Consider the following 72,089-nt stretch of genomic DNA (forward strand, 5'->3'; position numbering starts at 1 on the left):
ACCCAGGTCTGTTCATTGAGTGATTAACTCACACATGTGCATTGAGTGATTAACCCACACCTGTTCATTGAGTGATTAACCCACACCTGTTCATTGAGTGACTAAATCACACCTGTTCATTGACTGATTAACCCAGGTCTGTTCATTGAGTGATTAACCCACGCCTGGTCATTGAGTGATTAACCCACACCTTTCTTTGACTGATTAACCCAAGTCTGTTCATTGAGTGATTAAGTGACACCTGTTCATTGAGTGATTAACTCACACCTGTTCATTGACTGATTAACGCACGTCTGTTCATTGAGTGATTAACCCACACCTGTTCATTGAGTGATTAACACACATCTGTTCAATGAGTAATTATCCCATGCCTGTTCATTCAGTGATTAAACCGCGCCTGTTCATTGAGTGATTAAACCACACCTGTTCATTGAGTGATTAAACCACGCCTGTTCATTGAGTGATTAACGCACAGTTGTTCATTGAGTGATTAACCCACACCTGTTCATTGAGTGACTAAATCACACCTGTTCATTGACTGATTAACCCAGGTCTGTTCATTGAGTGATTAACCCACGCCTGGTCATTGAGTGATTAACCCACACCTTTCTTTGACTGATTAACCCAAGTCTGTTCATTGAGTGATTAAGTGACACCTGTTCATTGAGTGATTAACTCACACCTGTTCATTGACTGATTAACGCACGTCTGTTCATTGAGTGATTAACCCACACCTGTTCATTGAGTGATTAACATACGTCTGTTCAATGAGTAATTATCCCATGCCTGTTCATTCAGTGATTAACCCACACCTGTTCATTGAGTGATTATCCCACTCCTGTTCATTGAGTGAGTAACCCACGCCTGGTCATTCAGTGATTAACCCACACCTTTCATTGACTGATTAACCCAGATCTGTTCATTGAGTGATTAAGTCACACCTGTTCATTGAGTGATTAAACCACGCCTGTTCATTCATGATTAACTCACACCTGTTCATTGAGTGATTAACCCACATCTGTTCATTGAGTGATTAACCAACATCTGCTCATTGAGTGATTAACCCACACATGTTCATTGAGTGATTAACCTACACCTGTTCATTGAGTGATTAACCCACACATGTTCATTGAGTGATTAACCCACACCTGTTCATTGAGTGATTAACTCACACCTGTTCATTGAGTGATTAACTCACACCTGTTCATTGAGTGATTAACACCATGTCTGTTCATTTGATTGTTTAAACCACACCTGTTCATTGAGTGATTAACCCACACATGTTCATTGAGTGATTAACCCACACCTGTTCATTGAGTGATTAACCCACACCTGTTCATTGAGTGATTAACTCACACCTGTTCATTGAGTGATTAACCCACTTCTGTTCATTGATTGTTTAAACCACACCTGTTCATTGAGTGATTAACCCACACCTGTTCATTGAGTGATTAACCCACACCTGTTCATTGAGTGATTAAACCACATCCGTTCGTTGAGTGATTAACGCCACACCTGTTCTTTGAGTGATTAAGCTACGTCTGTTCATTGACTGATTAACCCGCGTCTGTTCATTGATTGATTAACTCACACATGTTCATTGAGTGATTAACCCACACCTGTTCATTGAGTGATTATCCCACTCCTGTTCATTGAGTGAGTAACCCACGCCTGGTCATTCAGTGATTAACCCACACCTTTCATTGACTGATTAACCCAGACCTGTTCATTGAGTGATTAAGTCACACCTGTTCATTGAGTGATTAAACCACGCCTGTTCATTCATGATTAACGCACACCTGTTCATTGAGTGATTAACCCACATCTGTTCATTGAGTGATTAACCTACGCCTGTTCATTGAGTGATTAACCCACGCATGTTCATTGAATTATTCACCCACACCTGTTCATTGAGTGATTAACTCACACCTGTTCATTGAGTGATTAACCCACGTCTGTTCATTGAGTGATTAACCAACATCTGTTCATTGAGCGATTAACCCACGTCTGTTCAATGAGTGATTAACCGACATCTGTTCATTGAGTGATTAACCAACATCTGTTCATTGAGTGATTAACCCACGTCTGTTCATTGAGTGATTAACTCACACCTGTTCATTGAGTGATTAACCCACACCTGTTCATTGAATGATTAAACCACGCCTGTGCATTGAGTGATTAACCCGCACCTGTTCATTGAGTGATTAACCCACGTCTGTTCATTGAGTGATTAACCCACACCTGTTCATTGACTGATTAACTCACACCTGTTCATTGAGTGATTAACTCACACCTGTTCATTGAGTGATTAACCCACACCTGTTCATTGAGTGATTAACTCACACCTGTTCATTGAGTGATTAACTCACACATGTGCATTGAGTGATTAACCCACACCTGTTCATTGAGTGATTAACTCACCCCTGTTCATTGAGTGATTAACCCACACCTGTTCATTGAGTGATTAACACACACCTGTTCATTGAGTGATTAACTCACACCTGTTCATTGACTGATTAACCCAGGTCTGTTCATTGAGTGATTAACTCACACCTGTTCATTGAGTGATTAACTCACACCTGTTCATTGAGTGATTAACCCACACCTGTTCATTGAGTGATTAACCGACGTCTGTTCATTGAGTGATTAACTCACACCTGTTCATTGAGTGATTAACACACACCTGTTCATTGAGTGGTTAATTCACACCTGTTCATTGAGTGATTAACCCACACCTGTTCATTGAGTGATTAACCCACGTCTGTTCATTGATTGTTTAAACCACACCTGTTCATTGAGTGATTAAACCACGCCTGTTCATTGAGTGATTAACGCACAGTTGTTCATTGAGTGATTAACCCACACCTGTTCATTGAGTGATTAACTCACACCTGTTCATTGAGTGATTAACTCACACCTGTTCATTGAGTGATTAACCCACGTCTGTTCATTGATTGTTTAAACCACACCTGTTCATTGAGTGATTAAGTCACAACTGTTCGTTGAATGATTAACACCACACCTGTTCATTGACTGATTAACCCACACCTGTTCATTCAGTGATTAACCCATGTCTGTTCAATGAGTAATTATCCCATGCCTGTTCATTGAGTGATTAAACCACGCCTGGTCATTGAGTGATTAACCCACACCTGTTCATTGAGTGATTATCCCACGCCTGTTAAGTGAGTGATTAACCCACGCCTGGTCATTGAGTGATTAACACACATCTGTTCATTGAGTGATTAACTCACACCTGTTCATTGAGTGATTAACCCACACCTGTTCATTGAGTGATTATCCCACTCCTGTTCATTGAGTGAGTAACCCACGCCTGGTCATTCAGTGATTAACCCACACCTTTCATTGACTGATTAACCCAGATCTGTTCATTGAGTGATTAAGTCACACCTGTTCATTGAGTGATTAAACCACGCCTGTTCATTCATGATTAACTCACACCTCTTCATTGAGTGATTAACCCACATCTGTTCATTGAGTGATTATCCCACGCCTGTTCATTGAGTGATTAACCTACGCCTGGTCATTGACTGATTAACCCACACCTGTTCATTGAGTGATTAACCCACGTCTGTTCATTGAGTGATTAACCTACGCCTGTTCATTGAGTGACTAGCCCACGCAAGTTCATTGAATGATTAACCCACGCCTGGTCATTGAGTGATTAACTCACACCTGTTCATTGAGTGATTAACCCACGTCGGTTCATTGAGTGATTAACCCACATCTGTTCATTGAGTGATTAACCCACGTCTGTTCAATGAGTGATTAACCCAAACCTGTTCATTGAGTGATTAACCGACGTCTGTTCACTGAGTAATTAACCAACATCTGTTCATTGAGTGATTAACCCACGTCTGTTCATTGAGTGATTAACTCACACCTGTTCATTGAGTGATTAACTCACACCAGTTCATTGAGTGATTAACACACGTCTGTTCATTGAGTGATTAACCAACATCTGCTCATTGAGTGATTAACCCACACATGTTCATTGAGTGATTAACCCACACCTGTTCATTGAGTGATTAACCCACACATGTTCATTGAGTGATTAACCCACACCTGTTCATTGAGTGATTAACTCACACCTGTTCATTGAGTGATTAACTCACACCTGTTCATTGAGTGATTAACACCATGTCTGTTCATTTGATTGTTTAAACCACACCTGTTCATTGAGTGATTAACCCACACATGTTCATTGAGTGATTAACCCACACCTGTTCATTGAGTGATTAACCCACACCTGTTCATTGAGTGATTAACTCACACCTGTTCATTGAGTGATTAACCCACGTCTGTTCATTGATTGTTTAAACCACACCTGTTCATTGAGTGATTAACCCACACCTGTTCATTGAGTGATTAACCCACACCTGTTCATTGAGTGATTAAACCACATCCGTTCGTTGAGTGATTAACTCCACACCTGTTCTTTGAGTGATTAAGCTACGTCTGTTCATTGACTGATTAACCCGCGTCTGTTCATTGATTGATTAACTCACACATGTTCATTGAGTGATTAACCCACACCTGTTCATTGAGTGATTATCCCACTCCTGTTCATTGAGTGAGTAACCCACGCCTGGTCATTCAGTGATTAACCCACACCTTTCATTGACTGATTAACCCAGACCTGTTCATTGAGTGATTAAGTCACACCTGTTCATTGAGTGATTAAACCACGCCTGTTCATTCATGATTAACGCACACCTGTTCATTGAGTGATTAACCCACATCTGTTCATTGAGTGATTAACCTACGCCTGTTCATTGAGTGATTAACCCACGCATGTTCATTGAATTATTCACCCACACCTGTTCATGGAGTGATTAACTCACACCTGTTCATTGAGTGATTAACCCACGTCTGTTCATTGTGTGATTAACCAACATCTGTTCATTGAGTGATTAACCCACGTCTGTTCAATGAGTGATTAACCGACATCTGTTCATTGAGTGATTAACCAACATCTGTTCATTGAGTGATTAACCCAAGTCTGTTCATTGAGTGATTAACTCACACCTGTTCATTGAGTGATTAACCCACACCTGTTCATTGAATGATTAAACCACGCCTGTGCATTGAGTGATTAACCCGCACCTGTTCATTGAGTGATTAACCCACGTCTGTTCATTGAGTGATTAACCCACACCTGTTCATTGACTGATTAACTCACACCTGTTCATTGAGTGATTAACTCACACCTGTTCATTGAGTGATTAACCCACACCTGTTCATTGAGTGATTAACTCACACCTGTTCATTGACGGATTAACCCAGGTCTGTTCATTGAGTGATTAACTCACACATGTGCATTGAGTGATTAACCCACACCTGTTCATTGAGTGATTAACTCACCCCTGTTCATTGAGTGATTAACCCACACCTGTTCATTGAGTGATTAACACACACCTATTCATTGAGTGATTAACTCACACCTGTTCATTGACTGATTAACCCAGGTCTGTTCATTGAGTGATTAACTCACACCTGTTCATTGAGTGATTAACTCACACCTGTTCATTGAGTGATTAACCCACACCTGTTCATTGAGTGATTAACCGACGTCTGTTCATTGAGTGATTAACTCACACCTGTTCATTGAGTGATTAACACACACCTGTTCATTGAGTGGTTAATTCACACCTGTTCATTGAGTGATTAACCCACACCTGTTCATTGAGTGATTAACTCACACATGTTCATTGACTGATTAACCCAGGTCTGTTCATTGAGTGAATAACTCACACCTGTTCATTGAGTGATTAACCCACACCTGTTCATTGAGTGATTAACTCACACCTGTTCATTGACTGATTAACCCACACCTGTTCATTGAGTGATTAACCGACGTCTGTTCATTGAGTGATTAACCAACATCTGTTCATTGAGTGATTAACCCACGTCTGTTCATTGAGTGATTAACTCACACCTGTTCATTGAGTGATTAACCCACACCTGTTCATTGAATGATTAAACCATGCCTATGCATTGAGTGATTAAAGCGCACCTGTTCATTGAGTGATTAACCCAAGTCTGTTCATTGAATGATTAACCCACACCTGTTCATTGAGTGATTAACTCACACCTGTTCATTGAGTGATTAACCCACACCTGTTCATTGAGTGATTAACCAACATCTGCTCATTGAGTGATTAACCCACACATGTTCATTGAGTGATTAACCCACACCTGTTCATTGAGTGATTAACCCACACATGTTCATTGAGTGATTAACTCACACCTGTTCATTGAGTGATTAACCCACGTCTGTTCATTGATTGTTTAAACCACACCTGTTCATTGAGTGATTAACCCACACATGTTCATTGAGTGATTAACCCACACCTGTTCATTGAGTGATTAACCCACACCTGTTCATTGAGTGATTAACTCACACCTGTTCATTGAGTGATTAACCCACGTCTGTTCATTGATTGTTTAAACCACACCTGTTCATTGAGTGATTAACCCACACTTGTTCATTGAGTGATTAACCCACACCTGTTCATTGAGTGATTAAACCACATCCGTTCGTTGAGTGATTAACTCCACACCTGTTCTTTGAGTGATTAAGCTACGTCTGTTCATTGACTGATTAACCCGCGTCTGTTCATTGATTGATTAACTCACACCTGTTCATTGAGTGATTAACCCACACCTGTTCATTGAGTGATTATCCCACTCCTGTTCATTGAGTGAGTAACCCACGCCTGGTCATTCAGTGATTAACCCACACCTTTCATTGACTGATTAACCCAGATCTGTTCATTGAGTGATTAAGTCACACCTGTTCATTGAGTGATTAAACCACGCCTGTTCATTCATGATTAACGCACACCTGTGCATTGAGTGATTAACCCACATCTGTTCATTGAGTGATTAACCTACGCCTGTTCATTGAGTGATTAACCCACGCATGTTCATCGAATTATTCACCCACGCCTGGTCATTGAGTGATTAACTCACACCTGTTCATTGAGTGATTAACCCACGTCTGTTCATTGAGTGATTAACCAACATCTGTTCATTGAGTGATTTACTCACACCTGTTCTTTGACTGATTAACCCACGCCTGTTCATTGAGTGATTAAAGCACAGTTGTTCATTGAGTGATTAACCCACACCTGTTCATTGAGTGACTAAATCACACCTGTTCATTGACTGATTAACCCAGGTCTGTTCATTGAGTGATTAACCCACGCCTGGTCATTGAGTGATTAACCCACACCTTTCTTTGACTGATTAACCCAAGTCTGTTCATTGAGTGATTAAGTGACACCTGTTCATTGAGTGATTAACTCACACCTGTTCATTGACTGATTAACGCACGTCTGTTCATTGAGTTATTAACCCACACCTGTTCATTGAGTGATTAACACACGTCTGTTCAATGAGTAATTATCCCATGCCTGTTCATTCAGTGATTAAACCGCGCCTGTTCATTGAGTGATTAAACCACACCTGTTCATTGAGTGATTAAACCACGCCTGTTCATTGAGTGATTAACGCACAGTTGTTCATTGAATGATTAACCCACACCTGTTCATTGAGTGACTAAATCACACCTGTTCATTGACTGATTAACCCAGGTCTGTTCATTGAGTGATTAACCCACGCCTGGTCATTGAGTGATTAACCCACACCTGTTCATTGACTGATTAACCCAGGTCTGTTCATTGAGTGATTATCCCACTCCTCTTCATTGAGTGATTAACCCATGCCTGGTCATTGAGTGATTAACTCACACCTGTTCATTGAGTGATTAACCCACGTCTGTTCAATGAGTGATTAACCCACACCTGTTCATTGAGTGATTAACTCGCACTGTTCATTGATTGATTAACACTTGTCTGTTCATTGAGTGATTAACCCACACCTGTTCATTGAATGATTAAACCACGCCTGTGCATTGAGTGATTAACCCGCACCTGTTCATTGAGTGATTAACCCACGTCTGTTCATTGAGTGATTAACGCACACCTGTTCATTGAGTGATTAACTCACACCTGTCCATTGAGTGATTAACCCACACCTGTTCCTTGAGTGATTAACTCACACCTGTTCATTGAGTGATTTACTCACACCTGTTCATTGACTGATTAACCCACGCCTGTTTATTGAGTGATTAAAGCACAGTTGTTCATTGAGTGATTAACCCACACCTGTTCATTGAGTGACTAAATCACACCTGTTCATTGACTGATTAACCCAGGTCTGTTCATTGAGTGATTAACCCACGCCTGGTCATTGAGTGATTAACCCACACCTTTCTTTGACTGATTAACCCAAGTCTGTTCATTGAGTGATTAAGTGACACCTGTTCATTGAGTGATTAACTCACACCTGTTCATTGACTGATTAACGCACGTCTGTTCATTGAGTGATTAACCCACACCTGTTCATTGAGTGATTAACACACGTCTGTTCAATGAGTAATTATCCCATGCCTGTTCATTCAGTGATTAAACCGCGCCTGTTCATTGAGTGATTAAACCACACCTGTTCATTGAGTGATTAAACCACGCCTGTTCATTGAGTGATTAACGCACAGTTGTTCATTGAGTGATTAACCCACACCTGTTCATTGAGTGACTAAATCACACCTGTTCATTGACTGATTAACCCAGGTCTGTTCATTGAGTGATTAACCCACGCCTGGTCATTGAGTGATTAACCCACACCTTTCTTTGACTGATTAACCCAAGTCTGTTCATTGAGTGATTAAGTGACACCTGTTCATTGAGTGATTAACTCACACCTGTTCATTGACTGATTAACGCACGTCTGTTCATTGAGTGATTAACCCACACCTGTTCATTGAGTGATTAACATACGTCTGTTCAATGAGTAATTATCCCATGCCTGTTCATTCAGTGATTAAACCGCGTCTGTTCATTGAGTGATTAAACCACACCTGTTCATTGAGTGATTAACTCACGCCTGTTCATTGAGTGATTAACCCACTTCTGTTCATTGAGTGATTAAGTCACATCTGTACATTGAGTTATTAACCCACAACTTTTCATTGAGTGATTAACCCACACTTGTTCATTGAGTGATTAATCCACATCTGTTCATGACTGATTAACCCACACCTTTTCATTGAGTAATTAACCCACATCTATTCATTGATTGTTTAAACCACACCTGTTCATTGAGTGATTAACCCACACGTGTTCATTGAGTGATTAACCCACACCTGTTAATTGAGTGATTAAGTCACAACTTTTCGTTGAGTGATTAACCCCACACCTGTTCATTCAGTGATTAACCCATGTCTGTTCAATGAGTAATTATCCCATGCCTGTTAATTGAGTGATTAAACCACGCCTGGTCATTGAGTGATTAACCCACACCTGTTCATTGAGTAATTAACCCACGCCTGGTTATTGAGTGATTAACCCCACACCTGTTCATTGAGTGATTAATTCACACTTGTTCACTGTTCATTGACTGATTAACCCCGGTCTGTTCATTGAGTGATTAACTCACACCTGTGCATTGAGTGATTAGCTCACACCTGTTCATTGACTGATTAACCCACGCCTGTTCATTGAGTGATTAACGCACAGTTGTTCATTGAGTGATTGAGTCACACCTGTTCATTGAGTGATTAACTGACACCTGTTCATTGACTGATTAACCCACGCCTGTTCATTGAGTGATTAACTGACACCTGTTCATTGAGTGATTAACCCACACCTGTTCATTGATTGATTAATCCATGCCTGTTCATTGAGTGATTAACCAACGCCTGGTCATTGAGTGATTAATCCACACCTGTTCATTGACTGATTAACCCAGGTCTGTTCATAGAGTGATTATCCCACTCCTCTTCATTGAGTGATTAATCCATGCCTGGTCATTGAGTGATTAACTCACACCTGTTCATTGAGTGATTAACCCACACTTGTTCATTGAGTGACTAAATCACACCTGTTCATTGACTGATTAACCCAGGTCTGTTCATTGAGTGATTAACCCACGCCTGGTCATTGAGTGATTAACCCACACCTTTCTTTGACTGATTAACCCAAGTCTGTTCATTGAGTGATTAAGTGACACCTGTTCATTGAGTGATTAACTCACACCTGTTCATTGACTGATTAACGCACGTCTGTTCATTGAGTGATTAACCCACACCTGTTCATTGAGTGATTAACATACGTCTGTTCAATGAGTAATTATCCCATGCCTGTTCATTCAGTGATTAAACCGCGTCTGTTCATTGAGTGATTAAACCACACCTGTTCATTGAGTGATTAACTCACGCCTGTTCATTGAGTGATTAACCCACTTCTGTTCATTGAGTGATTAACTCACATCTGTACATTGAGTTATTAACCCACAACTTTTCATTGAGTGATTAACCCACACTTGTTCATTGAGTGATTAATCCACATCTGTTCATGACTGATTAACCCACACCTTTTCATTGAGTAATTAACCCACATCTATTCATTGATTGTTTAAACCACACCTGTTCATTGAGTGATTAACCCACACGTGTTCATTGAGTGATTAACCCACACCTGTTAATTGAGTGATTAAGTCACAACTTTTCGTTGAGTGATTAACCCCACACCTGTTCATTCAGTGATTAACCCATGTCTGTTCAATGAGTAATTATCCCATGCCTGTTAATTGAGTGATTAAACCACGCCTGGTCATTGAGTGATTAACCCACACCTGTTCATTGAGTAATTAACCCACGCCTGGTTATTGAGTGATTAACCCCACACCTGTTCATTGAGTGATTAATTCACACTTGTTCACTGTTCATTGACTGATTAACCCCGGTCTGTTCATTGAGTGATTAACTCACACCTGTGCATTGAGTGATTAGCTCACACCTGTTCATTGACTGATTAACCCACGCCTGTTCATTGAGTGATTAACGCACAGTTGTTCATTGAGTGATTGAGTCACACCTGTTCATTGAGTGATTAACTGACACCTGTTCATTGACTGATTAACCCACGCCTGTTCATTGAGTGATTAACTGACACCTGTTCATTGAGTGATTAACCCACACCTGTTCATTGATTGATTAATCCATGCCTGTTCATTGAGTGATTAACCAACGCCTGGTCATTGAGTGATTAATCCACACCTGTTCATTGACTGATTAACCCAGGTCTGTTCATAGAGTGATTATCCCACTCCTCTTCATTGAGTGATTAACCCATGCCTGGTCATTGAGTGATTAACTCACACCTGTTCATTGAGTGATTAACCCATGTCTGTTCAATGAGTGATTAACCCACACCTGTTCATTGAGTGATTAATCCACGTCTGTTCATTGAGTGATTAACCAACATCTGTTCATTGAGTGATTAACCCACGTCTGTTCATTGAGTGATTAACCCACACCTGTTCTTTGAGTGATTAACCCACACCTGTTCATTGAGTGATTAACTCACACCTGTTCATTGACTGATTAACCCACGCCTGGTCATTGAGTGATTAACGCACACCTGTTCAATGAGTGATTAACCCACACCTGTTCATTGATTGATTAATCCACGCCTGGTCATTGAGTGATTAACCCACACGTGTTCATTGACTGCTTTTCCCAGGTCTGTTCATTGAGTGATTATCCCACTCCTCTTCATTGAGTGCTTAACCCATGCCTGGTCATTGAGTGATTAACCCACACCTGTTCATTGAGTGATTGACCCACGTCTGTTCAATGAGTAATTAACCCACACCTGTTCATTGAGTGATTAACACAGGTCTGTGCATTGAGTGATTAATCCGCACCTGTTCATTAGTGATTACCCCACACCTGTTCATTGAGTGATTAACTCACACCTGTTCATTGAGTGATTAAGCCACACCTGTTCATTGAGTGATTAATTCACACCTGTTCATTGAGTGATTAACCCACAACTGTTCATTGAGTGATTAACTCACACCTGTTCATTGACTGATTAACCCACGCCTGGTCATTGAGTGATTAACCCACACCTGTTCATTGAATGATTATCCCACTCCTGTTCATTGAGTGAGTAACCCACGCCTGGTCATTGAGTGATTAACCCACACCTTTCATTGACTGATTAACCCAGGTCTGTTCATTGAGTGATTAAGTCACACCTGTTTATTGAGTGATTAACTCACGCCTGTTCATTGACTGATTAAACCACGCCTGGTCATTGAGTGATTAACCCACACCTGTTCATTGAGCGATTAACCCACGCCTGGTCATTGAGTGATTAACCCACATCTGTTCATTCAGTGTTTAACCCACGTCTGCTCATTGAGTGATTAACACACACCTGTTCATTGAGTGATTAACCCACACCTGTTCATTGAGTGATTAACCCACGTCTGTTCATTCAGTGATTAACTCACACCTGTTCATTGAGTGATTAACCCACATCTGTTCATTGAGTGATTAACTCACACCTGTTCATTGACTGATTAACCCAGGTCTGTTCATTGAGTGATTAACTCACACCTGTTCATTGAGTGATTAGCTCACACCTGTTCATTGACTGATTAACCCAGGTCTGTTCATTGAGTGATTAAGTCACACCTGTTCATTGGGTGATTAACTCACGCCTGTTCATTGAGTGATTAACTCACAGTTGTTCATTGAGTGATCAAGACACACCTGTTCATTGAGTGATTATCTCACGCCTGTTCATTGACTGATTAACCCAGGTCTGTTCATTGAGTGATTCAGTCACACCTGTTCATTGAGTGATTAACTCACGCCTGTTCATTGAGTGATTAACTCACACCTGTACATTGAATGATTAACCCACACCTGTTCATTGAGTGAGTAACCCACGCCTGGTCATTGATTGATTAACCCACATCTGTTCATTCAGTGATTAACCCAGGTCTGTTCATTGAGTGATTAACTCACACCTGTTCATTGAGTGATTAACCCACACCTGTTTATTGAGTGATTAACCCACGTCTGTTCATTGAGTGATTAACTCACACCTTTTCATTGAATGATTAACCCACATCTGTTCATTGAGTGATTAACTCACACCTGTTCATTGAGTGATTAACTAACACCTGTTCATTGACTGATTAACCCACGCCTGTTCATTGAGTGATTAAAGCACACCTGTTCATTGAGTGATTAACCCACACCTGTTCATTGATTGATTAATCCATGCCTGTTCATTGATTGATTAACCCACGCTTGGTCATGGAGTGATTAACCCACACATGTTCATTGACTGATTAACCCAGGTCTGTTCATTGAGTGATTAGCCCACACCTGTTCATTGAGTGATTAACTCACACCTGTTCATTGAGTGATTAACTCACACCTGTTCGTTGAGTGATTAACCCACACCTGTTCATTGAGTGATTAACCCAGGTCTGTTCATTGAGTGATTAACTCACACCTGTTCATTGAGTGATTAACTCACACCTGTTCATTGACTGATTAACCCACGCCTGTTCATTGAGTGATTAACCCACACCTGTTCATTGAGTGATTAACACACGTCTGTTCAATGAGTAATTATCCCATGCCTGTTCATTCAGTGATTAAACCGCGCCTGTTCATTGAGTGATTAAACCACAACTGTTCATTGAGTGATTAACCCATACCTGTTCATTGACTGACTAAATCACACGTGTTCATTGACTGATTAACCCAGGTCTGTTCATTGAGTGATTAACCCACGCCTGGTCATTGAGCGATTAACCCAAGTCTGTTCATTGAGTGATTAAGTGACACCTGTTCATTGAGTGATTAACTCGTACATGTTCATTGACTGATTAACGCACGTCTGTTCATTGAGTGATTAACCCACACCTGTTCATTGAGTGATTAACACACGTCTGTTCAATGAGTAATTATCCCATGCCTGTTCATTCAGTGATTAAACCGCGCCTGTTCATTGAGTGATTAAACCACAACTGTTCATTGAGTGATTAAACCACACCTGTTCATTGAATGATTAACCCACGCCTGTTCATTGAGTGATTAACCCACATCTGTTCATTGAGTGATTAACTCACATCTGTTCATTGAGTTATTAACCCACAACTTTTCATTGAGTGATTAAGTCACACCTGTTCATTGAGTGATTAACTCACGCCTGTTCATTGAGTGATTAACTCACACCTGTTCATTGAATGATTAACCCACACCTGTTCATTGAGTGAGTAACCCACGCCTGGTCATTGAGTGATTAACCCACATCGGTTCATTCAGTGATTAACCCAGGTCTGTTCATTGAGTGATTAACTCACACCTGTTCATTGAGTGATTAACCCACACCTGTTTATTGAGTGATTAACCCACGTCTGTTCATTGACTGATTAACCCACGTCTGTTCATTGAGTGATTAACGCACAGTTGTTCATTGAGTGATTAAGTCACACCTGTTCATTGAGTGATTAACTAACACCTGTTCATTGACTGATTAACCCACGCCTGTTCATTGAGTGATTAACGCACACCTGTTCATTGAGTGATTAACCCACACCTGTTCATTGATTGATTAATCCATGCCTGTTCATTGATTGATTAACCCACGCTTGGTCATGGAGTGATTAACCCACACATGTTCATTGACTGATTAACCCAGGTCTGTTCATTGAGTGATTAGCCCACACCTGTTCATTGAGTGATTAACTCACACCTGTTCATTGAGTGATTAACTCACACCTGTTCGTTGAGTGATTAACCCACACCTGTTCATTGAGTGATTAACCCAGGTCTGTTCATTGAGTGATTAACTCACACCTGTTCATTGATTGATTAACTCACACCTGTTCATTGACTGATTAACCCACGCCTGTTCATTGAGTGATTAACGCACAGTTGTTCATTGAGTGATTAACCCATACCTGTTCATTGACTGACTAAATCACACGTGTTCATTGACTGATTAACCCAGGTCTGTTCATTGAGTGATTAACCCACGCCTGGTCATTGAGCGATTAACGCACGTCTGTTCATTGAGTGATTAACCCACACCTGTTCATTGAGTGATTAACCCACGTCTGTTCAATGAGTAATTATCCCATGCCTGTTCATTCAGTGATTAAACCGCGCCTGTTCATTGAGTGATTAAACCACTACTGTTCATTGAGTGATTAAACCACACCTGTTCATTGAATGATTAACCCACGCCTGTTCATTGAGTGATTAACCCACATCTGTTCATTGAGTGATTAACTCACATCTGTTCATTGAGTTATTAACCCACAACTTTTCATTGAGTGATTAATCCACGTCTGTTCATGACTGATTAACCCACACCTGTTCATTGAGTAATTAACCCACATCTGTTCATTGATTGTGTAAACCATACCTGTTCCTTGAGTGATTAACCCACACATGTTCATTGAGTGATAAACCCACACTTGTTCATTGAGTGATTATGTCACAACTTTTCGTTGAGTGATTAACCCCACACCTGTTCATTGAATGATTAACCCACACCTGTTCATTCAGTGATTAACCCACGTCTGTTCATTGAGTGATTAACTCAGACCTGTTCATTGAGTGATTAACTCACACCTGTTCATTGAGTGATTAACCCACGTCTGTTCATTGAGTGATTAACTCACACCTGTTCACTGTTCATTGACTGATTAACCCAGGTCTGTTCATTGAGTGATTAACTCGCACCTGTTCATTGAGTGATTAGCTCACACCTGTTCATTGACTGATTAACCCACGCCTGTTCATTGAGTGAATAACGCACAGTTGTTCATTGAGTGATTAAGTCACACCAGTTCATTGAGTGATTAACTAACACCTGTTCATTGAATGATTAACCCACGCCTGTTCATTGAGTGATTAACGCACACCTGTTCATTGAGTGATTAACCACACCTGTTCATTGATTGATTAATCCATGCCTGTTCATTGAGTGATTAAACCACGCCTGGTCATTGAGTAATTAACCCACACCTGTTCATTGACTGATTAACCCAGGTCTGTTCATTGAGTGATTATCCCACTCCTCTTCATTGAGTGATTAACCAATGCCTGGTCATTGAGTGATTAACCGAAACCTGTTCATTGAGTGATTAACCCACGTCTGTTCAATGAGTGATTAACCCACACCTGTTCATTGAGTGATTAAACCACGTCTGTTCATTGAATGTTTAAACCACACCTGTTCATTGAGTGATTAACCCACACCTGTTCATTGAGTGATTAACCCACACCTGTTCATTGAGTGATTAAACCACATCCGTTCGTTGAGTGATTAACTCCACACCTGTTCTTTGAGTGATTAAGCTACGTCTGTTCATTGACTGATTAACCCGCGTCTGTTCATTGATTGATTAACTCACACATGTTCATTGAGTGATTAACCCACACCTGTTCATTGAGTGATTATCCCACTCCTGTTCATTGAGTGAGTAACCCACGCCTGGTCATTCAGTGATTAACCCACACCTTTCATTGACTGATTAACCCAGACCTGTTCATTGAGTGATTAAGTCACACCTGTTCATTGAGTGATTAAACCACGCCTGTTCATTCATGATTAACGCACACCTGTTCATTGAGTGATTAACCCACATCTGTTCATTGAGTGATTAACCTACGCCTGTTCATTGAGTGATTAACCCACGCATGTTCATTGAATTATTCACCCACACCTGTTCATGGAGTGATTAACTCACACCTGTTCATTGAGTGATTAACCCACGTCTGTTCATTGAGTGATTAACCAACATCTGTTCATTGAGTGATTAACCCACGTCTGTTCAATGAGTGATTAACCGACATCTGTTCATTGAGTGATTAACCAACATCTGTTCATTGAGTGATTAACCCACGTCTGTTCATTGAGTGATTAACTCACACCTGTTCATTGAGTGATTAACCCACACCTGTTCATTGAATGATTAAACCACGCCTGTGCATTGAGTGATTAACCCGCACCTGTTCATTGAGTGATTAACCCACGTCTGTTCATTGAGTGATTAACCCACACCTGTTCATTGACTGATTAACTCACACCTGTTCATTGAGTGATTAACTCACACCTGTTCATTGAGTGATTAACCCACACCTGTTCATTGAGTGATTAACTCACACCTGTTCATTGACTGATTAACCCAGGTCTGTTCATTGAGTGATTAACTCACACATGTGCATTGAGTGATTAACTCACCCCTGTTCATTGAGTGATTAACCCACACCTGTTCATTGAGTGATTAGCCCACACCTGTTAATTGAGTGATTAACTCACACCTGTTCATTGAGTGATTAACCGACGTCTGTTCATTGAGTGATTAACTCACACCTGTTCATTGAGTGATTAACACACACCTGTTCATTGAGTGGTTAATTCACACCTGTTCATTGAGTGATTAACCCACACCTGTTCATTGAGTGATTAACTCACACATGTTCATTGACTGATTAACCCAGGTCTGTTCATTGAGTGAATAACTCACACCTGTTCATTGAGTGATTAACCCACACCTGTTCATTGAGTGATTAACTCACACCTGTTCATTGACTGATTAACCCACACCTGTTCATTGAGTGATTAACCGACGTCTGTTCATTGAGTGATTAACGAACATCTGTTCATTGAGTGATTAACCCACGTCTGTTCATTGAGTGATTAACTCACACCTGTTCATTGAGTGATTAACCCACACCTGTTCATTGAATGATTAAACCATGCCTATGCATTGAGTGATTAAAGCGCACCTGTTCATTGAGTGATTAACCCAAGTCTGTTCATTGAATGATTAACTCACACCTGTTCATTGAGTGATTAACTCACACCTGTTCATTGAGTGATTAACCCACACCTGTTCATTGAGTGATTAACTCACACCTGTTCATTGTGTGATTAACCCACACCTGTTCATTGAGTGATTAACCAACATCTGCTCATTGAGTGATTAACCCACACATGTTCATTGAGTGATTAACCCACACCTGTTCATTGAGTGATTAACCCACACCTGTTCATTGAGTGATTAACTCACACCTGTTCATTGAGTGATTAACCCACGTCTGTTCATTGATTGTTTAAACCACACCTGTTCATTGAGTGATTAACCCACACATGTTCATTGAGTGATTAACCCACACCTGTTCATTGAGTGATTAACCCACACCTGTTCATTGAGTGATTAACTCACACCTGTTCATTGAGTGATTAACCCACGTCTGTTCATTGATTGTTTAAACCACACCTGTTCATTGAGTGATTAACCCACACCTGTTCATTGAGTGATTAACCCACACCTGTTCATTGAGTGATTAAACCACATCCGTTCGTTGAGTGATTAACTCCACACCTGTTCTTTGAGTGATTAAGCTACGTCTGTTCATTGACTGATTAACCCGCGTCTGTTCATTGATTGATTAACTCACACCTGTTCATTGAGTGATTAACCCACACCTGTTCATTGAGTGATTATCCCACTCCTGTTCATTGAGTGAGTAACCCACGCCTGGTCATTCAGTGATTAACCCACACCTTTCATTGACTGATTAACCCAGATCTGTTCATTGAGTGATTAAGTCACACCTGTTCATTGAGTGATTAAACCACGCCTGTTCATTCATGATTAACGCACACCTGTGCATTGAGTGATTAACCCACATCTGTTCATTGAGTGATTAACCTACGCCTGTTCATTGAGTGATTAACCCACGCATGTTCATCGAATTATTCACCCACGCCTGGTCATTGAGTGATTAACTCACACCTGTTCATTGAGTGATTAACCCACGTCTGTTCATTGAGTGATTAACCAACATCTGTTCATTGAGTGATTTACTCACACCTGTTCTTTGACTGATTAACCCACGCCTGTTCATTGAGTGATTAAAGCACAGTTGTTCATTGAGTGATTAACCCACACCTGTTCATTGAGTGACTAAATCACACCTGTTCATTGACTGATTAACCCAGGTCTGTTCATTGAGTGATTAACCCACGCCTGGTCATTGAGTGATTAACCCACACCTTTCTTTGACTGATTAACCCAAGTCTGTTCATTGAGTGATTAAGTGACACCTGTTCATTGAGTGATTAACTCACACCTGTTCATTGACTGATTAACGCACGTCTGTTCATTGAGTGATTAACCCACACCTGTTCATTGAGTGATTAACACACGTCTGTTCAATGAGTAATTATCCCATGCCTGTTCATTCAGTGATTAAACCGCGCCTGTTCATTGAGTGATTAAACCACACCTGTTCATTGAGTGATTAAACCACGCCTGTTCATTGAGTGATTAACGCACAGTTGTTCATTGAGTGATTAACCCACACCTGTTCATTGAGTGACTAAATCACACCTGTTCATTGACTGATTAACCCAGGTCTGTTCATTGAGTGATTAACCCACGCCTGGTCATTGAGTGATTAACCCACACCTGTTCATTGACTGATTAACCCAGGTCTGTTCATTGAGTGATTATCCCACCTTTCTTCATTGAGTGATTAACCCATGCCTGGTCATTGAGTGATTAACTCACACCTGTTCATTGAGTGATTAACCCACGTCTGTTCAATGAGTGATTAACCCACACCTGTTCATTGAGTGATTAACTCGCACTGTTCATTGAGTGATTAACACTCGTCTGTTCATTGAGTGATTAACCCACACCTGTTCATTGAATGATTAAACCACGCCTGTGCATTGAGTGATTAACCCGCACCTGTTCATTGAGTGATTAACCCACGTCTGTTCATTGAGTGATTAATGCACACCTGTTCATTGAGTGATTAACTCACACCTGTCCATTGAGTGATTAACCCACACCTGTTCCTTGAGTGATTAACTCACACCTGTTCATTGAGTGATTTACTCACACCTGTTCATTGACTGATTAACCCACGCCTGTTCATTGAGTGATTAAAGCACAGTTGTTCATTGAGTGATTAACCCACACCTGTTCATTGAGTGACTAAATCACACCTGTTCATTGACTGATTAACCCAGGTCTGTTCATTGAGTGATTAACCCACGCCTGGTCATTGAGTGATTAACCCACACCTTTCTTTGACTGATTAACCCAAGTCTGTTCATTGAGTGATTAAGTGACACCTGTTCATTGAGTGATTAACTCACACCTGTTCATTGACTGATTAACGCACGTCTGTTCATTGAGTGATTAACCCACACCTGTTCATTGAGTGATTAACACACGTCTGTTCAATGAGTAATTATCCCATGCCTGTTCATTCAGTGATTAAACCGCGCCTGTTCATTGAGTGATTAAACCACACCTGTTCATTGAGTGATTAAACCACGCCTGTTCATTGAGTGATTAACGCACAGTTGTTCATTGAGTGATTAACCCACACCTGTTCATTGAGTGACTAAATCACACCTGTTCATTGACTGATTAACCCAGGTCTGTTCATTGAGTGATTAACCCACGCCTGGTCATTGAGTGATTAACCCACACCTTTCTTTGACTGATTAACCCAAGTCTGTTCATTGAGTGATTAAGTGACACCTGTTCATTGAGTGATTAACTCACACCTGTTCATTGACTGATTAACGCACGTCTGTTCATTGAGTGATTAATCCACACCTGTTCATTGAGTGATTAACATACGTCTGTTCAATGAGTAATTATCCCATGCCTGTTCATTCAGTGATTAACCCACACCTGTTCATTGAGTGATTATCCCACTCCTGTTCATTGAGTGAGTAACCCACGCCTGGTCATTCAGTGATTAACCCACACCTTTCATTGACTGATTAACCCAGATCTGTTCATTGAGTGATTAAGTCACACCTGTTCATTGAGTTATTAAACCACGCCTGTTCATTCATGATTAACTCACACCTGTTCATTGAGTGATTAACCCACATCTGTTCATTGAGTGATTAACCAACATCTGCTCATTGAGTGATTAACCCACACATGTTCATTGAGTGATTAACCCACACCTGTTCATTGAGTGATTAACCCACACATGTTCATTGAGTGATTAACCCACACCTGTTCATTGAGTGATTAACTCACACCTGTTCATTGAGTGATTAACACCATGTCTGTTCATTTGATTGTTTAAACCACACCTGTTCATTGAGTGATTAACCCACACATGTTCATTGAGTGATTAACCCACACCTGTTCATTGAGTGATTAACGCACACCTGTTCATTGAGTGATTAATTCACACCTGTTCATTGAGTGATTAACCCACGTCTGTTCATTGATTGTTTAAACCATACCTGTTCATTGAGTGATTAGCCCACACCTGTTCATTGAGTGATTAACCCACACCAGTTCATTGAGTGATTAAACCACATCCGTTCGTTGAGTGATTAACGCCACACCTGTTCTTTGAGTGATTAAGCTACGTCTGTTCATTGACTGATTAACCCGCGTCTGTTCATTGATTGATTAACTCACACATGTTCATTGAGTGATTAACCCACACCTGTTCATTGAGTGATTATCCCACTCCTGTTCATTGAGTGAGTAACCCACGCCTGGTCATTCAGTGATTAACCCACACCTTTCATTGACTGATTAACCCAGACCTGTTCATTGAGTGATTAAGTCACACATGTTCATTGAGTGATTAACTCGCACTGTTCATTGATTGATTAACACTTGTCTGTTCATTGAGTGATTAACCCACACCTGTTCATTGAATGATTAAACCACGCCTGTGCATTGAGTGATTAACCCGCACCTGTTCATTGAGTGATTAACCCACGTCTGTTCATTGAGTGATTAACGCACACCTGTTCATTGAGTGATTAACTCACACCTGTCCATTGAGTGATTAACCCACACCTGTTCCTTGAGTGATTAACTCACACCTGTTCATTGAGTGATTTACTCACACCTGTTCATTGACTGATTAACCCACGCCTGTTTATTGAGTGATTAAAGCACAGTTGTTCATTGAGTGATTAACCCACACCTGTTCATTGAGTGACTAAATCACACCTGTTCATTGACTGATTAACCCAGGTCTGTTCATTGAGTGATTAACCCACGCCTGGTCATTGAGTGATTAACCCACACCTTTCTTTGACTGATTAACCCAAGTCTGTTCATTGAGTGATTAAGTGACACCTGTTCATTGAGTGATTAACTCACACCTGTTCATTGACTGATTAACGCACGTCTGTTCATTGAGTGATTAACCCACACCTGTTCATTGAGTGATTAACACACGTCTGTTCAATGAGTAATTATCCCATGCCTGTTCATTCAGTGATTAAACCGCGCCTGTTCATTGAGTGATTAAACCACACCTGTTCATTGAGTGATTAAACCACGCCTGTTCATTGAGTGATTAACGCACAGTTGTTCATTGAGTGATTAACCCACACCTGTTCATTGAGTGACTAAATCACACCTGTTCATTGACAGATTAACCCAGGTCTGTTCATTGAGTGATTAACCCACGCCTGGTCATTGAGTGATTAACCCACACCTTTCTTTGACTGATTAACCCAAGTCTGTTCATTGAGTGATTAAGTGACACCTGTTCATTGAGTGATTAACTCACACCTGTTCATTGACTGATTAACGCACGTCTGTTCATTGAGTGATTAATCCACACCTGTTCATTGAGTGATTAACATACGTCTGTTCAATGAGTAATTATCCCATGCCTGTTCATTCAGTGATTAACCCACACCTGTTCATTGAGTGACTAAATCACACCTGTTCATTGACTGATTAACCCAGGTCTGTTCATTGAGTGATTAACCCACGCCTGGTCATTGAGTGATTAACCCACACCTTTCTTTGACTGATTAACCCAAGTCTGTTCATTGAGTGATTAAGTGACACCTGTTCATTGAGTGATTAACTCACACCTGTTCATTGACTGATTAACGCACGTCTGTTCATTGAGTGATTAATCCACACCTGTTCATTGAGTGATTAACATACGTCTGTTCAATGAGTAATTATCCCATGCCTGTTCATTCAGTGATTAACCCACACCTGTTCATTGAGTGATTATCCCACTCCTGTTCATTGAGTGAGTAACCCACGCCTGGTCATTCAGTGATTAACCCACACCTTTCATTGACTGATTAACCCAGATCTGTTCATTGAGTGATTAAGTCACACCTGTTCATTGAGTTATTAAACCACGCCTGTTCATTCATGATTAACTCACACCTGTTCATTGAGTGATTAACCCACATCTGTTCATTGAGTGATTAACCAACATCTGCTCATTGAGTGATTAACCCACACATGTTCATTGAGTGATTAACCCACACCTGTTCATTGAGTGATTAACCCACACATGTTCATTGAGTGATTAACCCACACCTGTTCATTGAGTGATTAACTCACACCTGTTCATTGAGTGATTAACACCATGTCTGTTCATTTGATTGTTTAAACCACACCTGTTCATTGAGTGATTAACCCACACATGTTCATTGAGTGATTAACCCACACCTGTTCATTGAGTGATTAACGCACACCTGTTCATTGAGTGATTAATTCACACCTGTTCATTGAGTGATTAACCCACGTCTGTTCATTGATTGTTTAAACCATACCTGTTCATTGAGTGATTAGCCCACACCTGTTCATTGAGTGATTAACCCACACCAGTTCATTGAGTGATTAAACCACATCCGTTCGTTGAGTGATTAACGCCACACCTGTTCTTTGAGTGATTAAGCTACGTCTGTTCATTGACTGATTAACCCGCGTCTGTTCATTGATTGATTAACTCACACATGTTCATTGAGTGATTAACCCACACCTGTTCATTGAGTGATTATCCCACTCCTGTTCATTGAGTGAGTAACCCACGCCTGGTCATTCAGTGATTAACCCACACCTTTCATTGACTGATTAACCCAGACCTGTTCATTGAGTGATTAAGTCACACATGTTCATTGAGTGATTAACTCGCACTGTTCATTGATTGATTAACACTTGTCTGTTCATTGAGTGATTAACCCACACCTGTTCATTGAATGATTAAACCACGCCTGTGCATTGAGTGATTAACCCGCACCTGTTCATTGAGTGATTAACCCACGTCTGTTCATTGAGTGATTAACGCACACCTGTTCATTGAGTGATTAACTCACACCTGTCCATTGAGTGATTAACCCACACCTGTTCCTTGAGTGATTAACTCACACCTGTTCATTGAGTGATTTACTCACACCTGTTCATTGACTGATTAACCCACGCCTGTTTATTGAGTGATTAAAGCACAGTTGTTCATTGAGTGATTAACCCACACCTGTTCATTGAGTGACTAAATCACACCTGTTCATTGACTGATTAACCCAGGTCTGTTCATTGAGTGATTAACCCACGCCTGGTCATTGAGTGATTAACCCACACCTTTCTTTGACTGATTAACCCAAGTCTGTTCATTGAGTGATTAAGTGACACCTGTTCATTGAGTGATTAACTCACACCTGTTCATTGACTGATTAACGCACGTCTGTTCATTGAGTGATTAACCCACACCTGTTCATTGAGTGATTAACACACGTCTGTTCAATGAGTAATTATCCCATGCCTGTTCATTCAGTGATTAAACCGCGCCTGTTCATTGAGTGATTAAACCACACCTGTTCATTGAGTGATTAAACCACGCCTGTTCATTGAGTGATTAACGCACAGTTGTTCATTGAGTGATTAACCCACACCTGTTCATTGAGTGACTAAATCACACCTGTTCATTGACTGATTAACCCAGGTCTGTTCATTGAGTGATTAACCCACGCCTGGTCATTGAGTGATTAACCCACACCTTTCTTTGACTGATTAACCCAAGTCTGTTCATTGAGTGATTAAGTGACACCTGTTCATTGAGTGATTAACTCACACCTGTTCATTGACTGATTAACGCACGTCTGTTCATTGAGTGATTAATCCACACCTGTTCATTGAGTGATTAACATACGTCTGTTCAATGAGTAATTATCCCATGCCTGTTCATTCAGTGATTAACCCACACCTGTTCATTGAGTGATTATCCCACTCCTGTTCATTGAGTGAGTAACCCACGCCTGGTCATTCAGTGATTAACCCACACCTTTCATTGACTGATTAACCCAGATCTGTTCATTGAGTGATTAAGTCACACCTGTTCATTGAGTTATTAAACCACGCCTGTTCATTCATGATTAACTCACACCTGTTCATTGAGTGATTAACCCACATCTGTTCATTGAGTGATTAACCAACATCTGCTCATTGAGTGATTAACCCACACATGTTCATTGAGTGATTAACCCACACCTGTTCATTGAGTGATTAACCCACACATGTTCATTGAGTGATTAACCCACACCTGTTCATTGAGTGATTAACTCACACCTGTTCATTGAGTGATTAACACCATGTCTGTTCATTTGATTGTTTAAACCACACCTGTTCATTGAGTGATTAACCCACACATGTTCATTGAGTGATTAACCCACACCTGTTCATTGAGTGATTAACGCACACCTGTTCATTGAGTGATTAATTCACACCTGTTCATTGAGTGATTAACCCACGTCTGTTCATTGATTGTTTAAACCATACCTGTTCATTGAGTGATTAACCCACACCAGTTCATTGAGTGATTAAACCACATCCGTTCGTTGAGTGATTAACGCCACACCTGTTCTTTGAGTGATTAAGCTACGTCTGTTCATTGACTGATTAACCCGCGTCTGTTCATTGATTGATTAACTCACACATGTTCATTGAGTGATTAACCCACACCTGTTCATTGAGTGATTATCCCACTCCTGTTCATTGAGTGAGTAACCCACGCCTGGTCATTCAGTGATTAACCCACACCTTTCATTGACTGATTAACCCAGACCTGTTCATTGAGTGATTAAGTCACACCTGTTCATTGAGTGATTAAACCACGCCTGTTCATTCATGATTAATGCACACCTGTTCATTGAGTGATTAACCCACATCTGTTCATTGAGTGATTAACCTACGCCTGTTCATTGAGTGATTAACCCACGCATGTTCATTGAATTATTCACCCACACCTGTTCATTGAGTGATTAACTCACACCTGTTCCTTGAGTGATTAACCCACGTCTGTTCATTGAGTGATTAACCAACATCTGTTCATTGAGTGATTAACCCACGTCTGTTCAATGAGTGATTAACCGACATCTGTTCATTGAGTGATTAACCAACATCTGTTCATTGAGTGATTAACCCACGTCTGTTCATTGAGTGATTAACTCACACCTGTTCATTGAGTGATTAACCCACACCTGTTCATTGAATGATTAAACCACGCCTGTGCATTGAGTGATTAACCCGCACCTGTTCATTGAGTGATTAACCCACGTCTGTTCATTGAGTGATTAACCCACACCTGTTCATTGACTGATTAACTCACACCTGTTCATTGAGTGATTAACTCACACCTGTTCATTGAGTGATTAACCCACACCTGTTCATTGAGTGATTAACCCACACCTGTTCATTGAGTGATTAACTCACCCCTGTTCATTGAGTGATTAACCCACACCTGTTCATTGAGTGATTAACCCACACCTGTTCATTGAGTGATTAACTCACACCTGTTCATTGACTGATTAAACCAGGTCTGTTCATTGAGTGATTAACTCACACCTGTTCATTGAGTGATTAACTCACACCTGTTCATTGAGTGATTAACCCACACCTGTTCATTGAGTGATTAACCGACGTCTGTTCATTGAGTGATTAACTCACACCTGTTCATTGAGTGATTAACACACACCTGTTCATTGAGTGATTAACCCACACCTGTTCATTGAGTGATTAACCCACGTCTGTTCATTGATTGTTTAAACCACACCTGTTCATTGAGTGATTAAACCACGCCTGTTCATTGAGTGATTAACGCACAGTTGTTCATTGAGTGATTAACCCACACCTGTTCATTGAGTGATTAACTCACACCTGTTCATTGAGTGATTAACTCATACCTGTTCATTGAGTGATTAACCCACGTCTGTTCATTGATTGTTTAAACCACACCTGTTCATTGAGTGATTAAGTCACAACTGTTCATTGAATGATTAACACCACACCTGTTCATTGACTGATTAACCCACACCTGTTCATTCAGTGATTAACCCATGTCTGTTCAATGAGTAATTATCCCATGCCTGTTCATTGAGTGATTAAACCACGCCTGGTCATTGAGTGCTTAACCCACACCTGTTCATTGAGTGATTATCCCACGCCTGTTAAGTGAGTGATTAACCCACGCCTGGTCATTGAGTGATTAACCCACATCTGTTCATTGAGTGATTAACTCACACCTGTTCATTGAGTGATTAACCCACACCTGTTCATTGAGTGATTATCCCACTCCTGTTCATTGAGTGAGTAACCCACGCCTGGTCATTCAGTGATTAACCCACACCTTTCATTGACTGATTAACCCAGATCTGTTCATTGAGTGATTAAGTCACACCTGTTCATTGAGTGATTAAACCACGCCTGTTCATTCATGATTAACTCACACCTGTTCATTGAGTGATTAACCCACATCTGTTCATTGAGTGATTATCCCACGCCTGTTCATTGAGTGATTAACCTACGCCTGGTCATTGACTGATTAACCCACACCTGTTCATTGAGTGATTAACCCACGTCTGTTCATTGAGTGATTAACCTACGCCTGTTCATTGAGTGACTAGCCCACGCAAGTTCATTGAATGATTAACCCACGCCTGGTCATTGAGTGATTAACTCACACCTGTTCATTGAGTGATTAACCCACGTCGGTTCATTGAGTGATTAACCCACATCTGTTCATTGAGTGATTAACCCACGTCTGTTCAATGAGTGATTAACCCAAACCTGTTCATTGAGTGATTAACCGACGTCTGTTCATTGAGTGATTAACCAACATCTGTTCATTGAGTGATTAACCCACGTCTGTTCATTGAGTGATTAACTCACACCTGTTCATTGAGTGATTAACTCACACCTGTTCATTGAGTGATTAACCCACGTCTGTTCATTGAGTGATTAACCAACATCTGCTCATTGAGTGATTAACCCACACATGTTCATTGAGTGATTAACCCACACCTGTTCATTGAGTGATTAACCCACACATGTTCATTGAGTGATTAACCCACACCTGTTCATTGAGTGATTAACTCACACCTGTTCATTGAGTGATTAACTCACACCTGTTCATTGAGTGATTAACACCATGTCTGTTCATTTGATTGTTTAAACCACACCTGTTCATTGAGTGATTAACCCACACATGTTCATTGAGTGATTAACCCACACCTGTTCATTGAGTGATTAACCCACACCTGTTCATTGAGTGATTAACTCACACCTGTTCATTGAGTGATTAACCCACGTCTGTTCATTGATTGTTTAAACCACACCTGTTCATTGAGTGATTAACCCACACCTGTTCATTGAGTGATTAACCCACACCTGTTCATTGAGTGATTAAACCACATCCGTTCGTTGAGTGATTAACTCCACACCTGTTCTTTGAGTGATTAAGCTACGTCTGTTCATTGACTGATTAACCCGCGTCTATTCATTGATTGATTAACTCACACATGTTCATTGAGTGATTAACCCACACCTGTTCATTGAGTGATTATCCCACTCCTGTTCATTGAGTGAGTAACCCACGCCTGGTCATTCAGTGATTAACCCACACCTTTCATTGACTGATTAACCCAGACCTGTTCATTGAGTGATTAAGTCACACCTGTTCATTGAGTGATTAAACCACGCCTGTTCATTCATGATTAACGCACACCTGTTCATTGAGTGATTAACCCACATCTGTTCATTGAGTGATTAACCTACGCCTGTTCATTGAGTGATTAACCCACGCATGTTCATTGAATTATTCACCCACACCTGTTCATTGAGTGATTAACTCACACCTGTTCATTGAGTGATTAACCCACGTCTGTTCATTGAGTGATTAACCAACATCTGTTCATTGAGTGATTAACCCACGTCTGTTCAATGAGTGATTAACCGACATCTGTTCATTGAGTGATTAACCAACATCTGTTCATTGAGTGATTAACCCACGTCTGTTCATTGAGTGATTAACTCACACCTGTTCATTGAGTGATTAACCCACGTCTGTTCATTGAGTGATTAACCCACACCTGTTCATTGACTGATTAACTCACACCTGTTCATTGAGTGATTAACTCACACCTGTTCATTGAGTGATTAACCCACACCTGTTCATTGAGTGATTAACTCACACCTGTTCATTGACTGATTAAGCCAGGTCTGTTCATTGAGTGATTAACTCACACATGTGCATTGAGTGATTAACCCACACCTGTTCATTGAGTGATTAACTCACCCCTGTTCATTGAGTGATTAACCCACACCTGTTCATTGAGTGATTAACCCACACCTGTTCATTGAGTGATTAACTCACACCTGTTCATTGACTGATTAACCCAGGTCTGTTCATTGAGTGATTAACCCACGCCTGGTCATTGAGTGATTAACCCACACCTTTCTTTGACTGATTAACCCAAGTCTGTTCATTGAGTGATTAAGTGACACCTGTTCATTGAGTGATTAACTCACACCTGTTCATTGACTGATTAACGCAAGTCTGTTCATTGAGTGATTAACCCACACCTGTTCATTGAGTGATTAACATACGTCTGTTCAATGAGTAATTATCCCATGCCTGTTCATTCAGTGATTAACCCACACCTGTTCATTGAGTGATTATCCCACTCCTGTTCATTGAGTGAGTAACCCACGCCTGGTCATTCAGTGATTAACCCACACCTTTCATTGACTGATTAACCCAGATCTGTTCATTGAGTGATTAAGTCACACCTGTTCATTGAGTTATTAAACCACGCCTGTTCATTCATGATTAACTCACACCTGTTCATTGAGTGATTAACCCACATCTGTTCATTGAGTGATTAACCAACATCTGCTCATTGAGTGATTAACCCACACATGTTCATTGAGTGATTAACCCACACCTGTTCATTGAGTGATTAACCCACACATGTTCATTGAGTGATTAACCCACACCTGTTCATTGAGTGATTAACTCACACCTGTTCATTGAGTGATTAACACCATGTCTGTTCATTTGATTGTTTAAACCACACCTGTTCATTGAGTGATTAACCCACACATGTTCATTGAGTGATTAACCCACACCTGTTCATTGAGTGATTAACGCACACCTGTTCATTGAGTGATTAATTCACACCTGTTCATTGAGTGATTAACCCACGTCTGTTCATTGATTGTTTAAACCACACCTGTTCATTGAGTGATTAGCCCACACCTGTTCATTGAGTGATTAACCCACACCAGTTCATTGAGTGATTAAACCACATCCGTTCGTTGAGTGATTAACGCCACACCTGTTCTTTGAGTGATTAAGCTACGTCTGTTCATTGACTGATTAACCCGCGTCTGTTCATTGATTGATTAACTCACACATGTTCATTGAGTGATTAACCCACACCTGTTCATTGAGTGATTATCCCACTCCTGTTCATTGAGTGAGTAACCCACGCCTGGTCATTCAGTGATTAACCCACACCTTTCATTGACTGATTAACCCAGACCTGTTCATTGAGTGATTAAGTCACACCTGTTCATTGAGTGATTAAACCACGCCTGTTCATTCATGATTAACGCACACCTGTTCATTGAGTGATTAACCCACATCTGTTCATTGAGTGATTAACCTACGCCTGTTCATTGAGTGATTAACCCACGCATGTTCATTGAATTATTCACCCACACCTGTTCATTGAGTGATTAACTCACACCTGTTCCTTGAGTGATTAACCCACGTCTGTTCATTGAGTGATTAACCAACATCTGTTCATTGAGTGATTAACCCACGTCTGTTCAATGAGTGATTAACCGACATCTGTTCATTGAGTGATTAACCAACATCTGTTCATTGAGTGATTAACCCACGTCTGTTCATTGAGTGATTAACTCACACCTGTTCATTGAGTGATTAACCCACACCTGTTCATTGAATGATTAAACCACGCCTGTGCATTGAGTGATTAACCCGCACCTGTTCATTGAGTGATTAACCCACGTCTGTTCATTGAGTGATTAACCCACACCTGTTCATTGACTGATTAACTCACACCTGTTCATTGAGTGATTAACTCACACCTGTTCATTGAGTGATTAACCCACACCTGTTCATTGAGTGATTAACTCACACATGTGCATTGAGTGATTAACCCACACCTGTTCATTGAGTGATTAACTCACCCCTGTTCATTGAGTGATTAACCCACACCTGTTCATTGAGTGATTAACCCACACCTGTTCATTGAGTGATTAACTCACACCTGTTCATTGACTGATTAACCCAGGTCTGTTCATTGAGTGATTAACTCACACCTGTTCATTGAGTGATTAACTCACACCTGTTCATTGAGTGATTAACTCACACCTGTTCATTGAGTGATTAACCCACACCTGTTCATTGAGTGATTAACCGACGTCTGTTCATTGAGTGATTAACTCACACCTGTTCATTGAGTGATTAACACACACCTGTTCATTGAGTGATTAACCCACACCTGTTCATTGAGTGATTAACCCACGTCTGTTCATTGATTGTTTAAACCACACCTGTTCATTGAGTGATTAAACCACGCCTGTTCATTGAGTGATTAACGCACAGTTGTTCATTGAGTGATTAACCCACACCTGTTCATTGAGTGATTAACTCACACCTGTTCATTGAGTGATTAACTCATACCTGTTCATTGAGTGATTAACCCACGTCTGTTCATTGATTGTTTAAACCACACCTGTTCATTGAGTGATTAAGTCACAACTGTTCGTTGAATGATTAACACCACACCTGTTCATTGACTGATTAACCCACACCTGTTCATTCAGTGATTAACCCATGTCTGTTCAATGAGTAATTATCCCATGCCTGTTCATTGAGTGATTAAACCACGCCTGGTCATTGAGTGCTTAACCCACACCTGTTCATTGAGTGATTATCCCACGCCTGTTAAGTGAGTGATTAACCCACGCCTGGTCATTGAGTGATTAACCCACATCTGTTCATTGAGTGATTAACTCACACCTGTTCATTGAGTGATTAACCCACACCTGTTCATTGAGTGATTATCCCACTCCTGTTCATTGAGTGAGTAACCCACGCCTGGTCATTCAGTGATTAACCCACACCTTTCATTGACTGATTAACCCAGATCTGTTCATTGAGTGATTAAGTCACACCTGTTCATTGAGTGATTAAACCACGCCTGTTCATTCATGATTAACTCACACCTGTTCATTGAGTGATTAACCCACATCTGTTCATTGAGTGATTATCCCACGCCTGTTCATTGAGTGATTAACCTACGCCTGGTCATTGACTGATTAACCCACACCTGTTCATTGAGTGATTAACCCACGTCTGTTCATTGAGTGATTAACCTACGCCTGTTCATTGAGTGACTAGCCCACGCAAGTTCATTGAATGATTAACCCACGCCTGGTCATTGAGTGATTAACTCACACCTGTTCATTGAGTGATTAACCCACGTCGGTTCATTGAGTGATTAACCCACATCTGTTCATTGAGTGATTAACCCACGTCTGTTCAATGAGTGATTAACCCAAACCTGTTCATTGAGTGATTAACCGACGTCTGTTCATTGAGTGATTAACCAACATCTGTTCATTGAGTGATTAACCCACGTCTGTTCATTGAGTGATTAACTCACACCTGTTCATTGAGTGATTAACTCACACCTGTTCATTGAGTGATTAACCCACGTCTGTTCATTGAGTGATTAACCAACATCTGCTCATTGAGTGATTAACCCACACATGTTCATTGAGTGATTAACCCACACCTGTTCATTGAGTGATTAACCCACACATGTTCATTGAGTGATTAACCCACACCTGTTCATTGAGTGATTAACTCACACCTGTGCATTGAGTGATTAACACCATGTCTGTTCATTTGATTGTTTAAACCACACCTGTTCATTGAGTGATTAACCCACACATGTTCATTGAGTGATTAACCCACACCTGTTCATTGAGTGATTAACCCACACCTGTTCATTGAGTGATTAACTCACACCTGTTCATTGAGTGATTAACCCACGTCTGTTCATTGATTGTTTAAACCACACCTGTTCATTGAGTGATTAACCCACACCTGTTCATTGAGTGATTAACCCACACCTGTTCATTGAGTGATTAAACCACATCCGTTCGTTGAGTGATTAACTCCACACCTGTTCTTTGAGTGATTAAGCTACGTCTGTTCATTGACTGATTAACCCGCGTCTATTCATTGATTGATTAACTCACACATGTTCATTGAGTGATTAACCCACACCTGTTCATTGAGTGATTATCCCACTCCTGTTCATTGAGTGAGTAACCCACGCCTGGTCATTCAGTGATTAACCCACACCTTTCATTGACTGATTAACCCAGACCTGTTCATTGAGTGATTAAGTCACACCTGTTCATTGAGTGATTAAACCACGCCTGTTCATTCATGATTAACGCACACCTGTTCATTGAGTGATTAACCCACATCTGTTCATTGAGTGATTAACCTACGCCTGTTCATTGAGTGATTAACCCACGCATGTTCATTGAATTATTCACCCACACCTGTTCATTGAGTGATTAACTCACACCTGTTCATTGAGTGATTAACCCACGTCTGTTCATTGAGTGATTAACCAACATCTGTTCATTGAGTGATTAACCCACGTCTGTTCAATGAGTGATTAACCGACATCTGTTCATTGAGTGATTAACCAACATCTGTTCATTGAGTGATTAACCCACGTCTGTTCATTGAGTGATTAACTCACACCTGTTCATTGAGTGATTAACCCACACCTGTTCATTGAATGATTAAACCACGCCTGTGCATTGAGTGATTAACCCGCACCTGTTCATTGAGTGATTAACCCACGTCTGTTCATTGAGTGATTAACCCACACCTGTTCATTGACTGATTAACTCACACCTGTTCATTGAGTGATTAACTCACACCTGTTCATTGAGTGATTAACCCACACCTGTTCATTGAGTGATTAACTCACACCTGTTCATTGACTGATTAACCCAGGTCTGTTCATTGAGTGATTAACTCACACGTGTGCATTGAGTGATTAACCCACACCTGTTCATTGAGTGATTAACTCACCCCTGTTCATTGAGTGATTAACCCACACCTGTTCATTGAGTGATTAACCCACACCTGTTCATTGAGTGATTAACTCACACCTGTTCATTGACTGATTAACCCAGGTCTGTTCATTGAGTGATTAACTCACACCTGTTCATTGAGTGATTAACTCACACCTGTTCATTGAGTGATTAACCCACACCTGTTCATTGAGTGATTAACCGACGTCTGTTCATTGAGTGATTAACTCACACCTGTTCATTGAGTGATTAACACACACCTGTTCATTGAGTGGTTAATTCACACCTGTTCATTGAGTGATTAACCCACACCTGTTCATTGAGTGATTAACTCACACATGTTCATTGACTGATTAACCCAGGTCTGTTCATTGAGTGAATAACTCACACCTGTTCATTGAGTGATTAACCCACACCTGTTCATTGAGTGATTAACTCACACCTGTTCATTGACTGATTAACCCACACCTGTTCATTGAGTGATTAACCGACGTCTGTTCATTGAGTGATTAACCAACATCTGTTCATTGAGTGATTAACCCACGTCTGTTCATTGAGTGATTAACTCACACCTGTTCATTGAGTGATTAACCCACACCTGTTCATTGAATGATTAAACCATGCCTATGCATTGAGTGATTAACCCACACATGTTCATTGAGTAATTAACCCACACCTGTTCATTGAGTGATTAACTCACACCTGTTCATTGAGTGATTAACCCACACCTGTTCATTGAGTGATTAACCGACGTCTGTTCATTGAGTGATTAACTCACACATGTTCATTGAGTGATTAACACACACCTGTTCATTGAGTGGTTAATTCACACCTGTTCATTGAGTGATTAACCCACACCTGTTCATTGAGTGATTAACTCACACATGTTCATTGACTGATTAACCCAGGTCTGTTCATTGAGTGAATAACTCACACCTGTTCATTGAGTGATTAACCCACACCTGTTCATTGAGTGATTAACTCACACCTGTTCATTGACTGATTAACCCACACCTGTTCATTGAGTGATTAACCGACGTCTGTTCATTGAGTGATTAACCAACATCTGTTCATTGAGTGATTAACCCACGTCTGTTCATTGAGTGATTAACTCACACCTGTTCATTGAGTGATTAACCCACGTCTGTTCATTGATTGTTTAAACCACACCTGTTCATTGAGTGATTAACCCACACCTGTTCATTGAGTGATTAACCCACACCTGTTCATTGAGTGATTAAACCACATCCGTTTGTTGAGTGATTAACTCCACACCTGTTCTTTGAGTGATTAAGCTACGTCTGTTCATTGACTGATTAACCCGCGTCTGTTCATTGATTGATTAACTCACACCTGTTCATTGAGTGATTAACCCACACCTGTTCATTGAGTGATTATCCCACTCCTGTTCATTGAGTGAGTAACCCACGCCTGGTCATTCAGTGATTAACCCACACCTTTCATTGACTGATTAACCCAGATCTGTTCATTGAGTGATTAAGTCACACCTGTTCATTGAGTGATTAAACCACGCCTGTTCATTCATGATTAACGCACACCTGTGCATTGAGTGATTAACCCACATCTGTTCATTGAGTGATTAACCTACGCCTGTTCATTGAGTGATTAACCCACGCATGTTCATCGAATTATACACCCACGCCTGGTTATTGAGTGATTAACTCACACCTGTTCATTGAGTGATTAACCCACGTCTGTTCATTGAGTGATTAACCAACATCTGTTCATTGAGTGATTTACTCACACCTGTTCTTTGACTGATTAACCCACGCCTGTTCATTGAGTGATTAAAGCACAGTTGTTCATTGAGTGATTAACCCACACCTGGTCATTGAGTGACGAAATCACACCTGTTCATTGACTGATTAACCCAGGTCTGTTCATTGAGTGATTAACCCACGCCTGGTCATTGAGTGATTAACCCACACCTTTCTTTGACTGATTAACCCAAGTCTGTTCATTGAGTGATTAAGTGACACCTGTTCATTGAGTGATTAACTCACACCTGTTCATTGACTGATTAATGCACGTCTGTTCATTGAGTGAATAGCCCACACCTGTTCATTGAGTGATTAACACACGTCTGTTCAATGAGTAATTATCCCATGCCTGTTCATTCAGTGATTAAACCGCGCCTGTTCATTGAGTGATTAAACCACACCTGTTCATTGAGTGATTAAACCACGCCTGTTCATTGAGTGATTAACGCACAGTTGTTCATTGAGTGATTAACCCACACCTGTTCATTGAGTGACTAAATCATACCTGTTCATTGACTGATTAACCCAGGTCTGTTCATTGAGTGATTAACCCACGCCTGGTCATTGAGTGATTAACCCACACCTGTTCATTGACTGATTAACCCACACATGTTCATTGAGTGATTAACCCACACCTGTTCATTGAGTGATTAACTCACACCTGTTCATTGAGTGATTAACTCACACCTGTTCATTGAGTGATTAACACCATGTCTGTTCATTTGATTGTTTAAACCACACCTGTTCATTGAGTGATTAACCCACACATGTTCATTGAGTGATTAACCCACACCTGTTCATTGAGTGATTAACCCACACCTGTTCATTGAGTGATTAACTCACACCTGTTCATTGAGTGATTAACCCACGTCTGTTCATTGATTGTTTAAACCACACCTGTTCATTGAGTGATTAACCCACACCTGTTCATTGAGTGATTAACCCACACCTGTTCATTGAGTGATTAAACCACATCCGTTCGTTGAGTGATTAACTCCACACCTGTTCTTTGAGTGATTAAGCTACGTCTGTTCATTGACTGATTAACCCGCGTCTATTCATTGATTGATTAACTCACACATGTTCATTGAGTGATTAACCCACACCTGTTCATTGAGTGATTATCCCACTCCTGTTCATTGAGTGAGTAACCCACGCCTGGTCATTCAGTGATTAACCCACACCTTTCATTGACTGATTAACCCAGACCTGTTCATTGAGTGATTAAGTCACACCTGTTCATTGAGTGATTAAACCACGCCTGTTCATTCATGATTAACGCACACCTGTTCATTGAGTGATTAACCCACATCTGTTCATTGAGTGATTAACCTACGCCTGTTCATTGAGTGATTAACCCACGCATGTTCATTGAATTATTCACCCACACCTGTTCATTGAGTGATTAACTCACACCTGTTCATTGAGTGATTAACCCACGTCTGTTCATTGAGTGATTAACCAACATCTGTTCATTGAGTGATTAACCCACGTCTGTTCAATGAGTGATTAACCGACATCTGTTCATTGAGTGACTAAATCACACCTGTTCATTGACTGATTAACCCAGGTCTGTTCATTGAGTGATTAACCCACGCCTGGTCATTGAGTGATTAACCCACACCTTTCTTTGACTGATTAACCCAAGTCTGTTCATTGAGTGATTAACTCACACCTGTTCATTGACTGATTAACCCAGGTCTGTTCATTGAGTGATTAACTCACACATGTGCATTGAGTGATTAACCCACACCTGTTCATTGAGTGATTAACTCACCCCTGTTCATTGAGTGATTAACCCACACCTGTTCATTGAGTGATTAACCCACACCTGTTCATTGAGTGATTAACTCACACCTGTTCATTGACTGATTAACCCAGGTCTGTTCATTGAGTGATTAACTCACACCTGTTCATTGAGTGATTAACTCACACCTGTTCATTGAGTGATTAACCCACACCTGTTCATTGAGTGATTAACCGACGTCTGTTCATTGAGTGATTAACTCACACCTGTTCATTGAGTGATTAACACACACCTGTTCATTGAGTGGTTAATTCACACCTGTTCATTGACTGATTAACCCAGGTTTGTTCATTGAGTGATTAACCCACGCCTGGTCATTGAGTGATTAACCCACACCTTTCTTTGACTGATTAACCCAAGTCTGTTCATTGAGTGATTAAGTGACACCTGTTCATTGAGTGATTAACTCACACCTGTTCATTGACTGATTAACGCAAGTCTGTTCATTGAGTGATTAACCCACACCTGTTCATTGAGTGATTAACATACGTCTGTTCAATGAGTAATTATCCCATGCCTGTTCATTCAGTGATTAACCCACACCTGTTCATTGAGTGATTATCCCACTCCTGTTCATTGAGTGAGTAACCCACGCCTGGTCATTCAGTGATTAACCCACACCTTTCATTGACTGATTAACCCAGATCTGTTCATTGAGTGATTAAGTCACACCTGTTCATTGAGTTATTAAACCACGCCTGTTCATTCATGATTAACTCACACCTGTTCATTGAGTGATTAACCCACATCTGTTCATTGAGTGATTAACCAACATCTGCTCATTGAGTGATTAACCCACACATGTTCATTGAGTGATTAACCCACACCTGTTCATTGAGTGATTAACCCACACATGTTCATTGAGTGATTAACCCACACCTGTTCATTGAGTGATTAACTCACACCTGTTCATTGAGTGATTAACACCATGTCTGTTCATTTGATTGTTTAAACCACACCTGTTCATTGAGTGATTAACCCACACATGTTCATTGAGTGATTAACCCACACCTGTTCATTGAGTGATTAACGCACACCTGTTCATTGAGTGATTAATTCACACCTGTTCATTGAGTGATTAACCCACGTCTGTTCATTGATTGTTTAAACCATACCTGTTCATTGAGTGATTAGCCCACACCTGTTCATTGAGTGATTAACCCACACCAGTTCATTGAGTGATTAAACCACATCCGTTCGTTGAGTGATTAACGCCACACCTGTTCTTTGAGTGATTAAGCTACGTCTGTTCATTGACTGATTAACCCGCGTCTGTTCATTGATTGATTAACTCACACATGTTCATTGAGTGATTAACCCACACCTGTTCATTGAGTGATTATCCCACTCCTGTTCATTGAGTGAGTAACCCACGCCTGGTCATTCAGTGATTAACCCACACCTTTCATTGACTGATTAACCCAGACCTGTTCATTGAGTGATTAAGTCACACCTGTTCATTGAGTGATTAACTCGCACTGTTCATTGATTGATTAACACTTGTCTGTTCATTGAGTGATTAACCCACACCTGTTCATTGAATGATTAAACCACGCCTGTGCATTGAGTGATTAACCCGCACCTGTTCATTGAGTGATTAACCCACGTCTGTTCATTGAGTGATTAACGCACACCTGTTCATTGAGTGATTAACTCACACCTGTCCATTGAGTGATTAACCCACACCTGTTCCTTGAGTGATTAACTCACACCTGTTCATTGAGTGATTTACTCACACCTGTTCATTGACTGATTAACCCACGCCTGTTTATTGAGTGATTAAAGCACAGTTGTTCATTGAGTGATTAACCCACACCTGTTCATTGAGTGACTAAATCACACCTGTTCATTGACTGATTAACCCAGGTCTGTTCATTGAGTGATTAACCCACGCCTGGTCATTGAGTGATTAACCCACACCTTTCTTTGACTGATTAACCCAGACCTGTTCATTGAGTGATTAAGTCACACCTGTTCATTGAGTGATTAACTCGCACTGTTCATTGATTGATTAACACTTGTCTGTTCATTGAGTGATTAACCCACACCTGTTCATTGAATGATTAAACCACGCCTGTGCATTGAGTGATTAACCCGCACCTGTTCATTGAGTGATTAACCCACGTCTGTTCATTGAGTGATTAACGCACACCTGTTCATTGAGTGATTAACTCACACCTGTCCATTGAGTGATTAACCCACACCTGTTCCTTGAGTGATTAACTCACACCTGTTCATTGAGTGATTTACTCACACCTGTTCATTGACTGATTAACCCACGCCTGTTTATTGAGTGATTAAAGCACAGTTGTTCATTGAGTGATTAACCCACACCTGTTCATTGAGTGACTAAATCACACCTGTTCATTGACTGATTAACCCAGGTCTGTTCATTGAGTGATTAACCCACGCCTGGTCATTGAGTGATTAACCCACACCTTTCTTTGACTGATTAACCCAAGTCTGTTCATTGAGTGATTAAGTGACACCTGTTCATTGAGTGATTAACTCACACCTGTTCATTGACTGATTAACGCACGTCTGTTCATTGAGTGATTAACCCACACCTGTTCATTGAGTGATTAACACACGTCTGTTCAATGAGTAATTATCCCATGCCTGTTCATTCAGTGATTAAACCGCGCCTGTTCATTGAGTGATTAAACCACACCTGTTCATTGAGTGATTAAACCACGCCTGTTCATTGAGTGATTAACGCACAGTTGTTCATTGAGTGATTAACCCACACCTGTTCATTGAGTGACTAAATCATACCTGTTCATTGACTGATTAACCCAGGTCTGTTCATTGAGTGATTAACCCACGCCTGGTCATTGAGTGATTAACCCACACCTTTCTTTGACTGATTAACCCAAGTCTGTTCATTGAGTGATTAACTCACACATGTGCATTGAGTGATTAACCCACACCTGTTCATTGAGTGATTAACTCACCCCTGTTCATTGAGTGATTAACCCACACCTGTTCATTGAGTGATTAACCCACACCTGTTCATTGAGTGATTAACTCACACCTGTTCATTGACTGATTAACCCAGGTCTGTTCATTGAGTGATTAACTCACACCTGTTCATTGAGTGATTAACTCACACCTGTTCATTGAGTGATTAACTCACACCTGTTCATTGAGTGATTAACCCACACCTGTTCATTGAGTGATTAACCGACGTCTGTTCATTGAGTGATTAACTCACACCTGTTCATTGAGTGATTAACACACACCTGTTCATTGAGTGATTAACCCACACCTGTTCATTGAGTGATTAACCCACGTCTGTTCATTGATTGTTTAAACCACACCTGTTCATTGAGTGATTAAACCACGCCTGTTCATTGAGTGATTAACGCACAGTTGTTCATTGAGTGATTAACCCACACCTGTTCATTGAGTGATTAACTCACACCTGTTCATTGAGTGATTAACTCATACCTGTTCATTGAGTGATTAACCCACGTCTGTTCATTGATTGTTTAAACCACACCTGTTCATTGAGTGATTAAGTCACAACTGTTCGTTGAATGATTAACACCACACCTGTTCATTGACTGATTAACCCACACCTGTTCATTCAGTGATTAACCCATGTCTGTTCAATGAGTAATTATCCCATGCCTGTTCATTGAGTGATTAAACCACGCCTGGTCATTGAGTGCTTAACCCACACCTGTTCATTGAGTGATTATCCCACGCCTGTTAAGTGAGTGATTAACCCACGCCTGGTCAACCCACACCTGTTCATTGAGTGATTATCCCACTCCTGTTCATTGAGTGAGTAACCCACGCCTGGTCATTCAGTGATTAACCCACACCTTTCATTGACTGATTAACCCAGATCTGTTCATTGAGTGATTAAGTCACACCTGTTCATTGAGTGATTAAACCACGCCTGTTCATTCATGATTAACTCACACCTGTTCATTGAGTGACTAGCCCACGCAAGTTCATTGAATGATTAACCCACGCCTGGTCATTGAGTGATTAACTCACACCTGTTCATTGAGTGATTAACCCACGTCGGTTCATTGAGTGATTAACCCACATCTGTTCATTGAGTGATTAACCCACGTCTGTTCAATGAGTGATTAACCCAAACCTGTTCATTGAGTGATTAACCGACGTCTGTTCATTGAGTGATTAACCAACATCTGTTCATTGAGTGATTAACCCACGTCTGTTCATTGAGTGATTAACTCACACCTGTTCATTGAGTGATTAACTCACACCTGTTCATTGAGTGATTAACCCACGTCTGTTCATTGAGTGATTAACCAACATCTGCTCATTGAGTGATTAACCCACACATGTTCATTGAGTGATTAACCCACACCTGTTCATTGAGTGATTAACTCACCCCTGTTCATTGAGTGATTAACCCACACCTGTTCATTGAGTGATTAACCCACACCTGTTCATTGAGTGATTAACTCACACCTGTTCATTGACTGATTAACCCAGGTCTGTTCATTGAGTGATTAACTCACACCTGTTCATTGAGTGATTAACTCACACCTGTTCATTGAGTGATTAACCCACACCTGTTCATTGAGTGATTAACCGACGTCTGTTCATTGAGTGATTAACTCACACATGTTCATTGAGTGATTAACACACACCTGTTCATTGAGTGGTTAATTCACACCTGTTCATTGAGTGATTAACATACGTCTGTTCAATGAGTAATTATCCCATGCCTGTTCATTCAGTGATTAACCCACACCTGTTCATTGAGTGATTATCCCACTCCTGTTCATTGAGTGAGTAACCCACGCCTGGTCATTCAGTGATTAACCCACACCTTTCATTGACTGATTAACCCAGATCTGTTCATTGAGTGATTAAGTCACACCTGTTCATTGAGTTATTAAACCACGCCTGTTCATTCATGATTAACTCACACCTGTTCATTGAGTGATTAACCCACATCTGTTCATTGAGTGATTAACCAACATCTGCTCATTGAGTGATTAACCCACACATGTTCATTGAGTGATTAACCCACACCTGTTCATTGAGTGATTAACCCACACATGTTCATTGAGTGATTAACCCACACCTGTTCATTGAGTGATTAACTCACACCTGTTCATTGAGTGATTAACACCATGTCTGTTCATTTGATTGTTTAAACCACAACTGTTCATTGAGTGATTAACCCACACATGTTCATTGAGTGATTAACCCACACCTGTTCATTGAGTGATTAACGCACACCTGTTCATTGAGTGATTAATTCACACCTGTTCATTGAGTGATTAACCCACGTCTGTTCATTGATTGTTTAAACCATACCTGTTCATTGAGTGATTAGCCCACACCTGTTCATTGAGTGATTAACCCACACCAGTTCATTGAGTGATTAAACCACATCCGTTCGTTGAGTGATTAACGCCACACCTGTTCTTTGAGTGATTAAGCTACGTCTGTTCATTGACTGATTAACCCGCGTCTGTTCATTGATTGATTAACTCACACATGTTCATTGAGTGATTAACCCACACCTGTTCATTGAGTGATTATCCCACTCCTGTTCATTGAGTGAGTAACCCACGCCTGGTCATTCAGTGATTAACCCACACCTTTCATTGACTGATTAACCCAGACCTGTTCATTGAGTGATTAAGTCACACCTGTTCATTGAGTGATTAAACCACGCCTGTTCATTCATGATTAACGCACACCTGTTCATTGAGTGATTAACCCACATCTGTTCATTGAGTGATTAACCTACGCCTGTTCATTGAGTGATTAACCCACGCATGTTCATTGAATTATTCACCCACACCTGTTCATTGAGTGATTAACTCACACCTGTTCCTTGAGTGATTAACCCACGTCTGTTCATTGAGTGATTAACCAACATCTGTTCATTGAGTGATTAACCCACGTCTGTTCAATGAGTGATTAACCGACATCTGTTCATTGAGTGATTAACCAACATCTGTTCATTGAGTGATTAACCCACGTCTGTTCATTGAGTGATTAACTCACACCTGTTCATTGAGTGATTAACCCACACCTGTTCATTGAATGATTAAACCACGCCTGTGCATTGAGTGATTAACCCGCACCTGTTCATTGAGTGATTAACCCACGTCTGTTCATTGAGTGATTAACCCACACCTGTTCATTGACTGATTAACTCACACCTGTTCATTGAGTGATTAACTCACACCTGTTCATTGAGTGATTAACCCACACCTGTTCATTGAGTGATTAACTCACACATGTGCATTGAGTGATTAACCCACACCTGTTCATTGAGTGATTAACTCACCCCTGTTCATTGAGTGATTAACCCACACCTGTTCATTGAGTGATTAACCCACACCTGTTCATTGAGTGATTAACTCACACCTGTTCATTGACTGATTAACCCAGGTCTGTTCATTGAGTGATTAACTCACACCTGTTCATTGAGTGATTAACTCACACCTGTTCATTGAGTGATTAACTCACACCTGTTCATTGAGTGATTAACCCACACCTGTTCATTGAGTGATTAACCGACGTCTGTTCATTGAGTGATTAACTCACACCTGTTCATTGAGTGATTAACACACACCTGTTCATTGAGTGATTAACCCACACCTGTTCATTGAGTGATTAACCCACGTCTGTTCATTGATTGTTTAAACCACACCTGTTCATTGAGTGATTAAACCACGCCTGTTCATTGAGTGATTAACGCACAGTTGTTCATTGAGTGATTAACCCACACCTGTTCATTGAGTGATTAACTCACACCTGTTCATTGAGTGATTAACTCATACCTGTTCATTGAGTGATTAACCCACGTCTGTTCATTGATTGTTTAAACCACACCTGTTCATTGAGTGATTAAGTCACAACTGTTCGTTGAATGATTAACACCACACCTGTTCATTGACTGATTAACCCACACCTGTTCATTCAGTGATTAACCCATGTCTGTTCAATGAGTAATTATCCCATGCCTGTTCATTGAGTGATTAAACCACGCCTGGTCATTGAGTGCTTAACCCACACCTGTTCATTGAGTGATTATCCCACGCCTGTTAAGTGAGTGATTAACCCACGCCTGGTCATTGAGTGATTAACCCACATCTGTTCATTGAGTGATTAACTCACACCTGTTCATTGAGTGATTAACCCACACCTGTTCATTGAGTGATTATCCCACTCCTGTTCATTGAGTGAGTAACCCACGCCTGGTCATTCAGTGATTAACCCACACCTTTCATTGACTGATTAACCCAGATCTGTTCATTGAGTGATTAAGTCACACCTGTTCATTGAGTGATTAAACCACGCCTGTTCATTCATGATTAACTCACACCTGTTCATTGAGTGACTAGCCCACGCAAGTTCATTGAATGATTAACCCACGCCTGGTCATTGAGTGATTAACTCACACCTGTTCATTGAGTGATTAACCCACGTCGGTTCATTGAGTGATTAACCCACATCTGTTCATTGAGTGATTAACCCACGTCTGTTCAATGAGTGATTAACCCAAACCTGTTCATTGAGTGATTAACCGACGTCTGTTCATTGAGTGATTAACCAACATCTGTTCATTGAGTGATTAACCCACGTCTGTTCATTGAGTGATTAACTCACACCTGTTCATTGAGTGATTAACTCACACCTGTTCATTGAGTGATTAACCCACGTCTGTTCATTGAGTGATTAACCAACATCTGCTCATTGAGTGATTAACCCACACATGTTCATTGAGTGATTAACCCACACCTGTTCATTGAGTGATTAACTCACCCCTGTTCATTGAGTGATTAACCCACACCTGTTCATTGAGTGATTAACCCACACCTGTTCATTGAGTGATTAACTCACACCTGTTCATTGACTGATTAACCCAGGTCTGTTCATTGAGTGATTAACTCACACCTGTTCATTGAGTGATTAACTCACACCTGTTCATTGAGTGATTAACCCACACCTGTTCATTGAGTGATTAACCGACGTCTGTTCATTGAGTGATTAACTCACAGTTGTTCATTGAGTGATTAACACACACCTGTTCATTGAGTGGTTAATTCACACCTGTTCATTGACTGATTAACCCAGGTCTGTTCATTGAGTGATTAACCCACGCCTGGTCATTGAGTGATTAACCCACACCTTTCTTTGACTGATTAACCCAAGTCTGTTCATTGAGTGATTAAGTGACACCTGTTCATTGAGTGATTAACTCACACCTGTTCATTGACTGATTAACGCAAGTCTGTTCATTGAGTGATTAACCCACACCTGTTCATTGAGTGATTAACATACGTCTGTTCAATGAGTAATTATCCCATGCCTGTTCATTCAGTGATTAACCCACACCTGTTCATTGAGTGATTATCCCACTCCTGTTCATTGAGTGAGTAACCCACGCCTGGTCATTCAGTGATTAACCCACACCTTTCATTGACTGATTAACCCAGATCTGTTCATTGAGTGATTAAGTCACACCTGTTCATTGAGTTATTAAACCACGCCTGTTCATTCATGATTAACTCACACCTGTTCATTGAGTGATTAACCCACATCTGTTCATTGAGTGATTAACCAACATCTGCTCATTGAGTGATTAACCCACACATGTTCATTGAGTGATTAACCCACACCTGTTCATTGAGTGATTAACCCACACATGTTCATTGAGTGATTAACCCACACCTGTTCATTGAGTGATTAACTCACACCTGTTCATTGAGTGATTAACACCATGTCTGTTCATTTGATTGTTTAAACCACACCTGTTCATTGAGTGATTAACCCACACATGTTCATTGAGTGATTAACCCACACCTGTTCATTGAGTGATTAACGCACACCTGTTCATTGAGTGATTAATTCACACCTGTTCATTGAGTGATTAACCCACGTCTGTTCATTGATTGTTTAAACCATACCTGTTCATTGAGTGATTAGCCCACACCTGTTCATTGAGTGATTAACCCACACCAGTTCATTGAGTGATTAAACCACATCCGTTCGTTGAGTGATTAACGCCACACCTGTTCTTTGAGTGATTAAGCTACGTCTGTTCATTGACTGATTAACCCGCGTCTGTTCATTGATTGATTAACTCACACATGTTCATTGAGTGATTAACCCACACCTGTTCATTGAGTGATTATCCCACTCCTGTTCATTGAGTGAGTAACCCACGCCTGGTCATTCAGTGATTAACCCACACCTTTCATTGACTGATTAACCCAGACCTGTTCATTGAGTGATTAAGTCACACCTGTTCATTGAGTGATTAAACCACGCCTGTTCATTCATGATTAACGCACACCTGTTCATTGAGTGATTAACCCACATCTGTTCATTGAGTGATTAACCTACGCCTGTTCATTGAGTGATTAACCCACGCATGTTCATTGAATTATTCACCCACACCTGTTCATTGAGTGATTAACTCACACCTGTTCCTTGAGTGATTAACCCACGTCTGTTCATTGAGTGATTAACCAACATCTGTTCATTGAGTGATTAACCCACGTCTGTTCAATGAGTGATTAACCGACATCTGTTCATTGAGTGATTAACCAACATCTGTTCATTGAGTGATTAACCCACGTCTGTTCATTGAGTGATTAACTCACACCTGTTCATTGAGTGATTAACCCACACCTGTTCATTGAATGATTAAACCACGCCTGTGCATTGAGTGATTAACCCGCACCTGTTCATTGAGTGATTAACCCACGTCTGTTCATTGAGTGATTAACCCACACCTGTTCATTGACTGATTAACTCACACCTGTTCATTGAGTGATTAACTCACACCTGTTCATTGAGTGATTAACCCACACCTGTTCATTGAGTGATTAACTCACACATGTGCATTGAGTGATTAACCCACACCTGTTCATTGAGTGATTAACTCACCCCTGTTCATTGAGTGATTAACCCACACCTGTTCATTGAGTGATTAACTCACACCTGTTCATTGACTGATTAACCCAGGTCTGTTCATTGAGTGATTAACTCACACCTGTTCATTGAGTGATTAACTCACACCTGTTCATTGAGTGATTAACCCACACCTGTTCATTGAGTGATTAACCGACGTCTGTTCATTGAGTGATTAACTCACACCTGTTCATTGAGTGATTAACACACACCTGTTCATTGAGTGATTAACCCACACCTGTTCATTGAGTGATTAACCCACGTCTGTTCATTGATTGTTTAAACCACACCTGTTCATTGAGTGATTAAACCACGCCTGTTCATTGAGTGATTAACGCACAGTTGTTCATTGAGTGATTAACCCACACCTGTTCATTGAGTGATTAACTCACACCTGTTCATTGAGTGATTAACTCATACCTGTTCATTGAGTGATTAACCCACGTCTGTTCATTGATTGTTTAAACCACACCTGTTCATTGAATGATTAAGTCACAACTGTTCGTTGAATGATTAACACCACACCTGTTCATTGACTGATTAACCCACACCTGTTCATTCAGTGATTAACCCATGTCTGTTCAATGAGTAATTATCCCATGCCTGTTCATTGAGTGATTAAACCACGCCTGGTCATTGAGTGCTTAACCCACACCTGTTCATTGAGTGATTATCCCACGCCTGTTAAGTGAGTGATTAACCCACGCCTGGTCATTGAGTGATTAACCCACATCTGTTCATTGAGTGATTAACTCACACCTGTTCATTGAGTGATTAACCCACACCTGTTCATTGAGTGATTATCCCACTCCTGTTCATTGAGTGAGTAACCCACGCCTGGTCATTCAGTGATTAACCCACACCTTTCATTGACTGATTAACCCAGATCTGTTCATTGAGTGATTAAGTCACACCTGTTCATTGAGTGATTAAACCACGCCTGTTCATTCATGATTAACTCACACCTGTTCATTGAGTGACTAGCCCACGCAAGTTCATTGAATGATTAACCCACGCCTGGTCATTGAGTGATTAACTCACACCTGTTCATTGAGTGATTAACCCACGTCGGTTCATTGAGTGATTAACTCACACCTGTTCATTGAGTGATTAACCCACGTCGGTTCATTGAGTGATTAACCCACATCTGTTCATTGAGTGATTAACCCACGTCTGTTCAATGAGTGATTAACCCAAACCTGTTCATTGAGTGATTAACCGACGTCTGTTCATTGAGTGATTAACCAACATCTGTTCATTGAGTGATTAACCCACGTCTGTTCATTGAGTGATTAACTCACACCTGTTCATTGAGTGATTAACTCACACCTGTTCATTGAGTGATTAACACCATGTCTGTTCATTTGATTGTTTAAACCACACCTGTTCATTGAGTGATTAACCCACACATGTTCATTGAGTGATTAACCCACACCTGTTCATTGAGTGATTAACCCACACCTGTTCATTGAGTGATTAACTCACACCTGTTCATTGAGTGATTAACCCACGTCTGTTCATTGATTGTTTAAACCACACCTGTTCATTGAGTGATTAACCCACACCTGTTCATTGAGTGATTAACCCACACCTGTTCATTGAGTGATTAAACCACATCCGTTCGTTGAGTGATTAACTCCACACCTGTTCTTTGAGTGATTAAGCTACGTCTGTTCATTGACTGATTAACCCGCGTCTATTCATTGATTGATTAACTCACACATGTTCATTGAGTGATTAACCCACACCTGTTCATTGAGTGATTATCCCACTCCTGTTCATTGAGTGAGTAACCCACGCCTGGTCATTCAGTGATTAACCCACACCTTTCATTGACTGATTAACCCAGACCTGTTCATTGAGTGATTAAGTCACACCTGTTCATTGAGTGATTAAACCACGCCTGTTCATTCATGATTAACGCACACCTGTTCATTGAGTGATTAACCCACATCTGTTCATTGAGTGATTAACCTACGCCTGTTCATTGAGTGATTAACCCACGCATGTTCATTGAATTATTCACCCACACCTGTTCATTGAGTGATTAACTCACACCTGTTCATTGAGTGATTAACCCACGTCTGTTCATTGAGTGATTAACCAACATCTGTTCATTGAGTGATTAACCCACGTCTGTTCAATGAGTGATTAACCGACATCTGTTCATTGAGTGATTAACCAACATCTGTTCATTGAGTGATTAACCCACGTCTGTTCATTGAGTGATTAACTCACACCTGTTCATTGAGTGATTAACCCACACCTGTTCATTGAATGATTAAACCACGCCTGTGCATTGAGTGATTAACCCGCACCTGTTCATTGAGTGATTAACCCACGTCTGTTCATTGAGTGATTAACCCACACCTGTTCATTGACTGATTAACTCACACCTGTTCATTGAGTGATTAACTCACACCTGTTCATTGAGTGATTAACCCACACCTGTTCATTGAGTGATTAACTCACACCTGTTCATTGACTGATTAACCCAGGTCTGTTCATTGAGTGATTAACTCACACGTGTGCATTGAGTGATTAACCCACACCTGTTCATTGAGTGATTAACTCACCCCTGTTCATTGAGTGATTAACCCACACCTGTTCATTGAGTGATTAACCCACACCTGTTCATTGAGTGATTAACTCACACCTGTTCATTGACTGATTAACCCAGGTCTGTTCATTGAGTGATTAACTCACACCTGTTCATTGAGTGATTAACTCACACCTGTTCATTGAGTGATTAACCCACACCTGTTCATTGAGTGATTAACCGACGTCTGTTCATTGAGTGATTAACTCACACCTGTTCATTGAGTGATTAACACACACCTGTTCATTGAGTGGTTAATTCACACCTGTTCATTGAGTGATTAACCCACACCTGTTCATTGAGTGATTAACTCACACATGTTCATTGACTGATTAACCCAGGTCTGTTCATTGAGTGAATAACTCACACCTGTTCATTGAGTGATTAACCCACACCTGTTCATTGAGTGATTAACTCACACCTGTTCATTGACTGATTAACCCACACCTGTTCATTGAGTGATTAACCGACGTCTGTTCATTGAGTGATTAACCAACATCTGTTCATTGAGTGATTAACCCACGTCTGTTCATTGAGTGATTAACTCACACCTGTTCATTGAGTGATTAACCCACACCTGTTCATTGAATGATTAAACCATGCCTATGCATTGAGTGATTAACCCACACATGTTCATTGAGTAATTAACCCACACCTGTTCATTGAGTGATTAACTCACACCTGTTCATTGAGTGATTAACCCACACCTGTTCATTGAGTGATTAACCGACGTCTGTTCATTGAGTGATTAACTCACACATGTTCATTGAGTGATTAACACACACCTGTTCATTGAGTGGTTAATTCACACCTGTTCATTGAGTGATTAACCCACACCTGTTCATTGAGTGATTAACTCACACATGTTCATTGACTGATTAACCCAGGTCTGTTCATTGAGTGAATAACTCACACCTGTTCATTGAGTGATTAACCCACACCTGTTCATTGAGTGATTAACTCACACCTGTTCATTGACTGATTAACCCACACCTGTTCATTGAGTGATTAACCGACGTCTGTTCATTGAGTGATTAACCAACATCTGTTCATTGAGTGATTAACCCACGTCTGTTCATTGAGTGATTAACTCACACCTGTTCATTGAGTGATTAACCCACGTCTGTTCATTGATTGTTTAAACCACACCTGTTCATTGAGTGATTAACCCACACCTGTTCATTGAGTGATTAACCCACACCTGTTCATTGAGTGATTAAACCACATCCGTTTGTTGAGTGATTAACTCCACACCTGTTCTTTGAGTGATTAAGCTACGTCTGTTCATTGACTGATTAACCCGCGTCTGTTCATTGATTGATTAACTCACACCTGTTCATTGAGTGATTAACCCACACCTGTTCATTGAGTGATTATCCCACTCCTGTTCATTGAGTGAGTAACCCACGCCTGGTCATTCAGTGATTAACCCACACCTTTCATTGACTGATTAACCCAGATCTGTTCATTGAGTGATTAAGTCACACCTGTTCATTGAGTGATTAAACCACGCCTGTTCATTCATGATTAACGCACACCTGTGCATTGAGTGATTAACCCACATCTGTTCATTGAGTGATTAACCTACGCCTGTTCATTGAGTGATTAACCCACGCATGTTCATCGAATTATACACCCACGCCTGGTTATTGAGTGATTAACTCACACCTGTTCATTGAGTGATTAACCCACGTCTGTTCATTGAGTGATTAACCAACATCTGTTCATTGAGTGATTTACTCACACCTGTTCTTTGACTGATTAACCCACGCCTGTTCATTGAGTGATTAAAGCACAGTTGTTCATTGAGTGATTAACCCACACCTGGTCATTGAGTGACGAAATCACACCTGTTCATTGACTGATTAACCCAGGTCTGTTCATTGAGTGATTAACCCACGCCTGGTCATTGAGTGATTAACCCACACCTTTCTTTGACTGATTAACCCAAGTCTGTTCATTGAGTGATTAAGTGACACCTGTTCATTGAGTGATTAACTCACACCTGTTCATTGACTGATTAATGCACGTCTGTTCATTGAGTGAATAGCCCACACCTGTTCATTGAGTGATTAACACACGTCTGTTCAATGAGTAATTATCCCATGCCTGTTCATTCAGTGATTAAACCGCGCCTGTTCATTGAGTGATTAAACCACACCTGTTCATTGAGTGATTAAACCACGCCTGTTCATTGAGTGATTAACGCACAGTTGTTCATTGAGTGATTAACCCACACCTGTTCATTGAGTGACTAAATAATACCTGTTCATTGACTGATTAACCCAGGTCTGTTCATTGAGTGATTAACCCACGCCTGGTCATTGAGTGATTAACCCACACCTGTTCATTGACTGATTAACCCAGGTCTGTTCATTGAGTGATTATCCCACTCCTCTTCATTGAGTGATTAACCCATGCCTGGTCATTGAGTGATTAACTCACACCTGTTCATTGAGTGATTAACCCACGTCTGTTCAATGAGTGATTAACCCACACCTGTTCATTGAGTGATTAACTCGCACTGTTCATTGATTGATTAACACTCGTCTGTTCATTGAGTGATTAACCCACACCTGTTCATTGAATGATTAAACCATGCCTGTGCATTGAGTGATTAACCCGCACCTGTTCATTGAGTGATTAACCCACGTCTGTTCATTGAGTGATTAACGCACACCTGTTCATTGAGTGATTAACTCACACCTGTCCATTGAGTGATTAACCCACACCTGTTCCTTGAGTGATTAACTCACACCTGTTCATTGAGTGATTTACTCACACCCGTTCATTGACTGATTAACCCACGCCTGTTCATTGAGTGATTAAAGCACAGTTGTTCATTGAGTGATTAACCCACACCTGTTCATTGAGTGACTAAATCACACCTGTTCATTGACTGATTAACCCAGGTCTGTTCATTGAGTGATTAACCCACGCCTGGTCATTGAGTGATTAACCCACACCTTTCTTTGACTGATTAACCCAAGTCTGTTCATTGAGTGATTAACTCACACCTGTTCATTGAGTGATTAACTCACACCTGTTCATTGACTGATTAACGCACGTCTGTTCATTGAGTGATTAAACCACACCTGTTCATTGAGTGATTAAACCACGCCTGTTCATTGAGTGATTAACGCACAGTTGTTCATTGAGTGATTAACCCACACCTGTTCATTGAGTGACTAAATCACACCTGTTCATTGACTGATTAACCCAGGTCTGTTCATTGAGTGATTAACCCACGCCTGGTCATTGAGTGATTAACCCACACCTTTCTTTGACTGATTAACCCAAGTCTGTTCATTGAGTGATTAAGTGACACCTGTTCATTGAGTGATTAACTCACACCTGTTCATTGACTGATTAACGCACGTCTGTTCATTGAGTGATTAACCCACAACTGTTCATTGAGTGATTAACATACGTCTGTTCAATGAGTAATTATCCCATGCCTGTTCATTCAGTGATTAAACCGCGTCTGTTCATTGAGTGATTAAACCACACCTGTTCATTGAGTGATTAACTCACGCCTGTTCATTGAGTGATTAACCCACTTCTGTTCATTGAGTGATTAACTCACATCTGTACATTGAGTTATTAACCCACAACTTTTCATTGAGTGATTAACCCACACTTGTTCATTGAGTGATTAATCCACATCTGTTCATGACTGATTAACCCACACCTTTTCATTGAGTAATTAACCCACATCTATTCATTGATTGTTTAAACCACACCTGTTCATTGAGTGATTAACCCACACGTGTTCATTGAGTGATTAACCCACACCTGTTCATTGAGTGATTAAGTCACAACTTTTCGTTGAGTGATTAACCCCACACCTGTTCATTGACTGATTAACCCACACCTGTTCATTCAGTGATTAACCCATGTCTGTTCAATGAGTAATTATCCCATGCCTGTTAATTGAGTGATTAAACCACGCCTGGTCATTGAGTGATTAACCCACACCTGTTCATTGAGTAATTAACCCACGCCTGGTTATTGAGTGATTAACCCCACAACTGTTCATTGAGTGATTAATTCACACTTGTTCACTGTTCATTGACTGATTAACCCAGGTCTGTTCATTGAGTGATTAACTCACACCTGTGCATTGAGTGATTAGCTCACACCTGTTCATTGACTGATTAACCCACGCCTGTTCATTGAGTGATTAACGCACACCTGTTCATTGAGTGATTAACCCACACCTGTTCATTGATTGATTAATCCATGCCTGTTCATTGAGTGATTAACCAACGCCTGGTCATTGAGTGATTAACCCACACCTGTTCATTGACTGATTAACCCAGGTCTGTTCATTGAGTGATTATCCCACTCCTCTTCATTGAGTGATTAACCGATGCCTGGTCATTGAGTGATTAACTCACACCTGTTCATTGAGTGATTAACCCATGTCTGTTCAACGAGTGATTAACCCACACCTGTTCATTGAGTGATTAATCCACATCTGTTCATTGAGTGATTAACCAACATCTGTTCATTGAGTGATTAACCCACGTCTGTTCATTGAGTGATTAACCCACACCTGTTCTTTGAGTGATTAACCCACACCTGTTCATTGAGTGATTAACTCACACCTGTTCATTGACTGATTAACCCACGCCTGGTCATTGAGTGATTAACGCACACCTGTTCAATGAGTGATTAACCCACACCTGTTCATTGATTGATTAATCCACACCTGGTCATTGAGTGATTAACCCACACCTGTTCATTGACTGCTTTTCCCAGGTCTGTTCATTGAGTGATTATCCCACTCCTCTTCATTGAGTGCTTAACCCATGCCTGGTCATTGAGTGATTAACCCACACCTGTTCATTGAGTGATTGACCCACGTCTGTTCAATGAGTAATTAACCCACACCTGTTCATTGAGTGATTAACACAGGTCTGTGCATTGAGTGATTAATCCGCACCTGTTCATTAGTGATTACCCCACACCTGTTCATTGAGTGATTAACTCACACCTGTTCATTGAGTGATTAAGCCACACCTGTTCATTGAGTGATTAATTCACACCTGTTCATTGAGTGATTAACCCACAACTGTTCATTGAGTGATTAACTCACACCTGTTCATTGACTGATTAACCCACGCCTGGTCATTGAGTGATTAACCCACACCTGTTCATTGAATGATTATCCCACTCCTGTTCATTGAGTGAGTAACCCACGCCTGGTCATTGAGTGATTAACCCACACCTTTCATTGACTGATTAACCCAGGTCTGTTCATTGAGTGATTAAGTCACACCTGTTTATTGAGTGATTAACTCACGCCTGTTCATTGACTGATTAAACCACGCCTGGTCATTGAGTGATTAACCCACACCTGTTCATTGAGCGATTAACCCACGCCTGGTCATTGAGTGATTAACCCACATCTGTTCATTCAGTGTTTAACCCACGTCTGCTCATTGAGTGATTAACTCACACCTGTTCATTGAGTGATTAACCCACACCTGTTCATTGAGTGATTAACCCACGTCTGTTCATTCAGTGATTAACTCACACCTGTTCATTGAGTGATTAACCCACATCTGTTCATTGAGTGATTAACTCACACCTGTTCATTGAGTGATTAGCTCACACCTGTTCATTGACTGATTAACCCAGGTCTGTTCATTGAGTGATTAAGTCACACCTGTTCATTGAGTGATTAACTCACGCCTGTTCATTGAGTGATTAACTCACAGTTGTTCATTGAGTGATCAAGACACACCTGTTCATTGAGTGATTAGCTCACACCTGTTCATTGACTGATTAACCCAGGTCTGTTCATTGAGTGATTAAGTCACACCTGTTCATTGAGTGATTAACTCACGCCTGTTCATTGAGTGATTAACTCACAGTTGTTCATTGAGTGATCAAGACACACCTGTTCATTGAGTGATTATCTCACGCCTGTTCATTGACTGATTAACCCAGGTCTGTTCATTGAGTGATTAAGTCACACCTGTTCATTGAGTGATTAACTCACGCCTGTTCATTGAGTGATTAACTCACACCTGTTCATTGAATGATTAACCCACACCTGTTCATTGAGTGAGTAACCCACGCCTGGTCATTGAGTGATTAACCCACATCTGTTCATTCAGTGATTAACCCAGGTCTGTTCATTGAGTGATTAACTCACACCTGTTCATTGAGTGATTAACCCACACCTGTTTATTGAGTGATTAACCCACGTCTGTTCATTGAGTGATTAACTCACACCTTTTCATTGAATGATTAACCCACATCTGTTCATTGAGTGATTAACTCACACCTGTTCATTGAGTGATTAACTAACACCTGTTCATTGACTGATTAACCCACGCCTGTTCATTGAGTGATTAACGCACACCTGTTCATTGAGTGATTAACCCACACCTGTTCATTGATTGATTAATCCATGCCTGTTCATTGATTGATTAACCCACGCTTGGTCATGGAGTGATTAACCCACACATGTTCATTGACTGATTAACCCAGGTCTGTTCATTGAGTGATTAGCCCACACCTGTTCATTGAGTGATTAACTCACACCTGTTCATTGAGTGATTAACTCACACCTGTTCGTTGAGTGATTAACCCACACCTGTTCATTGAGTGATTAACCCAGGTCTGTTCATTGAGTGATTAACTCACACCTGTTCATTGAGTGATTAACTCACACCTGTTCATTGACTGATTAACCCACGCCTGTTCATTGAGTGATTAACGCACAGTTGTTCATTGAGTGATTAACCCATACCTGTTCATTGACTGACTAAATCACACGTGTTCATTGACTGATTAACCCAGGTCTGTTCATTGAGTGATTAACCCACGCCTGGTCATTGAGCGATTAACCCAAGTCTGTTCATTGAGTGATTAAGTGACACCTGTTCATTGAGTGATTAACTCGTACCTGTTCATTGACTGATTAACGCACGTCTGTTCATTGAGTGATTAACCCACACCTGTTCATTGAGTGATTAACACACGTCTGTTCAATGAGTAATTATCCCATGCCTGTTCATTCAGTGATTAAACCGCGCCTGTTCATTGAGTGATTAAACCACAACTGTTCATTGAGTGATTAAACCACACCTGTTCATTGAATGATTAACCCACGCCTGTTCATTGAGTGATTAACCCACATCTGTTCATTGAGTGATTAACTCACATCTGTTCATTGAGTTATTAACCCACAACTTTTCATTGAGTGATTAAGTCACACCTGTTCATTGAGTGATTAACTCACGCCTGTTCATTGAGTGATTAACTCACACCTGTTCATTGAATGATTAACCCACACCTGTTCATTGAGTGAGTAACCCATGCCTGGTCATTGAGTGATTAACCCACATCGGTTCATTCAGTGATTAACCCAGGTCTGTTCATTGAGTGATTAACTCACACCTGTTCATTGAGTGATTAACCCACACCTGTTTATTGAGTGATTAACCCACGTCTGTTCATTGACTGATTAACCCACGTCTGTTCATTGAGTGATTAACGCACAGTTGTTCATTGAGTGATTAAGTCACACCTGTTCATTGAGTGATTAACTAACACCTGTTCATTGACTGATTAACCCACGCCTGTTCATTGAGTGATTAACGCACACCTGTTCATTGAGTGATTAACCCACACCTGTTCATTGATTGATTAATCCATGCCTGTTCATTGATTGATTAACCCACGCTTGGTCATGGAGTGATTAACCCACACATGTTCATTGACTGATTAACCCAGGTCTGTTCATTGAGTGATTAGCCCACACCTGTTCATTGAGTGATTAACTCACACCTGTTCATTGAGTGATTAACTCACACCTGTTCGTTGAGTGATTAACCCACACCTGTTCATTGAGTGATTAAACCAGGTCTGTTCATTGAGTGATTAACTCACACCTGTTCATTGAGTGATTAACTCACACCTGTTCATTGACTGATCAACCCACGCCTGTTCATTGAGTGATTAACGCACAGTTGTTCATTGAGTGATTAACCCATACCTGTTCATTGACTGACTAAATCACACGTGTTCATTGACTGATTAACCCAGGTCTGTTCATTGAGTGATTAACCCACGCCTGGTCATTGAGCGATTAACCCAAGTCTGTTCATTGAGTGATTAAGTGACACCTGTTCATTGAGTGATTAACTCGTACCTGTTCATTGACTGATTAACGCACGTCTGTTCATTGAGTGATTAACCCACACCTGTTCATTGAGTGATTAACCCACGTCTGTTCAATGAGTAATTATCCCATGCCTGTTCATTCAGTGATTAAACCGAGCCTGTTCATTGAGTGATTAAACCACTACTGTTCATTGAGTGATTAAACCACACCTGTTCATTGAATGATTAACCCACGCCTGTTCATTGAGTGATTAACCCACACCTGTTCATTGAGTGATTAACTCACATCTGTTCATTGAGTTATTAACCCACAACTTTTCATTGAGTGATTAATCCACGTCTGTTCATGACTGATTAACCCACACCTGTTCATTGAGTAATTAACCCACATCTGTTCATTGATTGTGTAAACCACACCTGTTCCTTGAGTGATTAACCCACACATGTTCATTGAGTGATTAACCCACACCTGTTCATTGAGTGATTATGTCACAACTTTTCGTTGAGTGATTAACCCCACACCTGTTCATTGAATGATTAACCCACACCTGTTCATTGAGTGATTAACCCACACCTGTTCATTGAGTGATTAACCCACGTCTGTTCATTGAGTGATTAACTCACACCTTTTCATTGAGTGATTAACCCACATCTGTTCATTGAGTGATTAACTCACACCTGTTCACTGTTCATTGACTGATTAACCCAGGTCTGTTCATTGAGTGATTAACTCGCACCTGTTCATTGAGTGATTAGCTCACACCTGTTCATTGACTGATTAACCCACGCCTGTTCATTGAGTGAATAACGCACAGTTGTTCATTGAGTGATTAAGTCACACCAGTTCATTGAGTGATTAACTAACACCTGTTCATTGTATGATTAACCCACGCCTGTTCATTGAGTGATTAACGCACACCTGTTCATTGAGTGATTAACCACACCTGTTCATTGATTGATTAATCCATGCCTGTTCATTGAGTGATTAAACCACGCCTGGTCATTGAGTGATTAACCCACACCTGTTCATTGACTGATTAACCCAGGTCTGTTCATTGAGTGATTATCCCACTCCTCTTCATTGAGTGATTAACCAATGCCTGGTCATTGAGTGATTAACCGAAACCTGTTCATTGAGTGATTAACCCACGTCTGTTCAATGAGTGATTAACCCACACCTGTTCATTGAGTGATTAAACCACGTCTGTTCATTGATTGTTTAAACCACACCTGTTCATTGAGTGATTAACCAACACCTGTTCATTGAGTGATTAACCCACACCTGTTCATTGAGTGATTAAACCACATCCGTTCGTTGAGTGATTAACTCCACACCTGTTCTTTGAGTGATTAAGCTACGTCTGTTCATTGACTGATTAACCCGCGTCTGTTCATTGATTGATTAACTCACACATGTTCATTGAGTGATTAACCCACACCTGTTCATTGAGTGATTATCCCACTCCTGTTCATTGAGTGAGTAACCCACGCCTGGTCATTCAGTGATTAACCCACACCTTTCATTGACTGATTAACCCAGACCTGTTCATTGAGTGATTAAGTCACACCTGTTCATTGAGTGATTAAACCACGCCTGTTCATTCATGATTAACGCACACCTGTTCATTGAGTGATTAACCCACATCTGTTCATTGAGTGATTAACCTACGCCTGTTCATTGAGTGATTAACCCATGCATGTTCATTGAATTATTCACCCACACCTGTTCATTGAGTGATTAACTCACACCTGTTCATTGAGTGATTAACCTACGTCTGTTCATTGAGTGATTAACCAACATCTGTTCATTGAGTGATTAACCCACGTCTGTTCAATGAGTGATTAACCGACATCTGTTCATTGAGTGATTAACCAACATCTGTTCATTGAGTGATTAACCCACGTCTGTTCATTGAGTGATTAACTCACACCTGTTCATTGAGTGATTAACCCACACCTGTTCATTGAATGATTAAACCACGCCTGTGCATTGAGTGATTAACCCGCACCTGTTCATTGAGTGATTAACCCACGTCTGTTCATTGAGTGATTAACCCACACCTGTTCATTGACTGATTAACTCACACCTGTTCATTGAGTGATTAACTCACACCTGTTCATTGAGTGATTAACCCACACCTGTTCATTGAGTGATTAACTCACACCTGTTCATGGACTGATTAACCCAGGTCTGTTCATTGAGTGATTAACTCACACATGTGCATTGAGTGATTAACCCACACCTGTTCATTGAGTGATTAACTCACCCCTGTTCATTGAGTGATTAACCCACGTCTGTTCATTGAGTGATTAACCCACACCTGTTCATTGAGTGATTAACTCACACCTGTTCATTGACTGATTAACCCAGGTCTTTTCATTGAGTGATTAACTCACACCTGTTCATTGAGTGATTAACTCACACCTGTTCATTGAGTGATTAACTCACACCTGTTCATTGAGTGATTAACCCACACCTGTTCATTGAGTGATTAACCGACGTCTGTTCATTGAGTGATTAACTCACACCTGTTCATTGAGTGATTAACACACACCTGTTCATTGAGTGGTTAATTCACACCTGTTCATTGAGTGATTAACCCACACCTGTTCATTGAGTGATTAACTCACACATGTTCATTGACTGATTAACCCAGGTCTGTTCATTGAGTGAATAACTCACACCTGTTCATTGAGTGATTAACCCACACCTGTTCATTGAGTGATTAACTCACACCTGTTCATTGACTGATTAACCCACACCTGTTCATTGAGTGATTAACCGACGTCTGTTCATTGAGTGATTAACCAACATCTGTTCAATGAGTGATTAACCCACGTCTGTTCATTGAGTGATTAACTCACACCTGTTCATTGAGTGATTAACCCACACCTGTTCATTGAATGATTAAACCATGCCTATGCATTGAGTGATTACAGCGCACCTGTTCATTGAGTGATTAACCCAAGTCTGTTCATTGAATGATTAACCCACACCTGTTCATTGAGTGATTAACTCACACCTGTTCATTGAGTGATTAACCCACACCTGTTCATTGAGTGATTACCTCACACCTGTTCATTGAGTGATTAACCCACACCTGTTCATTGAGTGATTAACCAACATCTGCTCATTGAGTGATTAACCCACACATGTTCATTGAGTGATTAACCCACACCTGTTCATTGAGTGATTAACCCACACATGTTCATTGAGTGATTAACTCACACCTGTTCATTGAGTGATTAACTCACACCTGTTCATTGAGTGATTAACCCACGTCTGTTCATTGATTGTTTAAACCACACCTGTTCATTGAGTGATTAACCCACACATGTTCATTGAGTGATTAACACAGGTCTGTGCATTGAGTGATTAATCCGCACCTGTTCATTAGTGATTACCCCACACCTGTTCATTGAGTGATTAACTCACACCTGTTCATTGAGTGATTAAGCCACACCTGTTCATTGAGTGATTAATTCACACCTGTTCATTGAGTGATTAACCCACAACTGTTCATTGAGTGATTAACTCACACCTGTTCATTGACTGATTAACCCACGCCTGGTCATTGAGTGATTAACCCACACCTGTTCATTGAATGATTATCCCACTCCTGTTCATTGAGTGAGTAACCCACCCCTGGTCATTGAGTGATTAACCCACACCTTTCATTGACTGATTAACCCAGGTCTGTTCATTGAGTGATTAAGTCACACCTGTTTATTGAGCGATTAACTCACGCCTGTTCATTGACTGATTAAACCACGCCTGGTCATTGAGTGATTAACCCACACCTGTTCATTGAGCGATTAACCCACGCCTGGTCATTGAGTGATTAACCCACATCTGTTCATTCAGTGTTTAACCCACGTCTGCTCATTGAGTGATTAACTCACACCTGTTCATTGAGTGATTAATCCACACCTGTTCATTGAGTGATTAACCCACGTCTGTTCATTCAGTGATTAACTCACACCTGTTCATTGAGTGATTAACCCACATCTGTTCATTGAGTGATTAACTCACACCTGTTCATTGACTGATTAACCCAGGTCTGTTCATTGAGTGATTAACTCACACCTGTTCATTGAGTGATTAGCTCACACCTGTTCATTGACTGATTAACCCAGGTCTGTTCATTGAGTGATTAAGTCACACCTGTTCATTGAGTGATTAACTCACGCCTGTTCATTGAGTGATTAACTCACAGTTGTTCATTGAGTGATCAAGACACACCTGTTCATTGAGTGATTATCTCACGCCTGTTCATTGACTGATTAACCCAGGTCTGTTCATTGAGTGATTAAGTCACACCTGTTCATTGAGTGATTAACTCACGCCTGTTCATTGAGTGATTAACTCACACCTGTTCATTGAATGATTAACCCACACCTGTTCATTGAGTGAGTAACCCACGCCTGGTCATTGAGTGATTAACCCACATCTGTTCATTCAGTGATTAACCCAGGTCTGTTCATTGAGTGATTAACTCACACCTGTTCATTGAGTGATTAACATACACCTGTTTATTGAGTGATTAACCCACGTCTGTTCATTGAGTGATTAACTCACACCTTTTCATTGAATGATTAACCCACATCTGTTCATTGAGTGATTAACTCACACCTGTTCATTGAGTGATTAACTAACACCTGTTCATTGACTGATTAACCCACGCCTGTTCATTGAGTGATTAACGTACACCTGTTCATTGAGTGATTAACCCACACCTGTTCATTGATTGATTAATCCATGCCTGTTCATTGATTGATTAACCCACGCTTGGTCATGGAGTGATTAACCCACACATGTTCATTGACTGATTAACCCAGGTCTGTTCATTGAGTGATTAGCCCACACCTGTTCATTGAGTGATTAACTCACACCTGTTCATTGAGTGATTAACTCACACCTGTTCGTTGAGTGATTAACCCACACCTGTTCATTGAGTGATTAACCCAGGTCTGTTCATTGAGTGATTAACTCACACCTGTTCATTGAGTGATTAACTCACACCTGTTCATTGACTGATTAACCCACGCCTGTTCATTGAGTGATTAACGCACAGTTGTTCATTGAGTGATTAACCCATACCTGTTCATTGACTGACTAAATCACACGTGTTCATTGACTGATTAACCCAGGTCTGTTCATTGAGTGATTAACCCACGCCTGGTCATTGAGCGATTAACCCAAGTCTGTTCATTGAGTGATTAAGTGACACCTGTTCATTGAGTGATTAACTCGTACCTGTTCATTGACTGATTAACGCACGTCTGTTCATTGAGTGATTAACCCACACCTGTTCATTGAGTGATTAACACACGTCTGTTCAATGAGTAATTATCCCATGCCTGTTCATTCAGTGATTAAACCGCGCCTGTTCATTGAGTGATTAAACCACAACTGTTCATTGAGTGATTAAACCACACCTGTTCATTGAATGATTAAGCCACGCCTGTTCATTGAGTGATTAACCCACATCTGTTCATTGAGTGATTAACTCACATCTGTTCATTGAGTTATTAACCCACAACTTTTCATTGAGTGATTAAGTCACACCTGTTCATTGAGTGATTAACTCACGCCTGTTCATTGAGTGATTAACTCACACCTGTTCATTGAATGATTAACCCACACCTGTTCATTGAGTGAGTAACCCACGCCTGGTCATTGAGTGATTAACCCACATCGGTTCATTCAGTGATTAACCCAGGTCTGTTCATTGAGTGATTAACTCACACCTGTTCATTGAGTGATTAACCCACACCTGTTTATTGAGTGATTAACCCACGTCTGTTCATTGACTGATTAACCCACGTCTGTTCATTGAGTGATTAACGCACAGTTGTTCATTGAGTGATTAAGTCACACCTGTTCATTGAGTGATTAACTAACACCTGTTCATTGACTGATTAACCCACGCCTGTTCATTGAGTGATTAACGCACACCTGTTCATTGAGTGATTAACCCACACCTGTTCATTGATTGATTAATCCATGCCTGTTCATTGATTGATTAACCCACGCTTGGTCATGGAGTGATTAACCCACACATGTTCATTGACTGATTAACCCAGGTCTGTTCATTGAGTGATTAGCCCACACCTGTTCATTGAGTGATTAACTCACACCTGTTCATTGAGTGATTAACTCACACCTGTTCGTTGAGTGATTAACCCACACCTGTTCATTGAGTGATTAACCCAGGTCTGTTCATTGAGTGATTAACTCACACCTGTTCATTGAGTGATTAACTCACACCTGTTCATTGACTGATTAACCCACGCCTGTTCATTGAGTGATTAACGCACAGTTGTTCATTGAGTGATTAACCCATACCTGTTCATTGACTGACTAAATCACACGTGTTCATTGACTGATTAACCCAGGTCTGTTCATTGAGTGATTAACCCACGCCTGGTCATTGAGCGATTAACCCAAGTCTGTTCATTGAGTGATTAAGTGACACCTGTTCATTGAGTGATTAACTCGTACCTGTTCATTGACTGATTAACGCACGTCTGTTCATTGAGTGATTAACCCACACCTGTTCATTGAGTGATTAACCCACGTCTGTTCAATGAGTAATTATCCCATGCCTGTTCATTCAGTGATTAAACCGCGCCTGTTCATTGAGTGATTAAACCACTACTGTTCATTGAGTGATTAAACCACACCTGTTCATTGAATGATTAACCCACGCCTGTTCATTGAGTGATTAACCCACATCTGTTCATTGAGTGATTAACTCACATCTGTTCATTGAGTTATTAACCCACAACTTTTCATTGAGTGATTAATCCACGTCTGTTCATGACTGATTAACCCACACCTGTTCATTGAGTAATTAACCCACATCTGTTCATTGATTGTGTAAACCACACCTGTTCCTTGAGTGATTAACCCACACATGTTCATTGAGTGATTAACCCACACCTGTTCATTGAGTGATTATGTCACAACTTTTCATTGAGTGATTAACCCCACACCTGTTCATTGAATGATTAACCCACACCTGTTCATTCAGTGATTAACCCACGTCTGTTCATTGAGTGATTAACTCACACCTGTTCATTGAGTGATTAACCCACACCTGTTCATTGAGTGATTAACCCACGTCTGTTCATTGAGTGATTAACTCACACCTTTTCATTGAGTGATTAACCCACATCTGTTCATTGAGTGATTAACTCACACCTGTTCACTGTTCATTGACTGATTAACCCAGGTCTGTTCATTGAGTGATTAACTCGCACCTGTTCATTGAGTGATTAGCTCACACCTGTTCATTGACTGATTAACCCACGCCTGTTCATTGAGTGAATAACGCACAGTTGTTCATTGAGTGATTAAGTCACACCAGTTCATTGAGTGATTAACTAACACCTGTTCATTGAATGATTAACCCACGCCTGTTCATTGAGTGATTAACGCACACCTGTTCATTGAGTGATTAACCACACCTGTTCATTGATTGATTAATCCATGCCTGTTCATTGAGTGATTAAACCACGCTTGGTCATTGAGTGATTAACCCACACCTGTTCATTGACTGATTAAGCCAGATCTGTTCATTGAGTGATTATCCCACTCCTCTTCATTGAGTGATTAACCCATGCCTGGTCATTGAGTGATTAACCGAAACCTGTTCATTGAGTGATTAACCCACGTCTGTTCAATGAGTGATTAACCCACACCTGTTCATTGAGTGATTAAACCACGTCTGTTCATTGAGTGATTAACCAACATCTGTTCATTGAGTGATTAACCCACGTCGGTTCATTGAGTGATTAACTCACACCTGTTCATTGAGTGATTGACCCACACCTGTTCATTGAGTGATTAACCCACGTCTGTTCATTGAGTGATTAACCAAAATCTGTTCATTGAGTGATTAACCCACGCCTGTTCATTGAGTGATTAACGCACACCTGTTCATTGAGTGATTAACCCACACCTGTTCATTGATTGATTAATCCATGCCTGTTCATTGAGTGATTAACCCACGCCTGGTTATTGATTGATTAACCCACACCTGTTCATTGACTGATTAAGCCAGATCTGTTCATTGAGTGATTATCCCACTCCTCTTCATTGAGTGATTAACCCATGCCTGGTCATTGAGTGATTAACCCACACTTGTTCATTGAGTGATTAACCCACGTCTGTTCAATGAGTGATTAACCCACACCTGTTCATTGAGTGATTAACCCACGTCTGTTCATTGAGTGATTAACCAACATCTGTTCATTGAGTGATTAACCCACGTCTGTTCATTGAGTGATTAACTCACACCTGTTCATTGAGTGATTAACCCACACTTGTTCATTGAGTGAGTAACCCATGCCTGTTCATTGATTGATTAACCCACACCTGTTCAATCAGTGATTAACCCACGTCTGTTCAATGAGTAATTATCCCATGCCTGTTCATTGAGTGATTAACCCACATCTGTTCATTAAGTGATTAACTCACACCTGTTCATTGAGTTATTAACCCACAACTTTTCATTGAGTGATTAACCCACAACTTGTTCATTGAGTGATTAATTCACGTCTGTTCATGAGTGATTAACCCACACCTGTTTATTGAGTAATTAACCCACGTCTGTTCATTGATTGTTTAAACCACACCTGTTCATTGAGTGATTAACCCACACATGTTCATTGAGTGATTAACCCACACCTGTTCATTGAGTGATTAAGTCACAACTTTTCGTTGAGTGATTAACCCCACACCTGTTCATTGACTGATTAACCCACACCTGTTCATTCAGTGATTAACCCACGTCTGTTCAATGAGTAATTATCCCATGCATGTTCATTGAGTGATTAAACCACGCCTGGTCATTGAGTGATTAACCCACACCTGTTCATTGAGTGATTATCCCACGCCTGTTAAGTGAGTGATTAACCCACGCCTGGTCATTGAGTGATTAATTCACACCTGTTCATTGAGTGATTAACCCACACCTGTTCATTGAGTGATTAACCCACGTCTGTTCATTGAGTGATTAACCCACACATGTTCATTGAGTGATTAACCCACACATGTTCATTGAGTGATTAACCCACGTCTGTTCATTGATTGTTTAAACCACACCTGTTCATTGAGTGATTAACCCACACATGTTATTTGAGTGATTAACCCACACCTGTTCATTGAGTGATGAACCCACATCTGTTCGTTGAATGATTAACTCCACACCTGTTCATTGAGTGATTAACCTACGTCTGTTCATTGACTGATTAACCCACGTCTGTTTATTGATTGATTAACTCACACCTGTTCATTGAGTGATTAACCCACACCTGTTCATTGAGTGATTATCCCACTCCTATTCATTGAATGAGTAACCCACGCCTGGTCATTCAGTGATTAACTCACACCTGTTCATTGAGTGATTAACCCACACCTGTTCATTGAATGATTAAACCACGTCTGTGCATTGAGTGATTAACCCGCACCTGTTCATTGAGTGATTAACCCACGTCTGTTCATTGAGTGATTAACCCACACCTGTTCATTGAGTGATTAACTCATACATGTTCTTTGAGTGATTAACCCACACCTGTTCATTGAGTGATTAACTCACACCTGTTCATTGAGTGATTAACTCACACCTGTTCATTGACTGATTAACCCAGGTCTGTTCATTGAGTGATTAACTCACACCTGTTCATTGAGTGATTAACTCACACCTGTTCATTGACTGATTAACCCACGCCTGTTCATTGAGTGATTAACGCACAGTTGTTCATTGAGTGATTAAGTCACACCTGTTCTTTGAGTGATTAACTAACACCTGTTCATTGACTGATTAACCCACGCCTGTTCATTGAGTGATTAACGCACACCTGTTCATTGAGTGATTAACCCACACCTGTTCATTGATTGATTAACCCACACCTGTTCATTGAATGATTAAACCACGTCTGTGCATTGAGTGATTAACCCGCACCTGTTCATTGAGTGATTAACCCACGTCTGTTCATTGAGTGATTAACCCACACCTGTTCATTGAGTGATTAACTCATACATGTTCTTTGAGTGATTAACCCACACCTGTTCATTGAGTGATTAACTCACACCTGTTCATTGAGTGATTAACTCACACCTGTTCATTGACTGATTAACCCAGGTCTGTTCATTGAGTGATTAACTCACACCTGTTCATTGAGTGATTAACTCACACCTGTTCATTGACTGATTAACCCACGCCTGTTCATTGAGTGATTAACGCACAGTTGTTCATTGAGTGATTAAGTCACACCTGTTCTTTGAGTGATTAACTAACACCTGTTCATTGACTGATTAACCCACGCCTGTTCATTGAGTGATTAACGCACACCTGTTCATTGAGTGATTAACCCACACCTGTTCATTGATTGATTAATCCATGCCTATTCATTGAGTGATTAACCCACGCCTGGTCATTGAGTGATAAACCCACACCTGTTCATTGACTGATTAACCCAGGTCTGTTCATTGAGTGATTATCCCACTCCTCTTCATTGAGTGATTAACCCATGCCTGGTCATTGAGTGATTAACCCACACCTGTTCATTGAGTGATTAACCCATGTCTGTTCAATGAGTGATTAACCCACACCTGTTCATTGAGTGATTAACCCACGTCTGTTCATTGAGTGATTAAACAAAATCTGTTCATTGAGTGATTAACCCACGCCTGTTCATTGAGTGATTAACGCACACCTGTTCATTGAGTGATTAACCCACACCTGTTCATTGATTGATTAATCCATGCCTGTTCATTGAGTGATTAACCCACGCCTGGTCATTGATTGATTAACCCACACCTGTTCATTGACTGATTAACCCAGGTCTGTTCATTGAGTGATTATCCCACTCCTCTTCATTGAGTGATTAACCCATGCCTGGTCATTGAGTGATTAACCCACACCTGTTCATTGAGTGATTAACCCACGTCTGTTCAATGAGTGATTAACCCACACCTGTTCATTGAGTGATTAACCCAAGTCTGTTCATTGAGTGATTAACCAACATCTGTTCATTGAGTGATTAACCCACGTCTGTTCATTGAGTGATTAACTCACACCTGTTCATTGAGTGATTAACACACACCTGTTCATTGAGTGAGTAACCCACGCCTGTTCATTGACTGATTAACCCACACCTGTTCAATCAGTGATTAACCCACGTCTGTTCAATGAGTAATTATCGCATTCCTGTTCATTGAGTGATTAACCCACATCTGTTCATTGAGTGATTAACTCACACCTGTTCATTGAGTTATTAACCCACAACTTTTCATTGAGTGATTAACCCACACTTGTTCATTGAGTGATTAATTCACGTCTGTTCATGAGTGATTAACCCACACATGTTCATTGAGTAATTAAGCCACACCTGTTCATTGAGTGATAAAGTCACAACTTTTCATTGAGTGATTAACCCCACACCTGTTCATTGACTGATTAACCCACACCTGTTCATTCAGTGATTAACGCACGTCTGTACAATGAGTAATTATCCCATGCCTGTTCATTGAGTGATTAAACCACGCCTGGTCATTGAGTGATTAACCCACACCTGTTCATTGAGTGATTATGCCACGCCTGTTAAGTGAGTGATTAACACACGCCTGGTCATTGAGTGATTAACACACATCTGTTCATTGAGTGATTAACTCACACCTGTTCATTGAGTGATTAACTCACACCTGTTCATTGAGTGATTAACCCACACCTGTTCATTGAGTGATTAACCCACGTCTGTTCATTGAGTGATTAACCCACACATGTTCATTGAGTGATTAACCCACACCTGTTCATTGAGTGATTAACCCACACATGTTCATTGAGTGATTAACCCACGTCTGTTCATTGATTGTTTAAACCACACCTGTTCATTGAGTGATTAACCCACACATGTTATTTGAATGATTAACCCACACCTGTTCATTGAGTGATTATCCCACTCTTGTTCATTGAGTGAGTAACCCACGCCTGGTCATTCAGTGATTAACCCACACCTTTCATTGACTGATTAACCCAGATCTGTTCATTGAGTGATTAAGTCACACCTGTTCGTTCAGTGATTAACTCACGCCTGTTCATTGACTGATTAAACCACGCCTGTTCATTGAGTGATTAACGCACACCTGTTCATTGAGTGATTAACCCACACCTGTTCATTGAGTGATTAACCCACGTCTGTTCAACGAGTAATTATCCCATGCCTGTTCATTGAGTGATTAAACCACGCCTGGCCATTGAGTGATTAACCCACACCTGTTCATTGAGTGATTATCCCACGCCTGTTCATTGAGTGATTAACCTACGCCTATTCATTGAGTGATTAACCCACACCTGTTCATTGAGTGATTAACCCACGTCTGTTCATTGAGTGATTAACCTACGCCTGTTCATTGAGTGATTAACACACGCATGTTCATTGAATGATTAACCCATGCCTGGTCATTGAGTGATTAACTCACACCTGTCCATTGAGTGATTAACCCACGTCTGGTCATTGTGTGATTAACCCACGTCTGTTCATTGATTGTTTAAACCACACCTGTTCATTGAGTGATTAACCCACGTCTGTTCATTGAGTGATTAACCCACATCTGTTCATTTAGTGATTAACCCACGTTTGTTCATTGAGTGATTAACCCACATCTGTTCATTGATTGATTAATCCTTGCCTGTTCATTGATTGTTTAAACCACACCTCTTCATTGAGTGATTAACCCACAAATGTTCATTGAGTGATTAACCTACACCTGTTCATTGAGTGATTAACCCACAACCGTTCGTTGAGTGATTAACTCCACACCTGTTCGTTGAGTGATTAACCTACATCTGTTCATTGACTGATTAACCCACATCTGTTCATTGATTGATTAACTCACACTTGTTCATTGAGTGATTAACCCACACCTGTTCATTGAGTGATTATCCCACTCCTGTTCATTGAGTGAGTAACCGACGCCTGGTCATTCAGTGATTAACCCACACCTTTCATTGACTGATTAACCCAGATCTGTTCCTTGAGTGAATAAGTCACACCTGTTCATTGAGTGATTAACTCACGATGTTAATTGACTGATTAAACCACGCCTGTTCATTGAGTGATTAACCCACACCTGTTCATTGAGTGATTATCCCACTCCACTTCATTGAATGATTAAGCCACGCCTGGTAATTGAGCGATTAACCTACACCTTTCATTTACTGATTAACCCAGGTCTGTTCATTGAGTGATTAAACCACGCCTGGTCATTGAGTGATTAACCCACACCTTTCATTGACTGATTAACCCACACCTGTTCATTCAGTGATTAACCCACGTCTGTTCAATGAGTAATTATCCCATGCCTCTTCATTGAGTGATTAAACCACACCTGTTCATTGAGTGATTATCCCACGCCTGTTAATTGAGTGATTAACCCATGCCTGGTCATTGAGTGAATAACCCACATCTGTTCATTGAGTGATTAACTCACACCTGTTCATTGAGTGATTGACCCACACCTGTTCATTGATTGATTAACCCACGTCTGTTCATTGAGTGATTAACCCACACATGTTCATTGAGTGATTAACCCACGTCTGTTCATTGATTGTTTAAACCACACCTGTTCATTGAGTGATTAACCCACACATGT

This window comes from Pristiophorus japonicus, chromosome 4, assembly GCF_044704955.1.
Source record: "Pristiophorus japonicus isolate sPriJap1 chromosome 4, sPriJap1.hap1, whole genome shotgun sequence".
Taxonomy (NCBI): Eukaryota; Metazoa; Chordata; class Chondrichthyes; family Pristiophoridae; genus Pristiophorus; species Pristiophorus japonicus.